Source organism: Sebastes umbrosus, chromosome 21 (assembly GCF_015220745.1).
Source record: "Sebastes umbrosus isolate fSebUmb1 chromosome 21, fSebUmb1.pri, whole genome shotgun sequence".
NCBI lineage: Eukaryota > Metazoa > Chordata > Actinopteri > Perciformes > Sebastidae > Sebastes > Sebastes umbrosus.
Genome location: NC_051289.1, coordinates 2,604,110 through 2,676,198, shown reverse-complemented (window position 1 = coordinate 2,676,198; position 72,089 = coordinate 2,604,110). Strand labels below are relative to the sequence as shown.

The 72,089-nt window shown below is 42.3% G+C and overlaps 1 protein-coding gene and 1 long non-coding RNA gene across 2 annotated transcripts in view; one reads left to right on the top strand and one right to left on the bottom strand.

Annotated features, from left to right (window-relative positions):
• Nucleotides 1-15,118: 15,118 nt before the first annotated feature.
• rnf152 (ring finger protein 152) lies at nt 15,119-62,265 on the bottom strand. Its single transcript, XM_037757114.1, has 2 exons — nt 61,906-62,265; nt 15,119-19,319 (listed from the first exon to the last, which is right to left on the bottom strand). The coding sequence occupies exon 2, from the start codon at nt 19,154-19,156 to the stop codon at nt 18,506-18,508; it is 651 nt and encodes a 216-aa protein (XP_037613042.1). The 5' UTR covers nt 19,157-19,319; nt 61,906-62,265; the 3' UTR covers nt 15,119-18,505.
• A 4,597-nt stretch (nt 62,266-66,862) lies between these two features.
• The window catches only part of LOC119480967, a 23,648-nt gene continuing 18,421 nt past the window's right edge, over nt 66,863-72,089 (top strand). The window contains exon 1 of the long non-coding RNA XR_005205040.1: nt 66,863-67,167. This is a non-coding gene — a long non-coding RNA (uncharacterized LOC119480967). The remainder of the gene's footprint in view (nt 67,168-72,089) is intronic.

Here is a 72,089-nt window from a genome sequence, read left to right as displayed (position 1 = left end):
TTAGCTTCATTCCATATGGCCATGTCTTTACTGAATAGGCCGAAAAAACACAGACACGGGCAGACTAGAGCCGACGGATGCTCACCGACGACCCCAAACTGTCTGTTGGCCTCGGGCCTTTTAGACAAATCAAAAACCTCAGTGGATAAATCCAGAACTCAGACATTGTGCTATATATCTGCATGGTTTGACACCGCTAGGATTAAGTGACTTTTTTGGTGGGGATTTGGGCAAACTGACCCTTGGGGACAAGTGACAAAAACAAGAGTGTGTGCAGTGTTAAAGTCTTTTCAGGGCCTGAGGTGGGGACAGGCAGGCGGGCTGATGACTTTGACGGTGTGGGATTTAGTGGAAAACGGCTGCTCTGGCGCTTTCTCCATAACTGATGGATTAGACAAGCCGGAGCAGGGCTGCGAAGAAAAGTGGCCGTCTCACACTGAGCAAGTGCAGGTGTTTGCCTCTCTGTGTATGTACTGTATGTGTGTGTATGTGTGTGTGTGTGTGTGTGTGCATAATTTTGCTTGTCTGCCTTTATGATTGTGAGCATAAAAAATGCACCGCTTGCAGAAATTGGCTCGCGGGCCTGTGTGATGATGGCACAATAAAAGGTTTCTACAGTCAATACTCCAGTATAGTCCAATAATTTGCACAGGGCAATGCATCGCCGGGAACTATCTGAATCAATAAGTGGGTAAATAAATTAAACCGGCGATGGGACAGTCGAGGAAATACATCGGCAAATGGCAAGAAAAACGTCAGTGAAACGGAGAGAGCGCTTTGCGGAATTAATTTCAGTTTATGCCTCTTTGAACTATCAAAACACACCAGGCCGTTAAGAGCGTGTGGCGTGGGCGAGGGAGAGAGAGCAGACTAAATCCAGAACCATATTCCTGATGTAAAAATATGCAAATGCACATTTCTACCACCTGCAGGAAACGTCGTCTCCCAACGGCATTGATCCCGTCATCAGCTCGTTTTATAAGCCCTGTCGCCGCTGACGGCAAATAATCTGTGCCACAAATCTAATTAAGAAACCATCTAATTGAGGGTGAAGTGTTTCGCCGGTAGAAATAAACATTTAAACACCCTCTTGGGACCAGTGAGGATCAATGTCTACTCTGGGTTTTGCTGAATTCGGGAGACAAATTTGATGTGGCACCTTTTTGAGGCTATAAATAGTGCAGAAAATCCAAGATGAGTGGATAAGATGCAGGAAGAAAAAAATCTATAACGGTTGTCAAGATTAATATTAGTGAAGTGACAACGCAGGCTCAAAAAAAGGGGTAGAAAGATGGCTGAAAGTCAGCGCCCAGTGGGACGGCTGGTTGAAGAGACTGAAGAGGACATGTGGACTCGTCTGAGGACCGTTCAGGTCAGAGTGGAGGAGCAGCGATTTGAGCGATTACCGGGCGCAGCGGGAAAAGAGGTTGCCGCTCTGAGTGGACTGCCAGGAAGGAATGAAAGGCTGAGCTGGGATGTGGTGTGTCAGAGGGAGGTCACCTGCCATTTGATGGACTGAGGAGGAGGAGAGGAGAGAAACAGCCAGGAAGAAATAAGTGAGCACTCCAGTTTGGGCCGTTGAGCCCCGGCAGCAGCAGCTTCATAATCAAGATCAAGATTCAGACTAAAAAACAAGTGTGTCGGAGGAGGTCGAGCCAAGAGAAAATGGTTTGTTAAGTGCTGTTATTTAAAGGCCCATGCTGGCTTTGCGGTTTTTAGCCCATTAACTACAACTCACATATTTTGCATTTACTGCTCAACACTTGTGCAGCGCTAGCTACAAGACAAAAGACAAAAGACTAAGGGCCTGTGTCCAACAAAGCATATTTTCGCCCAGCTGAAAACACCCAGCTGGGAGCGATTTGGAGAGGCAGCATTTTTCAGCTGAGAAGCTTTGGTTGCATATGGTTGCTATGATACGGAATATCATATATGTAAAAATGTTGGTAGGTAGAGCGCTTGCTCAGGCTTTTGCTCTGGACGAAGGGAAGGCTCAAGCATGAGAGGAGAGAGGATGGACTTGCCGGTCTATCTGGGTTCATGAGATTCTGTGGGCGAGGAAACATCTCGGCGAGTACCATCGTTTGGTTCAAGAGCTGACGTTGGATGGAGCTCGGTTCAAGGAGTAGGCTACTTTCATGTACATTTTTCATCTCTTGGCAACCAGAAAAAAAGACAAACGTGCAGCCCTCATTTGTAGAAAAGTACGTTGCGCTCCCATTGCAAAGAATTTAAAAAATGCTAGCAGCTCTGTTAGGTTGTACTAGGAACTGCAATGCTTCAAGCAAAATGCAAATATCAGCAGGTCAGCATGCTCACAATGACAATGCTGACATGCTGATGTTTAGCAGGTTTAATGTTTACCATGTTCTCCATCTTAGTTCTGCATGTTAGCATGCTAACATTAGTACAGCCAATGCTGATAGGAATGCCATTAGTTTGTTTATTTGACCTGATGATGGTGCTAGATGAAAAGTCAGAGGATCACCAAAGTCATTACATTTCATCCTGAGGGGAACATGAATGTGTGCACCTCATTTTATATCAATCCATCCATTTTGGAAATTTCACTCACATGTCACTCAAATGTCAACCTCATGGTGGCGCTGGAGGAAAAGTCAGAGGATCACCAAAGTCTTTAGGATTCATCCTCTGGGCACCATGAATGGTTGAACAAAATTTCATAGAAATCGATCAAGTATTTGTTGAGATATTTCAGTCTGGACCAAAGTGGTGGACCAACCAACAGTACGACATTGCCTTCCCTCGAGCCATGCTGCTAGTGTGGCTAAAAACAAAGGAAAAGTCACATACTCTCAATCCTGATATTTTTGCATAAAGACTAATAGGCTTTTAGATTGATTTGTTACCTTCTAGGGAGCCATATGTTTCCATTCGTTTCAGTATGCAATGATAATCTGCCTATTCAATATGCTTTATTGGCATGAATGTAACAAGGACAATATTGCCAAAGCAAGTAATGATGAGATTATAAAAACTCTTTTGTGGTGTGTTCAAGGACACTCTGACATCAGACATTTCAAACGCCAACCTTTTAAATGTAGTAAAAGAATAAATCCACATTATCCTTCAATGCCCTGAAGGTCTGTTTATTTGTGACAATAACAATTATTGATATAAAAAATGAGGGTAACAAAGAGTTCACTGTGATAGAATACATATCTCAAGTGTCTTAAATTTCCCTCCATCTCTGCTTTTTATCATCCGTCGAACAATCTCTGAATAAACATCACTCGATCAATCGGCCTCTTCATGAAGAAGAGTGTCAGCGGAGTGCCTGAGTCTGCTCTCTCCAAACTGCTTACTGTTTGTTTACAACCCTTGCAGTCATCTGCAGAGACGCAGTATTGAAGCGATGAATGATGAGCGCTCCGTCACAAAGACCGACGCCAATTGATGGTTTACACTCCAAAACCACAAAGGTCAGACTGAAACAAGCCACTCAGCTCTTCTGTGGTTTGCAGATCAAAAGAGCCTCATGGAGAGACTCCAAGAAGCATTTGAGAGAGAGAGAGAGAGAGAGAGAGAGAGAGAAAGTGGTTTGATCACATATTTGTATACACATGCACACTGTAATTGTTTTGTTCTGTATTTCATCTTATTGTTGTCTCTTATCTCTGTTTTTAGCCACACTAGCAGCATGACAATAAAATAGGTATGCTGACTGACAACTATGGGATGGATCTCCATGAAAGCTGGCACATACATTCATGTTCCCCAGAGGTTGAATCCTAAAGACCCTCTGACTCTATAGCGCCACCATGAGGTTGTGTTTTTTTGTGAAACATCTCCACAACCATCGGATGGATTGTTATGATATTTGGTGCACACACTTCATGTTCCGCTCCGGATTATTTCTAATAACCTTGATGATCCTCTGACTTTTCATCTAGCGCCAGCAGCTCAAACATTTACTTTGGTTAACAAAATTAATTCCCATAAGCCTCAGCTGTAATTTGTGTTTAGTGCTAATTAGCAAATATTAGCATGATAACATGCTAAACTAAGATAGTGAACGCGGGATACATATCTGCCAAACATCATCAAATTGTTATTGTTAGCATGCTCACATCAGCAGCTTCACAGAGCCGCCAGCTTCGTCTTGTTATGTTGTGAAGCGTTTTTGCTTCAGCGTTCAGCTTAGAAAGGTGTTCAGCTATGAATAAAGTTTATTTTTTAACATGAATTTTAAGACTTGGTGTTTATTAATTGATTTTATTTATATTTCGACAACTGTATTGGCTGTTGTTTAATGGTGCTGCTGTTGTTTTTGAGTTGTTTTGTTGTTATTGTCATTAGTAGTTTTATTTTTGTTGATTTTAGGGGTTCTTTTGTTTGTTTTTTTGTTCTCTTTTTGACTTTTTATTGGCATTAGCAGTTTTATTGTTGTTGATTTATTGTTGTATTTTTTATTTATTTTGGTAGTAGTTTGTTTTTCCCTTTTTTTTTGCTTTGAATTTTAATTACATATTGTTTTTACATTGTGATGTAGTGTTTATGTACGGACCCCAGGAAGAGTTCCAGCCTTGGTAGTAACTTATGGGGATTTCGGGTAAATAAGTAAATAAATAAATATTTTCAATTAAATAATTATTGATCTAAAAAATGTCCCCGTTGTCCTCAGGGCTCAAAGCGTTGTCACCTTAGACCTTGAAGATATGGAGCTGCAAATGCTCACATTGTTGAAACTGGAACCGATGAATGTTTTACATTTTTACTTGATAAAGTGCTTCAAAAGGATAAATCAGTTATTCAAATTGTTAAATAATTTTCAGCACTATTGTGCTTTTAAACGGAGAATGTCTCGTGGTAAGATGGGTGGGACGTTAAATGTTACATAAGAAGGCCCGGCAGTGGAAAAGCTAAAGTGACAGGTTAAATAGAGGCCTGAAGAAAAACACACTCAACACACTCTGAAATCCATCTTGTGCTTTCCCTCCCCTTCATCTCCATCTTCATCTTCATCACGCCAACAAACCCTGCAAAAGATTGACAGAGAACTCTCCAACAAAAGGACCGTTTCTTACACAAAGCGACGCTCTCGGCTGTCTAAACTCCTAATTAAACCTTCTCTTAACGGGCATCCCTGTGATCCTCGACACCCCTCCTCCAAGATAAGAAGACACCGATGGGCTCGGAGAGACAGACGAGGAGGGAAAACGAAAAACCATGTCTATTAAATCAGTAATTAAGTCGGAGCCGGGGAGTCAATCGGAGAGGTAAAAACCAGGAGGAGAAAAAGCAGCGAGTGTCAACTGGTGTGATTAAGTCCTTGAAGTGTAATTGCACGAGGGAATCGGGGTATTGTCGGCGTCAGAGAGGGATTTCCAGGAGTGCAGCGGGAGGGAGGGGATGGGAAATGACTGCACGTACACACTTCAGGTCCTGGAGCTCGGGGAGGAAGGAAGCTGGTTTGGGCTAGCCTTGAAGCAAACAATACTTAAGTTCAAAGAATAGCATGAGGGCTGAGCGGAGGAGCTGAGTGCTCGCCGTTGATAAAGCAGACCATCTGTTGTTTATACCTCGACATTACCTCGTGGGCATCCTCTGTGAAGAAAATGAGACAAACACACGGGAGACGGCTCAAGCCATTCAAATTACAAGCTCTATTTTTCTTCTTTTACCGTCCCCCGATGAGCTCTCGGTTACCTCTCCAACTCTCGTTCGCGCTCGTGAATTCCATTGTGCAGTTAGCAGCATCCACAAACAACATCTCAACGTCTCGTTTTTCCACACCAGATGTGGCCTGTTGAGAGTAAGCTGGATGTCTGAAAACATTTGGAAGCGGTTCAGAAACTGTTTGGCCATCTGCCCCGCTCGTGGCAAAAGGCCACAGTGAGAAAATGTCTGAGCAAAAGGTCCGCTGCCGACCGGAACGTGTCGTGCCTCCAATCAGGCCGCATGTTTCCGTGGTGGACGTGCAGCAAATTAAGAAGCCGGAGCAACGTGATGATCGTCATTTCCTGAGCTGGACTAAACCAGATGGATATCAGGGTGTATCTCAAATGCATGACAGCACTGTTATCTATTCATGTATATTCAATTTAAGTGCACAGAGAATTTAGTTTTTGACCCCGTTACTGAGTAACACAGTTTCAGTTCACTGCATCAAAACATCATAAATACTTCAGCATCACCTGCAGAGGAAAATCCTGCTCTGGCGTGGAAACACTTTTCATCTTCAGAGAAAGCGCATTGTTTAGAATACATCTTGATACTGACTAGTGTATCAGTTTACTTATCACAAGGAGAACCACTGGAAAATGTCGTATAACATCTCTGGTGGCTCCGGAGGAGATTTGTAAAGTCAAAGAAAATATCTTAAAAATTCTTAAAACAGAAAACTGTGTTACAAACTGGAGGTGTGTGGTTTGAAAGAAGTGAAATTCATTTTCAAATTCATTCATCCCATTCACACATTGCAAAGAGCGTGCAGAGGGCCTTTTGTACAGTCTTGTCTCTACTAGTATTCATCATAACATGCGATCAATTTGCAGTCTAATAATACTAATAATCAGTTATTAATCAAAGAACATAAATATACACATCAGAAGCATTAAAGGGCTGCTTAAACTTCTGTGAATCACCAGAAGTTGATTTCCCCACGTGGGTCCAGATGATGACAAGTTTACTCCTCTGGTTCGTTCATTTAGGAGATAGTGGGTTCTAATAAAAGATACTTTTGAGTTGCATTATGGGAAAAGTAGGACCCATACAAGAGACTAAAGGGCGGGATATCCCGGCTTCTGCTTCTTTGATTTTGTAGTAGCAGTAGCAAAGTAACATCGCCTCAGGAGCTCCGTCTAAACAAAATAAATAAACTGTGCAGATTCTAGTGTGTGGAAGTCATTCTTCTCTTACCTTTGGATGTGTAAGCAGATCACAGAGTTCATATCTTCATGTGATCAGGACTCTTCGGTCTCTCCCTGCAGAAACCTGGAGGAGTTGATGATCGTCAGGGAGAATTCAGCTCACCTGGTGCTGACTATGAGCTCGTGTGTCAGTCAGCTAATCTTTCTCTCTTTCCCGGCTTCCACATCTGGTTTGTCTTCCATAAAACCTTAATACCATATATACAGAGTATGTAGATCAAGCAAGAAGGTCCGTATGGAAAGCCTTCCTAGAAGAGTGGAGGCTGTTATAGCAGCAGATGTGTTGTTTGTGCAACAAGCACATAAGAATGTAATGTTTGTGTGTCCATATACTTTTGGCCATGTAGTGTAAACTGACTTCTGAGAGCTTCAAGTAGTAGAATAATGAATAACTGAAGTCATTTGTTTCAAAATGTTCTGGGCTTCATCTCCAGTTTGATTTTATTAAAGTCTGCGTGTCATGGGTCAATATATTAAAATGCATTTTCTATCATTAAAATCATTAATAAATCATGCAAGCAAATGACTCACTTTGAAACAACAATGCCAGCGGGAGTGGGTGGCATGTTTTAATTCAATTTGGAAGGAAACCCATTCATTCATTTTTACTCCGACCATTTAAATTACCATCTAACTAAACTCTGGTGGGAGTTAAAATCAACATGATAAAGTAACCTTGAGGTTTTAATTCTCCAAAGACTGCTTTAAAACTAAGGACGTTAAATTCAATGTGTTACCAAATTGTTCTTCAAACGTCGTCTCCACTTTAAAGTGTTTTAAATGGAGTCGTTCAGGCACAAAGTTCAGAAATCTAAACCCTCGATAGGTGTTGGCCTCCAGAAGAAAGATTAGCTTCTGAATTTCATGAGCGTGGGGTTGATTGGTAATGTTCTCCTGCATGCTGGACGCTGTCAAAATGCTAATGAGGGCCCTTTGTGTCCTGAAAACACACCAGCCATCAGTTACTGTGCAGAATGAGGGTCGCATGTATATGCAAGCGCAGCCCCACACACACCCTCACACATACTAATTAACCTGTCATTACCTGCACCAACGGAACAATCGCACCAGTAGCAGAATTGATTTTCCTCCTCGTCTGTATTCTGAATTTGCCGGCTAAATGAGGGTCATTTTCTTTGGCTGTCAAATTTCAATTTGTTTGATCATGTCGGGTCCGACGGCGGCTCCTGTCTTGGCGGCAGGAACGACAGCTCAGACATGGACATGCACATTGTTAAGGATCATTTTCTGGCTGAATAAGCTTCCATGTGGGGGCTGGAGGACGGACAATGAGGAGGGTTTCAATACTGAAGGCCACGATGTGATTAAACCCAGCTGAGATTAAATGCATGAGCATAGAAATAAAACCTGACACTGTCTATACACTGGCTGTCGGAGGAGTCAAGGATTTCTCTGCATAACTTTTTCTTACTTTTTCAAATTATTATTTAATGCTTCCTGCTGTGCATGTGTGCATTAATGTCACGGACTAAATGTCTATCACAACGTCAGAACTGAAAGGAATAATATTCACAGCGCAGCCACGACGAGACGTTCATTTACCCCGTCAACTGTGTTTATACGCACATGCTCGAGCACACAGCCGGGGATCGGATTGGTAACAAAACGGCTGGTTATAACTTTCACATATTTCTTTTAGGGCTGTCAATCGCTTAAAATACTTAATCACGATTAATTGCATGATTGTTCATAGTTAATCTCACATTTTATATCTGTTCAAAATGTACGTTAAAGGGAGATTTGTCAAGTATTTAATACTGTTATCAACATGGGAGTGGACAAATATGCTGCTTTATGCAAACTTATGAATATATTTATTATTGGAAATCAATTAACAACACAAAACAATGACAGATATTGTCCAGAAACCCTCACAGGTACTGCATTTAGCATAAGACAATATGCTCCAATCATAACATGGCAAACTGCACCCCAACAGGCAACAACAGCTGTCAGTGTGTCAGTGTGCTGACTTGACTATGACTTGCCCCAAAACTGCATGTGATGATCATAAAGTGGGCATGTCTGTAAAGGGGAGACTCGTGGGTACCCATAGAACCCATTCACATTCACATATCTTCAGGTCAGAGGTCAAGGGACCACTTTGAAAATGGACATTACAGTTTTTCCTCGCCAAAATTTGGCGTAAGTTTAGAGTGTTATTTAACCTCTAGTTTCATATGATGCCAGTATCTTCACTCTAGCTTTAAAACTGAGTCTACTGTAAACCTAAAAACTGCAAGTTGAGTTAATGTGTTAAATAAATTAGTGGCGTTAAAACTTGAAGGGGGTTAAATGGGGCTACGCAGATTTGTGACGTGGCTATAGCACCCTCTACAACCAACACTCCAGGACGTAAGATACACATGGCAGCTATCATACAAACACGTAGTTAAAAGCAAGTATATCTCTGGTTAAGCCCTGTTTTCCTACATTTTCGTGACGTCGAAAATGACACATCAGAAAAAAACAGAAAGGTATACTCGTCTACTGGCAATGGGAAAGAGGTCTATCGCCTACTTTTAGCGGCTATTCCTGCCTTTAAAAAACCTGCAAATACGTGATAACTTTGGTGGAAGGGTGTTACTTATTTCTAATCCATTCCATTTTGGAGGCAAATATTGTACTTTTTACTCCACTACATTTATTTTGACAGCTTTAGTTACTACCTACTCATATTATTAATATATATATAATCAAATGATAAATTATGATGCATTTTTATGGATTAATCCAACCAGCAGATCTGAATCTGCAAGGAAACTAGAAGCCTAACTAATGTTGTCATATAAATGTAGTGAAGTAGATGTATAAAGGAAATACTCAAGTAAAGTAGAAGTACCTTAAATGTGTACTTACTTTAGTAAATGTTACTTTCCACCACTGGCTCTAAAGACTGTAACACTTTAACAGTCTCTTTCTCCCCCAAATCCGAGATGAACATTTTGCGCTTCATCCTCTGCATGTCTTATAAAAACAAGTTTCCGGGTCAGAATCCTCCGTTTTTTTGTGAACTTTGTCCTCTAATCCATTTCAAATATTTAAGTTTTCAGCTGCCTGACATACTGTAGGAGTGTTCTCTGAAAAATTGATATTGCTTTTATTCACTCTGTTGCACACTGTCACCCAACACTGCCTCCTACAAATAGGAACCAGAACGGGGTTTCTTTTCCAGCATGAGGAAAAAGAAAGTCTCATCTGCTGCCAGGCTTAAACAGATGACAGTCTCCCGAGCTTACGCCAAGAATCCATGATACATCCTCGAGAGCGCTCACATAATACGGTGATACAGTTCCTGTGACAAACCTGGCATTTAATACTGTGTGAACTTCTGACTTCCTGACTAGAATACAACAGGCGGAGCATCAGCCATACAGGTGGGGATTAGAAAACTTTAGTATCTCATGAGTTAAAAACAGCTACTACTAGGAGGGTAAAGTTTTACTAGTTGCAGAAAGTTGTATAAATATACTGGAGCTGCGTTATTAAAACTCCAATCAAAGCTGCAGCTTTCACACAAACAAGCTGCTGGAGAATTTGCAGCATTCCTTACATCTATAACACTTTATGTTCTTGGCTGCATGGATTCTTATTTTAAGAAAAATTAAAACAATATGGAAATTTGAAGAGAGATTTTGAGAGTGTTTTTGCTGTGTGTTGTGTCACCGTGGGTCTCCCAGGTGAATTATATTCTGTTTCTGTGTCTTCTTTAGTAAAATGTAATTATTGATCTCCTCTGGTAATCCATCCAGAGACGACTGACAGTAACAGTGACAAACATTAGCAACAGAAACGGGACAGCTACAGGCATTTGCAAAGGAAATAAAATGTTAGAATGACAGTGGTTGGGAGAAGTACTCACATCCTTTACTTGTGTAAAAGTAGACAACATCGTCTCACAGCAGTCCCGAAATGTAATCTATTTGATTCGTGCACATAGACACAAATTTCCCTTTTTTTTCGTGACGCTCGGCACAACTTTCAACAACACGTGTCAATTTCTGCTCCAGTCTTTTCAAAATAAAATTACTTAGTTAGCTTTAGGAAAAGATCGGATTTTTGATTACAATAACTTTGGAAGTGCTGTAACTTAAGTATGGAAGTTACGCCAAATAAATCAACGTTGACTTGTTGTTTCACACGGGACACGAACACCAATCACCTACGCAAAAGTCCTACGTTTTCGGACACACTCATCCACCTTCTCCCTACACGACATTCGCCGCTCTTTATACTTCCTAGTTCACAAATTGATTTTGTGCTGACCATCACGAAAAAAATGTGAATGTAATTTCGTGACTATTTCACAAACTACTGTGCAACTGGACTGTAATACCACAGTCTAAAAATACTCCATTACAAGTAAGAGTCCTGAATTCAAAATGTTACTTAAAGGGACTGTTTGTAACTTTTTAAGTGTATAAATGTACCGGGTCGGGACACATGCGCGCTCGCATATGCGCGCTCGCGTGTGGCCGGCGTCCCCGCTCCTCTGCCTGCTTCCCTTCACTCAGACACAGCGCGCGTTCTCGCGTACTCGCTCCACCTCTAGACGTGAACGCGCGCTCACTCCACACTGCAGAAGAGTTAGTTTAGCTCTGAGAATATCTAGTGAATGTTCAGTGGACGTTTGTGCAAAAATAACTGCTGCAGCTTCACCAGACCAACAGAGGTTTCCCGTGTCTTGTGAAGTGACGGACCTCTGCAGAGAGAAGCCGGTGTCTCCCTGTTCACTCCGGCTGCGGCTGGAGAGAGACGAGTTTCTCGCAGTGGAGCCCCGCTGCTGAAGCCTGCGCTGAGGCAGGAGAAGCAAACACAGTATCAGCATTGATTCATGGAGAGACCTTCGTCTGGTCAGCTAACATTACTGCCACGCAGCTGAAATATAGAGTAATATTGTGCTTTTAGCTGACGTGTGTCGCCGCACTGTTTTGAGCGATGCTCGTTCAGGTATATTTAGAGCGAGCAAGCACGAGCTCGACGCTGACTTTCGTTGATTTCACGGCCACAGGTGTCGCTGTTAACAAGCATTTCTGAAAGTTACAAATAGTCCCTTTAAAGTATCAAAAGTAAAAGTAGTGTTTTATTATAGAATATTATGCTCTTCTGTTTGCATCCCTGATGAATATGTAAGAGCATTAACCTGCTGAGGTTACGGCAATGTTGTATATGACAGCAAAGTAATCTGGTTACTATAGATGTAGAGACTTTAAATGTCAGCTGCCTCCTCACCGTTGAAGTGTAAATGTCATTCAACTGATAATGGCAAATGGTGTCGAGAGAGCCAAATGAAAATGGTAGGTGTTGTAAATACGTAATTAATTGCAACGGTGCTGGATTACATGCATGCTGCAGAGTCTCCTGTGAATCCTTCATGCTTAGCCACTACTAATAAAAACTACTATATTATGAGATAATTACTGAAAGGCAACATATTGAATGGCTGTTGCACAAAACATACATTCTTGATCCTATCTACGATGTAAATAGGATCAAAAATGGAGTTTGAGTTCATGAAAATCTGAAGGTTTATAACTTTAATGTTGCTCAAGTGCAACGTTTTGTCTTCTTCTAGCACTTCTTCTGCAGGCTAAATCTCAGTAAGGGTCATTTAGTAGCTTTCAGTCATGTCACTAAGGACTTCTTGTCTGTTTTAAAGGTCAAGAATGACGTTTCAATCTCAGCCTTTATGCCAACAAGTCCTTGTTGAATGTCTACTATTTCAGGACAACTCAATACACTGAGGAGGATAAACTGACCTTGAAGTGACATTGTTTTATCAAGAAGTGTGGCGTTTAGGGAGATTCTCCTGAGGATAAAATACTACAAGTTTGAGCCCTACAACAGGTAATAGATTGTTAAATATTCATGTGTGTCCTTGTGTTTCCTTGTTTGGAATCAATTAATAAGCAGAATGACCATGAAAAACCTTCAGCAAATTAATGTTGGATTCATAATGTAACCTGAAAATTGAGGCCACACTTTTTTTTATTGATGCACTTGAAATAAAAACCTATTCTGTGTTTATTAAAATAAAGAAGGCTAAGAGTGACTAAAGACGGCTGGTTGTGGCAGTGCAGTCTGTGATGTGTGCACTGCCACTGCTGCCTGTGAGGGATGGAGGTGTTTTGCTGCAGCAAAGTCGGCTGCAATTGGTCCCCGGAGAGCGTTAATTACCTCTCCGACACTACATCAATACATATTTGAGGAGAAAAGAGGTTCCTGGGGGTAAACAAAGAGAGCCGAGTTCACTCAACCATGAAATATGGGACTTCGATAAATAAAGCTACGAGGAATAAGCTTTTTTTTTCCTCTTAGTATTTCTCTACAAATGGACGTTTATGTTAAAGCAGAAAGAAATCCATAAAGAGCCAAATAACAAAGAAGACTGCTGGAGTCCTTGTTCAGATTCAGAGCGTTTGCTTTAATAGTTCACCAATAACAGCTGCTGCTTGCGTCGTCGGCCGTCGTTCGACCCGACACAAACAGGAAACTACAACAGGAACTTCACGGCAATTTTTTTTTTTTTTTTTTTTTTTTTACAAACACACGGGCACAGAAATGACAAGCCTCCTTTCCTTTTCTACGCTTCTCTAGTTGTCACTCTTTAGGTACAGGCCACCTTTTAATTTGAAAAAAAAAACAATCACAGAAGACAGGAGGGAGATTCAGAGGGGTGTTATTCTCTGGAATCACAGGAGAATGTCATGTGAAAAGGTTGAATCATGAGAGGAGCAGACCTTTATGTTAAAGATCAGGCGGTTTAAGAATATTCCGTCTCATCCTTTGTGATCTTTCATCGGAGAATGAAAAAATATGAAAAGCCGTGTAGCCGAAAGCCCTCCTTGGGTTTTGTGCATGACAGCATTTTACAGTGTTTGATGAGATTTTACCGCCTTCAGATCAATAATCTCATATATCAGCAGCGTACAGACACTAGAAGGGTGAAAGAACAAGGTGCATACATCACGTGCAGCGCCTCATTCATGATGGATTGGCAGAGGGAAAGGACTAAAGACAGGTTCATTTATCATGAATGGAGTGAACCCGGCGCGAGGATAATCACTAAAGAGCACGTTGGTGCTGTACTGGTTTGCATTTCCTGCAACAAATCTCAAATTGAACTAGTTATTTAAGTTCTACAAAATACCACTTTTCTTTATTGTTTTAAAGTTAAATGAGGCTTATGAAAGACGGTTTTTGCAGAGTGTTCGTTGCATGACATATGAGCCAGTTTGAGGGTGACCGCTGTGGAAGCAGGTTGTCGGAGAGATCTCGTGAACTTGCCCAACGGCCGATATATCCAGGCTTTGTGTCAGAAATCTCCCAGTGACCACATCCTGAGCGATCACAGCAGGAGGTCAGTTGGAAAAATGACTAAAGAACCAAAAAGGAAGATGAAAAATATAGAAGATTGTTGTGGTGTGAGCATAGATCCAATTTGTGCCAAATTTCAGATTCAGCAGGATCATTTCTTAATGCAACCAACCTTAATTTTATTGTGAAAATGACCCCAATTTGACTGTTATCAGGCTATTAAATAGGCGTTATCAGTCGCTATAAGCACCATAGATGTGAGTCAATAGGGGGCCTTCTACACCTACTAAAAGTGACACTAAAAAGCAACACGTACTAATGTTGTAATATTGTAAAATTGAATGAAAAGTCACGTTTTGGCTTTTGTAAGTTACGTTAGGGACTTTTGTCACATGTTTTTTTGCTGACGTTTGTTTTTACTTACTTATTTTAAGCCCAACCACGATGGTTTCCCTTACCCTAACTAAGTGATTTTCTTTCCTGAACTTAAGTTGGTGTTTTTATTGGCTAAACCTAACTGTTGACATTTGCATGACGTACAAATGATACGCGAAAAGGCTAAAATGCGTCCTCATGACACGCGGAATGTCTGTGATATTTATACGCCTTCCTGTGAAACCGGGTTGAATAAAACAAAGTGGAGGAGGAGATCGGCCTAACAAATCTTTCACGACATAAAACTTGTTTCTATAAATGGTTCATTACTGATTCATAAAGCATTAAGTAATAATAAAGCCATCATTTACAACTTTATAAACCCAGTATTAAGTACGCCCTATAAATAAAACTGACATTTTTTTATTGTAACTGGGGTTTCCTTTATCTCAGAGTTATCTCGGGCGGCGCCAGAAAACCACTTCAACCTCGAGTGCTGAGAAATTAACATGTTTTTTTTTTGGAGCCCACGGAGCACCGAGCGCTCGGAGCTAAAAATAATTTCAACTTTGAGCTAAGCAGCGCCGAACTTCAAAAGGACTTTCAGTGTAGTCTCATAGCAACAGCAGGAGCTCCAACCAGCAAGCGTGTCCCACATGGACCAGTTCAGCTGAACTTAACGCCGTCTCTCATAACTGCATCTGCAAAACAAAAAAGTTGCCCTATTGCAGCCTGAACGCTTTCAGAACAGAATATTCCTGTACATCCTTGAGCTGCCAAATGACTTTAGTATGTTTTGGATTTAATGCATTTAAGTCTGATTTAAACGTCTAAGTGGGAAGAAATCCCAGACTTTGCTTTGGTGAAAGGCGGTGAAATCTTGCTGATATGAGATGCCAAACCAAAATAAATGAAAATCAAACTAATTAAAGTTGAGTAGAAGGATAAAGGTGGTAAAATCATGCTGATAGGGGAACTCAAAGTAGATGGAATTCTAAGGGAACCTTAGTGACTGGATCATCCATAGATGTATTAGATGTAGGATAGTAAATAAATTATTTTTACGTGAACAAGTGGCTATGCGTATTTATATTTTGGTACAATATATAGGCTAATTCTTCATTATACTGAATGCCAAAAATGCCAAACACTTTCTTTCCTTATGCTGTGTCCCATGGTGTGTGTCATGCCGACTCTGAGAGCCCTGAAGTGTACTGAATAACTTGTTTGTTTCATTTAGAGCAAACACAGACACACACACAGAGAGCTCCCTAATCTCACATCTTAATACTAACCAGGTAAAACAAGTAAACAAAAGAAAGATATCAGAAAAAGACAAGGAAATTACAATCATTCTGTACATGACGAGGCTGCAATTACAAAAAGAGTTCACCCTGTTTGTGTGTACTGTACACTCCATTTGATTTTGACGATACAGTAAACAGACAAATTGCTCGCCTCAACATATAAAAGTGAAAAAAAGAGAGAGAGAAGCATCCATCTGTTTGGATGCGAGAGATATATTCAAAAGCAGATAAATCGATGCGGCCGTCATTAACTGGAATCCTGCAGCATCCCGCCCACTCCTGACCCGTTACTGAACCATCAACGCTGTGTGGGCTGTCAAAGCTGAGAGAGTCCTTCTGTAGAGGACGAAGGTGGTCTGCAGGTCGGGGTGAAACGTAGATGGACAGGTAACTAAATCGATGAAAGATAACACACGAAGCATGGGAAGACATACTGCAGAAGAGAAACAAGAAATGAACGTCCAATTTCCCATTACATTTATTTAAAGAAATAGTTTGACATTGCGCTTATTGGCTTTCTTGACGGGAGATCGTACCACTCTGATAGAGCAATAGCCGGGAGGCGATTAGCTTAGTCTGGTTCTCTTCAAAGTTAAAAAATGTACAACATCTCTAAAGCTCACAAATTACTGTAACATGTTTTGTAGTTGTGGTTTTATGGGGAGTTATATGTGCTGTAACTGACTCACGTAGCTCGTAACTTCCCGTAAAATTATTGTATGTTTTATCTTGTTTGTTTAAACCGTATAAACATTTAAAACATTAAGTTGTGTTTTTATGGAGAGCTACGTTCTCACATATACCACGTAACTACCCGTAAACCCGCCTGGAACCAGAGGAAAAGCTCACTTCAAAGTTCAAAAACACTACAATCACAGCTAAAGCTCACCAATTACTGTAACGTGTTTTATCTTGTTTGTTTAATCCGTACAAACATTGTGTTTTTATGAGAAGTTGTGTCCTGTAACTAACGGACGTAGCGTGTAGTTTAGCGTAACTCCCCGTTAAATCGCCTGGAAGCATGTGGGAACCAGCTAGCCTTGCTCTTTACAAAGTCCAAAAACGCATCAATAAAGACCGCTAAGCTCACAAATTACTGAGACTGGTTTTATCTTGTTTGTTTGAACCGTACAAAAATGTAAAGTTGCGTTTTTTATGGGGAGTTATGTGCTGTAACTCACGTAACATGTAGTCTAGCATTTAGCACAACATTAGCCTATATTTCTGTCTCTGTACAGATTAAATGAACAAGATGCAACGTGTTAACTCGTCAACTCTAGAGGTGCTGATAAAGTAAGCCAGGGTATCTGTTCCCTTTGCTTCAAGGTTATGCTAAGCTAAACTAATGGCCTCCTGGCTCTAGAGCCGTTGGTAACTCACACATGAGAGTGGCATCGATCTTCTCATCTCTCGTACAGAATGCAAATAAGTGTATTCCCCAAAATGTCAAACTATTCCTTTAAAATGTCTTCAGTTCTTAATACAGTATTTTGAGCAATTTCTTTCTTCATCAGATAGCCTGGTACATTTTTGGCAGCTTGCATCCTGCTAGAAGGCTGCACAACATTTTCCCATCATATTCAAAACAGGACAGCGAGTGATCATTTCAATTAGGCTACCAATTAATCAATTAACTCTTCAATTAATGGTTTAGTAAAGAAATTGTCCGAAAATAGTAACCATCGCACGATCTGAGAGCCCAAGTGACGTCTTCAAATTGTTGTCCATCCAACAGTCCAAAACCCAATAATACAGAAAAAGATAAACTTGTATGCCTTAATAAAGCAACTCATTACGACCCATGGTTTCAGTTTAGGGCTGTAATATGCTGGCATGAATGAGCAATACAATCCATGTTTTGTCCTTTCATTAACTACGCGGAGCCATTATATCAACAGTTTGTTCTGAACAGGAACAGGTTGTATGAACGGAGGGGGAAAAAGCTGTGTTGATTTTGAGTTTCCCAGATGATTCAGACGAGGCCAGACGTGGATCCTGCACAGTTAATTCCTGCAGCATCAGACGACGGAGAGCAGCCAAGTCCGAACTCTTTGTACTGCAGCACCAGCTGGAGACACCGCACTTGGAACATACACTCAGCTAAACAGCACTATGATAACTGATGTACTTCTACAAACCACAGACTAAACAGGCAATCCGACGGCTGTGAGTGTGAGCGTCAGATCGGCCCCTCGCCAAAAAACATATCAGCTGGCCAAAAACAAATCCGCTCGCCAAAAAACATTTCTGGAGTAATTCCCAAAGCGTTCTTTCAGAGAAGATGGAAGGACGGGAAAAGGACGGGAGTTTCAGGGCCGCTAAGAGGAACGTGAAGGATTGTTTCTGTATTTCCATCTTAATTTATAAGTCTCCCAAATAAAGGAAATTGGACACAAATGGCAGAACGTTGGTGGATCTCCTCCCTTCCCTCTTCTTCATCTGTTTCTCCTCACGTAGCTCTGTAGTTTCCTTGGATGCCCATGATGTGAGTTTAGTCCCCTCTCCTCAGCAGAGTCCCGTCCTGAGGAGAGGCAGGGCTAGTGGGGGAATCCAGGGGGGGTCCGCGGCAGTCCGAGCAGCCTCCCCCCGCCCTCAGCCGCACGAGATGACAGTGAAGCGTTTGGAGATGCAGGACATGTTGTGCAGCACGATGCCCAGGAGGAAGAGCAGCACGCACGCCACCAGGATCACCGTGCACACGCCGGACCACGTGGACCCCTTCCCTCCTCCTCCCCCAGGGCCGTTAACTCTCCTCTCGCCCTCGCCTACCTCCATCCCCACCCCGTCCAGACCCATAGCCAGGGCCAGAGGCTGCTGCTCGGGCACGGTCACCACCGTCACGCCCTTCTGCTGGCCGCCGGGCAGGAAACGACATCCCAGCTCCCCCGGCAGGCCCAGCGCCCGCTCCTTGTGGACGGGCAGCGGCAGCATGTAGCAGCCGTTGCTGGGGAGGCGGATGAAGACGGGCGTGTGCTCGGAGGCGTGAGGGATGGCGATGACGGTGATGATGTCCGGGTCGTCCGGGAGCTGGGAGACGGACAGGCCCGGCGGGAGCTTGGTGACGCTGCGGCACCAGGGGCAACGAATCTCCTTCTGGCTGCTGCGCATCTGGGTCAAACACACCGAGCAGCACGTGTGCCGGCAATCCAGGAGCTTGGGCCGCCGGCGGGGGCTGTAGTAGTTAAAGCAGATCTGGCACTCCAGAATGGAATCCTGGGAAAGAGTCTCCATGTTTTTAAACATGGGTAGGTTGGTCTCTTTTTATGTTCACGGCAGACAACGGCAGGTATTTCAGAGGAGGAACGTCAAACAGGTCTAGTAGTGAAGTTAAGAAAACGCTCTGTCCACCAACATCCACGACTTCACAGTGACGTCACAGCTCTGTGGTGGCAACATGGTCATCCATCTGCAACAGAGGAGAAGAGAAAGCAGCGTTGAGACAATGAGACTTGTTTTGATTTATGCAAGAAAGGTTTTTTACTTTGACAGAAGGTGATGGGGTTATTTATTTTAAACATGTTGGTAGTTTACTTGTAAATGATGCCAAACATCCCAAACACTTTTACAGCCCTGATGGAGGGAGGTGCACGATCAACCAATGCATCACGACTGACGGACTCATTGCTATGTGCAGCACACATCTTACATATCAGCCGCCAGCTGACTGCAGTCGAGGCGAGTTCACGCGACCCCTCGCCTCCGTATCTGTGTTAAGTATGGCTAATTCTTTTAACTGTCTCCTTCAGGACACAGACTCCATAAACAAGTTCTTCCTCCTCCTCCTCCTCCTCCTCATCCTCTTGCATAATCACGTCTACCGTGTTAATCCATGCGGAAGCCGTGATAGTTTTCTTTTACACATGATTAAACTCTGTCAAAATATCACCAAGGAAACAATGAATACCAAACAGGAGCCCTGCCGACTTCTCCTTTTATTTTTTGCCCCCAAATTGTCAAGTGTGAAAACTGCTGAGGAGGGAAGATGACTAGATTTTTCTCTTCTTCTCTCTCCGCTGCCATCTCAACAGAGCCGGTGTCCCTCCGGGCACGACGGTGGGGAGACAGCGAGAGTGAAGAGTGAGACAGATGGAGGACGAGAGATGGAGAGAGAGAAGTGGTGATAGAAACAGGAAAAAGGTGACCACTGATTGCCCCGCGACACCGAACATCTCAGTCCTTTATCAAAAACAAGATCTGCAGGCAATTAAAGTCGTCATCGCGCCCCGCGGGGACACCGACGTGGTGATGATGACAGATAAGAGTGTGCTCACACCAGGCCTGCTCGGAGCAGTTCATTCAGTCTGGAGTCCTTTAGTTTGCTTCAGAGATGATGATCAAATTCGACCTTGGACGGTGGTGAATAACTGCAACAAGGATTTGATAGCATTTTATCTGACTGAAATCCCACATAGAATCAAAACCTGAATCCTTTTGAAAGCATTTTTATCGACTGATCCGTCAATATCTAAATCCACGACGTCACCGCAGCCGACTGAATAATGTAGCCAAGATGCCCTTGAATGCAGCCATGAACCTCCAGCCCTTCCTGGGAGATCCTCAGGCATTCCCAGACCACATGGGACACATAATCCCTGCTGCATGTTCTGGATCTGCCCTGGGGTTTCCTCCCTGACCAGAATTGGTAGACGTCCAGGAGGTCTGAGCCAACTCAACTGACTTCTTTCAGAAAAAGAAGCAGCAGTTCTCCTCCGAACTCTTTGGAAACCACTACTGATTCTACTTTTACTACTTTCTACTGTTGCTTTTCCAGTTTTTGCACCGATCTGCTTCTCTAATCCACATTAAATACAGTTTTGTCATCATAATTCAATGTATCTGCTGTCAATTAGAACATTCACTCAGTCAGGATGATCAGTTTTTGCATTTAAGACTATATAAAAATGATCCCAATGAGTTCCACGCAGACATGTATAGAGATTGAATATGTGGAAAAAGACAGCACTGGTATTAAATCAGTACTTATATCCCTGAGTTGAGGTGTAGTTGAGTGGTTCGCACGGCTGTAGAGTCTTTGTCTTGTATGGTTGCAATTACTTTTTTAACCACGCTGAACCATCCTCGGCTTCAGCCTCATGTACCATACGTCTCCTTGCTTTGCCCTCAGCAGCAGCAGCACCTCCAGCCCTCCCCGCGGGTCCAGAGGCCAGACCCTCTCGCTCCTCCCTCCTCCTCCTACCTCCTCACTCCCCTGCTGACCTAGTTTCTCCACACCGTCACCGAGTCAAAGTCAAAAAGAGGAAAAAGGTGCAGAAAAATCCTGGCGTTCTTTTTCCGGAGAAGTGAGGAGAGAGGAATACGAGCACACGGGAGAGGGAAGCAGAGAAAAGAGAGCTGCCCTTGAGGGGGGAGACAGCCCAGGGTATTACTGAATCCTTTTTCCCAAAGATAAGGATTAGCTTTGATCTGACATAAATGCTTTGTGGCTCAATATTCCCATACACCCAGTCTCTCTCTCTCTCTCTCTCTCTCTCTCTCTCTCTCTCTCTCTCTCTCTCTCTCTCTCTCTCTCTCTCTCTCTCTCTCTCTCTCTCTCTCTCTCTCTCTCTCTCTCTCTCTCTCTCTCTCTCTCTCTCTCTCTCTCTCTCTCTCTCTCTCTCTCTCTCTCTCTCTCTCTCTCTCTCTCTCTCCCTTCCTCCTTCTTCCCTTCTGACTGAAAAGCTTTTCCTCTTCTGCTTTACATCAATTCTTCATACTTTCTCCCTAAATCTTTTCCTTCCCACAGCCCAACCTTTTCACTCATTTTCTACATCTCAAGGACTAGAATAAAGCTGCTTTAATAAATACAAAACAATATAGAAAGAGTGATATTAGCCACAGCAATTATCAAATCACAAGAGGCAGCATTTCCAACGTCTTAACCAAGTTAATGTTTTGCTATGCAACATTCAAACCCCAGAAATTAAGTTGTATGTTGAGCAAATTATTAATTTCACTCAAAATGAACAACAATCCCAGGTAATTTCTCTAACCAATAATGTTTTAAAGAGATAAGAAAAGATTATTATGCACGAAAAATGGTACATAACTAATGCCATATTCAGCAACAGGGCTGCAACAGACAATTATTTTTATTATTGATTAATCTGTTGATTATTTTTTCTATAAATTGATTGTCTGGTTCAAAAAAGGGCCAGGAAATTGAGAAGAATGCACATTAAAACTTCCAAAAGCCCAGGTTTACATATACAAATTGCTTGTTTTTTAGTTTAATATCATAGAAGACTAAGAAATTAAATGATTATGAAAATAGATGCGGATCGACTCAATCAATTGACGTGTTGCAGCTCTATTCAGCAGGATATCATGAAGGATTTTATTTACAGTTTCTGGTTCATTGCTCAACGTCGACTCTCCACAGCCCTCACTCGGTCTGAGGTCTAAGGTCATCCATTGTCTACAGTATATTTCTCTGAATCTGAATAAAATCACACATCTGCTCTCGAGGAGCTCGAGGAGCTTCCACGGCTGCAACTCAACAATATGATTTATCGGTTCAACCTGAGCTGTAACCAGGGCAACCTGGCTTTTCCGGCGAATGCTCACTTTGTGACCCATTTTCTATCACACATAGAAACATAACAAAATAATACACCTCTAAAAAGGTGCGGGAGCAGCTTTAAACAGCAGTGACTCTCAACCTGGAGACACAAATCAGTAGAGAAACCGTTTAAAGGGAAGTTGAAGATGTGATTGAACCTCTCTATCTGGTCTATTTTGGTAAAAGCGTGACTCCTTAATAATTCTCAGTGTTTTCGTGGCGTCATCGGGGGGGAAGCAGGGAAGGACGTATGACTTAGTAATGATGCAGATGACCGAGCGGTGCCCCCCCGCACCCCTCCAACCAAACACACGCGACTGAACAGAAACACACACACGTTCCCTCCGGGCCTCCTCACGCAATCAGCCGAGGAGAAAGTGCACTCGTCCTCGCAGACAGAAGTTAAAAATAACCACCACAGCCAGAAGTACACACATGTATACACACACACTTATACTCACACACAGCTCCACCCTGCTCATATAATAAACTACCTGGAAGCAGCGGGTGGGGGGAGGCGGTGTTGTAGGCTGTGAGCAGCATGGACGAAAGACTTGTTAATCTGCAAACCCTGAGGTGGTTTGAACCAGTGAAATGTCAGCGAGATGATGATGCACAGTGTGATGTAACTGCTCATATAATGCACGTGCATGCTGGTTCATTATAGGACTTGTGTTCACGTCGAGCAGTTGCAGAGTAGTTACCTGAAATGTGCAGGCTTTTACAGCTCTGGTAGAAGCAACAACTCTCTTACATCGAGAGCCCGACTGAGGCTGACGTGGATATCAGAATTTCAGAACACTAAACATATATATACTTATATATTAGACAATATTTTGCTGTTGTTTTACAGTTGAAACAAAGTCATGATGCATCTATTGAGCATTTAAGTTTATACTTGACTTCGGAAACTGCCGTTTGACCAAAGAAATTATAATTAAAGATCCACTTATTAGCTTTTTTCAAGAGATTTCAATCACATTTTCAAGCCATGGTTGAAAGTAGGGCTGCAAATTTTTTTGAAATCGAAATATGACCTACTGCCATTTTCAAATTGCAGTATTTGTTAAAGGCGAAAGGTGTCAAAATACCATTTTTAATTAAATATTGTGGTGCTACATCATATTCTACTGACTTAAGAAAACATCTTTGTTTGGTACAGATCCCCGTAAAAATCACGTCATAATCATTTTAATATGTTTTTCAATGAAAATGAGAATAATTATGTACAAAATGATCATTTCCTCTAATATAGAAAATCGTCCTTTTTGCATGTCTGCAAAGAACAAACAATGACTGATATATTTGTGAAAAGCCAATATCCTCCACAAAGAATCACACAAAAGCACCACTTTAAATCTTGTTTACTAGAGACGTGCTCATAAGTTTCATGGAAATAAATCATTCAGCATGAAAAAAGCATAAAAAACAACTAATCGACAAAAGAAATCTTACTCGACTCAGAACAAAACAACCGACTGGGCAGCCCTTACATACTGCATATGTATATCGCTTTGTGTATACTGTACATTTTCCCCTCCAAGTATCCAAATCTTGTTCAGAAGATTATCCATAAATCACATCAATATGGATGACAGAGTGTCAATAATGATAAACATAATGATAATTTAGAGCATGGTGAGCTACAATAATAAATGTAGAAATGTAGAGGATGTTATTTTTTAGCATTTGTGATGTATACTTTCATTTGAGGCACACAAATTGCCAATGTGAGTTCTGTTCTGAACCACTAAGATAAATACTCAGCAGTGGTTGTATCCATGGTAACAAATTGAGGTTATCGCCCTGCAACCCAGCACGCCTTCACAGACACGACAAGCCAGAGGTTGGATATTTAGATGCAGCTCCTATCTGCTCATATTAATAAATCCTTTCAAAACACTGTTGGAGTGACACCAGTGGGTCCTCGGCCTATGGCCAAACATTCAACTAAATTACACTGAAATATGCTGGCAAGCTTTTGAGATATCCATAACAACCAAACACACAAACAAATAAAACTCTGTGGCAGCAGTAAAAAATCACATCTGGACTGATGCCCGTATTTGAACAGATATCCAGAGAGTCCATCACAATGTAAAGCCGTCGCTCAAATCTTCTCCAATATTACCATCCTTTATTCCTCACACATCATCCGACCACTAAATAAGCCAGAAACAGTGGAAGTGAACGGCTCCATTTGGAGTCCGTCCATGCGATTTGTGGCACTTTCTATTAAGCCCCGAGGGATGATAGATAAATGCACAGCGCTGTGATGCATGTGCTGACTTTATGCCAATCACTTATGCATGCTAAAGTATGAAATTAATCTTAATATCCTTGTTTTATTCATCAGTGAATAGATGCCGAGGCGGTAACAGACCGGTCGACATGTTTCAGCCGTTCAACATGAACGTTACAGCACAAATCAAACATGTTCTCGTCTGAGTCTTGACTGTGGGCTGGAGTGCTGAGCCAGCATTTGCATATAGTCGGTGTGCTGATTTCCTCACCCACACATTTTGGACAGGAGTCAACATCTACCAGCTAAAGTAGTCGTGCAGGAGCTGCGGAGGCTAAAGGGCAACAGCAGCTCCTTCGCTGAGTGGCCGGCTGCTTTTTATGCTCCACAGTGCGCCTGTGTGTCAATCCAGAACTCATCTATTACCTTTAACTGCAGCCCATTTTTCATATACTATATATACGCTTCATGTTAACTGCACAGGCGCGAAGGACAGAGAAGAGTCCTTGACTAAGGTCACAGCGTACAGTATGGATACGTGCTGATCCTCACTTCTTCAGAAGTGCTGTGGGAAGATAACGTCTTGGTTTTAAGGTTGAGTTAAGTTTAGGAAAAAGAAATGTATTGGGCATATAGATATGAGTTATGGTCGAAGGAAAGCAAGTACTGCAATTTCAGTTAATCACGGCAAAAAGAGGGGAACGTATCTCTGTCCCCAGGGTCCTATGTTCCCCACTTAATATCCTCATAATATGACACATTAACAAGACATTTCAAAGGGTTTAATGTTCTCAGCAATGCATGTTTCTATCGGTCAATATGTTGAAATCACCCAGCTGACAGCCTGCTGATGTTACGCCCTCAAATTCACCCTTTAGACATTGATAACTCCACAGTGGCTCAACGGATATTTACCATTCGAACTGCATTTGAAACGCCGCTCTCCCTTCATCCGTTTGCAAGTTGAACTGCAAAGATAGCCCTTACCAATCTCTTACAATGATAGTTTATATCATAGCGCCCTGGGAACATAGGGGTGACCCCCAAAACGAGCAAGCCAAGCAAAACATGTTGTAACAAAGAGCAACTGGCTAACACGTCACCAAGCTTCTGGAACCACATATTTTGCAAAGACACACTGTTGAGTTGTGCGGTGCCAGTTTGGTGCCATGCCATTGTTCCAACAGCCCATTATTTTGGCACCCCAACAGTCCGAAAAATGTCCCAAAAGCACATGGCTAATTATAATGCAAAATTACATAATCAGGTCGCGTATCCAGATATTCTTACCCTAATCTCAATCCTCATGCCTAACCGAACCAACCAGACCAACAAAGGCAATCAAGGCAAGGAGATGGGAAGGTCCGATGATGTCATTCTGAATAATAATTAGCACAGAGAGTGTGTATTTTTGGACCAATGGGTCGCCAGAACATTGGGCAGTCCCCGCCACTTTCTGGCGTGACTGAACCTTAAATTTGTGTTCTTAAATGTTTCTAGTTGTTGCGGTGGTGAGCTAGCTAGTAAAGTGTTGCTAACTTGATACCTTGCGAAGAAATTTCGCTCCACCACTTGTCATACGTGTGCTTTACTGAGTTGTGGACACACTATGTGGCCAAACGTTTGTGGACACCCCTATCCACATACCTCTGTACACTTTTCATCTGTTGTTCCCGAGTTCCAGTTAAAGGAAATCTTAATGCTACAGTAAAAGGAGATTTCAGACAATAATGTATTTCAACAGTTTGGAGAAGGACCTTTTCTGCTTCAACATGACAACTCCCTCGTGCAAAAAGCCAGCTCATAGATCCTGGTTTGGTGTGGAAGAAGTTGACTGTCCTGCACAGAGCCCTAACTTCGACCCCATCCAGCACCTTTGGGATGAACAGGAACGCTGACTGTGAGTCGGACCAGATCACCCAACATCAGTGTTGGACCTCACTAAAGCTTGTGGCTGAATGGGAATAAATCCCTGCAGCCTGGGAATCCAACATCTGGACTGGAGGCTTTTACAGCAGCAGATTAATGCCCGTGGTTTAGGAGTGAGATGCTCCACTATCACATTCATAAAGCTGAGAGCTATTTTTGTATATTGTTACTTGTCTATGCACCACCGCCAAGTATGACGCGTGACGCTTTGTGTGTGTGTGTTTCAGCACAGATGGAGCCCCTGATAGAGGCCTGTGCAGCCGACCACTGCAGGACACATTATGGCAATTTCCAGCTTGAGGAGCCAGCGAGCGTCAGAGCTGGCGGGGCTGCTTGGATGAGCTCGGCCCCCCGCGGATCTGCCAGAGCGTGACACCAACTCCTGCACCGCTGGGACGCCGCCCAACCCGAAGGAGGGGAGCGGAGGACATTGGTGTACGTCCGGTGTCTCTCCAGGTATTTGGTTTCATTCTCTAAAGTCAATATTTGACTACAGAAGACCTTTTCCACAGTTAACAGCAACAAATCCACCGGGGAAACTAGAAAGGAGAGGCAGCGCTGATTGAATTACCTCTCTGGTCAGAGCGTCCTCAAACACAGACATCACACAGACCTCCACCAAGAGAGAGACGAGAGGCAGAAAACTGAATACGTTTACAGTAAAGACAAAATGGATCGCTACATATCAAATACTGAAAAGTTGACACTGAATGCAGAGTCAGATTTACTTTTTCTTTGGCAACATAGTACCTGAGTGAACAGATGTTTCGCTAAATGTAGTGTGTTTAGGTTAGCTACTTGTGTTGAGGTAACATTAAACATCAATGTGAGAAGTGTTTTTCTATTTTGTTAAGTACCAAAAATGGTTTAATAGAAAAACACTTTCCTCAAACTAAGATATCAAAAAATGATAATAGCCTCCTCCAGTTTTATGTACTGTATAAACACCCACGTTTAACTAAAAGCCGCATCGTTTTATGCAATCTGTCCGTCAGCGTTCATCAAACACTGACTGAATCTGATACGAAAGCCTTCAGAAAATGTATTTTTACTACCTCAAGGGAATCTGAATATTAATAGTTCCATTGAAAAGAAGTAAATGTGCAAAATATTGAAGCACACTGGATGCAAAAGGCAATTATGTTACATGAAGCAGCATTTAAAGACTATTAAAGCTTTTCCTTCAGTCTGCTTTGCAAAGGTCAGTGGGCCTATCATGTTTAGGTATTTTCTGTGCAAAGAAAATATAAGGCTTTGAGAATTTATCTTTAATCTTATGCAACTCTGTTGCATCTATTAGTAAAAAAATAACAACCTGCAATAATGTCAGCTGGGATTTGTTTTTGGCGCTCTGTCATGAAAACTGGAGGAAAGAGAGGAACTAATAGAGGAAGAAATGCATTTTGAATTTTGATTTGCCAATTGTGAAAGTCATGAAATTCACGTTCATATGCAACGTTTGGGCTAATTCATTCACTCATTAAACTACATTGTCGATTATATTTCGAGAGAAACGTTGATTACGTTTGTGTCGACGTATCACAAATACGTTTCTAATTGATCGTAGTCCACGAAAGACTTTTCACCCAAGAGAACAATATTGTCACCGTGTGAAACCAAAAGTCTGCGTTGACTTATTTCAACTTAAATGTCACAAATGTACTTATTTTAAGCAAAACCGTGATGTTTTTACTAAACATAACCAAGTAGTTTTGTTGTGTTTTTGTTGTGTTTTGTTTCAATTTACAACGTTAATGTTTAAATCTGTGAGCGTAACGTAATTGAGAATGTTTTAAGTTTAGTTGTATGGGTATGTAATTTTGTAGGAGACAGGGTGGAAACATGACAATAGTCTTATGTATATACTGCAACATTTTACTTGAAAACATGTCTAAATATATAGTAACTATATTTTTTATTAAGGGTGTAAGATGTTTACATGCAAAGATGAACTCAGTCAATACTGTATTTCGTTTGCAAAGAGATGCATCTTCTCAGTGAATGTCCTCTCAAAGTAGTGCTGTGATGTTAGACATTTGACGAAATTAGATTTTAAAAAAATCACAATATATCACCTTGCTTACAGTATTGCAAAATATCACAATATATTGAAATCCTGTATCATAATACGTATCGTATCGCCCGATTCTTGCCAATGCACAGCCCTAATTTTTATCGTATTTTACTTCTTTAAAGTTACACAAGAGATTTACACACAAAAGTGTATTATATGTGTGTTTGTATGTGAACTCACCGACCTGTATGCATGTGAGCGACTGAACCTGATGCTCCGACACTATCCCATCAATCCTCAGCGAGGTCACACAGAGTCCAAAAACTCCTCATCAGCTAAACAAATCTTCCGTCCCTCTCCGCTCTTTGATGAAAGGCATCTCTTCTACGCAGAGAAAATTGCGCAATTTTCGAAGCAGATGAAAGAGGTGAATCAGTGCAGCCCAGAGGCCTGATCTCCATCTACAGATTCAAATAAAGATCCTGGAGACCTGAGATAAAGGCGAGCACAGCGGCTCTGCCCAAACTTCAAACGACGCTGACACTTTTAATTAAGCTACCAGGCTGCTCGTGGAAACTATGTAAATGAGGATTATTTAAAAAACGATTAATAACTGCGGGACAATGGTGCCGTCAACATGTTGACAATAAAGATCCGGAAAAGTTCAACCGGTTTCAAAAACAAAGACGGCTCTCTTGAAACATTTCCTAAGTGAAAGTGGTCTTTGGATGACTCATAACTTTTAACTGTTGGCCATAATGTGCTTTTTCCCTCTCATGCCAGAAATCATTTTGTAAAAAGCAGGACTCATTTCTTCAAATGGAGTATATCCCGCTGTGGAATGAAACACTCCGGTTCACTTATTAAATAAAAGAGTTCACCACAGAGAGGGTGATAAAATCCACCGCTAAGGACAGGCCTCGGGGCTCGGATTCTCCAGAGGCTCTAAAAAAGACATTTGGAAACCACAGACTTTTATGGAAAAGAGGTCATGCAGAGAAATGTGTTTTCTACCTGGGCGTCTGGGATTGTGCTTTTTAAGTCTGATAGGAGGCGGTAAATAAGAGTCATTCCTGGCGAAGCGGTTACCTGAGAGGACAGGCTTTAACATTGTGCATCTTTTTGCAGCTGTTTGAGTCTATCCGGCACAGAGCGACGCAGCAGGCGGCGAACGCACCCCGACCCCTGCTCCTCTGACTGAGATCATTCGCACATCAGTGAGCAGCACAGCGGTAATGCGCGTGTGTGTGTGTGCACGGATGTTTGCGTGCATGTGCCTGAATGTATGTTGAGGTGTCTAGCTACGAACAGACAAAAGACCCAGCATGAGTTTTGAAGAAGCTCAGCAGGTGAACGTTCAGGGGAAAAAAGAAATAAAAAAAACACTTTCACTGGATGCTCAAAAACATCCCGATTAGAGATTCATCACACGCACCGTCAACTGTTCAACCTGCACCTCCACGCGCACGTCTATCGCACTCACGGCGACGCTGCGAGCTAACGCTTTCAAGAGTCTCTCAGTCGATTTGAACCACAGACGGGGAGATCTAGCATGTTGCTAGGAGACAGGCGTTGTCATATCGCTGCCGTTTTGTCACAACCCTCGCTCCGAGGTGCTCCGGGAAGAAAGACCGGGGGGGTGGTAGAAGTGACGAGGTGACGGCACGTTACATTTTTATAGAGTTGCCCTCAAACTGTTTCATGTCGCCTTGTCACCCTTTAAACACCTCGATGTCTCTCTCTGGCGGCTTTGACACGTTAATTACGGGCAAACCCAAACAAATGAGGCGGGCGACATCATCCTCTCTCCACAAAGCAATCTCTCTCCCACACACACACACACACACACACACACACAAACACACACACACACATACATCTGTGTTTCCAGGAGGAAAAATAAGTTGTCAGGCGAAGAGAATCAGTAACAAGCCTGAGGAAACCGAGGATAAGCCTCCCTCAGGGAAGGTTGTTTTTTTAATAAACTGACTATTTTGATGTCTTTTAACGCTTTCTGACAACTTGACTTTGATTTAAAGTCTTAATTATTGAGCAACTGTTTACATGTGAGCATGTGTTTCTCTCCAGAACTGTGTGGAATACCGTCCAAATGTGGTGTTAAGCATTTATTACATAACTACTGGAACAGTGAAGTTAAGAAAAAAGGGGTTTGAAGTTTGAAGGCTACCTATCAGTTGTACAGTTTTAACAATCAAAATCTAAAACGGTCCAGAAAAAAAGAAGTATATAATAACAAAATGTGTTTCTACTTCATCTTTCTTGTCCAACTGAACTGGTGAGCTATTTTCATAAATTAATTTATAATAAAAATACATTTGAACTGTTTTAACGGCAGCTTAAAACCTTTTAAAAGCGACCTCCCACGGCCGCCCGATCATTGTTTGCATGATCCCGTTTAAATCGATCTAAAATAAAAAACAGAACAAGAGCGTTCATTCTTTCTGCAGCAGAAAGCTAAAGCTTTAGTCTTTCACAACATCACGTTGTACAATCATGATGACATCATTACGTTACGTTACGTATGCAACATAACAAAACTATTAAACTTTTGCACTCATAAAAATTAGCATATCTCAAAAAATTTAAAAAAATAAATGTCCACAGCTCAAATAATTTATGGAGTGTTAAGAAATATTGTGTTCATGTTTCTACATTTAGAAATATTTTGGATCAATAGATTTTGTGCGTTTATTTAGTAAAATTTTCTGGAAACACATGTCCAATTTGGTTTTTTTTATGACCATTTCAGTACTGTTTTCTATTATTGTGGTTTATTGATGTTTGATGCTTTCTATTTATTATGAATTTCCATGCTGTTTAGTTTCCATAAATTACACATTTGATAGTATAGACATTTTATTCTCAGTTGAAAAAGATTAAGAAGGTTTTTAAAGCTGCTATATGTAATTTGGGAAATTTGTTTTGAAACCATGTAAAACATTAATTCTCCTAGTTGTCAACTGGTTTTTAAGCGACTAAAAACAATGTTAACAGAGCATAACATTAACATAAACTAAACATGCACACATTTCTTAACGGTGACAGTCAGAAAGGAGCACGTATTGAACAACTGGAAGACAACGCTGAAATAGAAAAGCCTCAAAACAGAAACATCCATCCATCCACAAACTGCTTACTTAAGCTGCAATTAGTGCAGACAACACAAAGAATGCATGTTTATGATCTTAATAAGAACATGAATTGATCACAAGACAGTAGCACAAACTATGATTTATCTCCCAAACCAACTCACCCAGACTGGAACTAATTCGTCGTGAGACGCAAATTTGAAAGATATCCAACAATATGTAGACGACAGTGTCCTGCCTTTAGAACAGGAGACTGACAAGACAACAAGGTCCACCATGAACAAACACAGCCGTCCTCCTCTCTCTCTGTCTCTCTCTCTCTCTCTCTCTCTCTCTCTCTCTGTGTGTGTGTTGGAGGCCTGAGGCAGTTAAACAGTGTTGAAACCTGTTTTCTCTGGAGCAGACTGATAATTCACTCAGGTCAGAGCGTCTCCGGGTCAGACGACACACCTACACTTTGTTTTCTTGGTGCAGGTTACAAAACTCACCAGTGCTGTCAGGTCACAGTCAAACCCCAGCTCCTGTTTACAGTCCTGTCGCTGTTAACAAGCATTTCTGAAAGTTACAAATAGTCCCTTTAAACTATTTTTATCTTACATTACAGTTAAGTGAATATCTTCTTTTGGTTGGACGGTTAAAAGCCATTTAAAGAAGTCACTGTGGACGTTTGTGGCCATTTTTCACTATTTTCTGACATTTTATATCAAACAATTAATCAGGGAAATAATTGGGGGATTAAGGATCGTTAGTTGCGGCCCTGAACTAGATGTTAGTCACAGATGTAAACTAGTGCCGCCAAAAACTTTTGCAAAACTCCCAGTGAAAGTCCTCTTTAAATGAAGAATAACACATTATTATACCCTCTTAAATGTTACATTATGTGGTGACCTTTCACTAAGAGCCACATGATTCAATAGAGTTTAACCTTCACGCATTCATTTCCTCTCTTTTTAAAAGTCATATTTAAATGGAGGATTATTTTCCTTTTGGACTTCCCATTAGCTCCGTCCAAACCCCACTAAACCCGACGCATTACGGCTACTTTCCATTTAATGCAATTATGTTTTTAAAATGCCATTAAAACACATGAATATCATTGTGAACGGACTGGAGGAGGTTCAAGTGGCGCAGCAGAGTGTGTTCCTGCTGCCAGGCGATAGAAAGCAAGAAAACTACCAAACAATAGTCTCATTTAAAAACGAGATTTTAGAAATGTACAGCCGTAACAACATGCAGTATCCTCTATCAATGACAGGCTGTGTGTGTCCAGTAATCCATACTGAGTCAACACTGTCTGAAATCGGCACGGAAAATAAACAATTAGTCTGCTTACTTTTCCCTCTGAGATCAGCCGCAGTAAGACGATGTAAGCCGTCTTTATCTGAGCACACGAGACGATTAATACGGACCAACGTGAGGACGTTAAAGAAAGTCTTTCAGGGCTGTAAACACCTTATCGCTTCATTATTCAATTCGATTTAGGTTTACGGTGCTATGATTTGTTCAAAAACTGATTTTGAATGCATCTAAAATGCTTTTCTTTCATGTCCGTCATGAAAAGGAAGTGATTATGAAACTAACTGCTGGGTTGAGACGAGTCAGGATATCTTCCCACGGAGGACATGTGTGCCGCTTTGCCGCTCTCTCTGTTTGGCATCGACAACAACAACAACAGGTTTGTTTTTTTCCTCCGGCCCCTCGCGGACACATGTAATGGGATTTCCAGCTCATCTCCTTTTTCTTCTCCACTCTGCAAAATGTGTCAATTTTGGACGGATGGAAAGAAATCCAAAAAGCCAGCTCAGTCTGAGTCAGAAACAGGAAACACAACGTCTGGACTCAGCTTTAAAAAGGACCGGTGGGGAGGATTTAGGTGGATCTATTGGCAGAAATGAAATATTCTATTAATAACTAAGTTTTCATTAGTGTAATATATAATCACCTGAAACTAAGAATCGTATATTTAGATTGTTTATATCTACATAGGCAACGGGTCACCGCGCTCGTTCTCGCTCCACCTCACGTTCATGCGCGCTCACTCCACACTGCAGAAAACTCGTAGCTCTGAGAATATCTAGTGAATGTACAGTGGACGTTTGTGCAGAAATAACTGCTGCAGCTCCTCCAGACCAACAGAGGTTTCCCGTGTCTGGTGAATAAGAAACGTTATCGTCTCCGACCAAAACTCCGGCGTCTCCCCTGTTCCCTCCGGCCGCGGTCGGGAGGCTGAGGCAGGAAAAGTCAACACTAGGATCAGCATTGATTCATGGAGAGACCTTCGTCTGGTCAGCTAACATTACTGCCAAGCAGCTGAATTAATTTAATCCATTAATGCATGTACTATATACTTTCCACGTACTATATCACTTTATATTATCAATACTGCAACATCAAGTTACACGTACTGGGATATAAAACCGATACTGACATTTATGTCGATAAGTAAATGTCAAAATATTCCTTTAACTTCCCCTCATGGTGCGCAGAATGAAGCTGTGTGAAGACTTGCAGGATGTGTTCATTAAAGATCAAGCAGCAGTAGAGTTAATGATAATAATCCCATAATCTTGTTACCATGTTAGACTCCAACCTCATCCCATCAAATGAATGAATGTCCCTCTGAATCCAGATTAAGGAGTTTCGGACATTGAAGCTGATTTGTTCAAGAGAGAATCACAATTGATTATTTGTCTACCCCTGCTCATCAATGAGACATCAATGACATAGACTGCACCGTAATTATCAATCAATGGTGTTTCTTAAGTGGACCGCCGACGTTTCCGCGTCCACAGTCCTTCCTTCTTTTCTAATAATTCCAAGCTTATTGAAAGACGTCTTTATTATAATCCCAAATCATTTGAGTATAAACCAATTAAGAATATTTAATCCCTTTATTTAAAGTGCAAATTGAAATCCTAAGGAGGAAAGTAGTAGTATAGATAGCAGAAATCATGAAGGAACAGCTGTTATTATTATTATTATTAAAGTATTAAAGTCGTTTCTGTACGTGCTGCAGAAGTGAGAAGTGAGAAGTGAGAAGTGAGGCTGACGGCTGCCGGGCCACCTGCTGCTACACTTCTGAGCTTGAGAAATGGCCGTGATGTCTTCCGTCGGCTATTTTCACACCCTCCCTCCTCGTCTCCTTTAGTGAGACGGACAGCGGCGGCGGAGGCTGAGGACACGTTTGACGCTCAGCCAAGGAGGGGAATATTTCACAGAGGCCGATGTCAGCGCGGACACCTCCGGCTGGTGGAAACACAAACGGGTCGATGCTCTGATTGGCACTGTAGCTCCGGAGTCACGGGTCGGGTCCTCCTCTGACGGACTGAGAGACAAATCCATCAGGACGGACCACATCTGATACTATAGGAGCTGGCTGTCAGCATCATGCTAATTTACTTTTCTACAGCGGTGACCTCAGAGTCACTGTACCGCCACCTGCTCAGTACGGCGGCCCTGAGAGCTCAAAACGCTGCAGTTTAAAAGGCCCAGACACATCAGGGGAATAGGGTAAAAAAATTAACTGAAAGATATCACCATGAAACTTCATCAATTGATTACTTACATTAACACAATAACTTTTTATATTACAAGTTCTCTGAAACTGCATGTTTGAATATGAAAACGAGATATATATTATTATTATATATATATTTTGATCTTATCAAATGTGTGCTAATTTTCATACATTTCCAGCACATAAATCTGAACGTTGGATAAAGCCAGGTTCAAAATCCTTGTTTGATTTTGTTGATGTATTAAAGTCAAAGGTTTTTACAGAGGACAATCTCTTTTTATCACTCCATAAATCAGAAAATACTGTCAACAGCCATAAAAATATTCATTTTTGGCCATGTTTTTAGGAATAAAATGTTCTATAAATCAGGCTATGAATGATGTATGAACAAACCCCTCTGTAAAAACCTTCAGAATATAGATAGGAATGAAACTGGAAAGTCTGGTGGATGTAAGTGCTACTGAAGTGGAGATTTCTGACTCAGAGTAAGAAAAAACTGCCTTTAAATATACGGATTGTAAAATTTCATACATTTTGAAGGACACTACAGGTGAATAGGGTAAAAATATTAACTAATAGATATCACCATGAAACTTCCCCAGTTGATAACTGACATTAAAGCAATTATCTTTTGTATTACAAGTTTTCTGAAATGTTATGTTTAAATATGCAAATGAGACATTATCTAGGGGTAACTTTTGGTGAATTTAGGAGAAATCTACAGACGCAACTAGACAAAGTAGTAAAATAAACACCTAAATGTGTATTTTGGGGGGGGGGTTCTTTCCACTAGTCTGAAAGAAAACATGTTATGGAAGCAAAATAGCCCAAAATCTGCCTAAAGAAAATAAGAAAACATCTTCCACAACCAAATACAGTAGCACAGATGACAACAGAAACTTGTTTCCAGAGCTGGGGACACTAAAAAGTGATGCACACGGCCAGATGAGGCATGTTGTTGCTTGGTTTGCTGCCAATACAGTTATATATAGAGGTTATCCATCAGTGCTGTTGGAAAATTAGCTTAACTATGAGTTTTTTCGGTGAGACAACAGGTGTGTCCCAGCCGTGTCTGGGTTTGTGCATCACTTTTTAGAGTCCCCTATGTGATATTCTCACCATATGCTCTCAGTTTCTACACAAACAAACAGCCTTAAAGCCTCGGCTCTTCCTCCAGAGGAAGCTAAAGAGGAAACACCGAGGTGATTTTGAAACAAGAAGCCAGTCCTCGGTGATGTATGGGTGAACTGTAAATCATCTTTTAGCTCTTTATAAAAGAGAAATTAAACACCTCGGAGGAAGGAACCTTGGCTCTCTTATGTCCTCACTTTAAAATAAAAAGGGACCGCTTTCAATAGTTTCTCTTCCAATCATCCTCCAGAAAATGTCCCCAGATGTTGCCAAATAAATAAGCTTTGATATTCCTACATGCTTTATCCCCGGCTGGCATGCAGTCTTTTAAAAAGGGAGCGCGGCGTCGGTGCGTCTGACGGCTGAGTGGGACCTTGCGATGCCGGTAACGACATGAGGGATGACAACGGCAGCTCCAACATCAAAGCCCTGCAGCACTGACACACATATACACACACATATATATACAGGGATATGTGCAGCAGATTACCCAGGCCAGTTATTCATCAGCACTTACAAGAGCTGGGTTACAAGCCAGAACACACACACACACACACACTCTGAAACGACTCCTGCAGCTCATTTGTACATTAAGAAGAAAAAGAGTGCGCCTCTCAGCATCCTATCGACACTCACTTAAGATAATGGGTCCTGTTGGGGAGGCTATAGATTGGAGAATGAATCTTGGAGCTTGTGTGTGTGTGTGCCGGTGAATGGGCGGGCGAGGCGAGGCAGATAAAGGGCTTTAGAAAGAGACTCTGCAGAAACCGGGGTGGCAATTTGTCAGAATTAAAGCTGGATGGTGTCTGTCATTGTGTGTGTGTGTGTGTATGTGTGTGCGTGTGTGTGTGTGTGTGTGTGTGTCGCAGCGTCAGGTGTTGTTCATTATCTCGAGGTTGTCGGGAAGTCGGAGCTCTGATCTGCGAGGACGCCGAGGTCAACTGAGGCTGCGCTTTCCTTCCTGAGCTCCTGCACTATCTCATGGACTGATCTGACTGCATCGTTTTCTTTATCAATTATCAATAATGATTATATTGTTTGGTTAACCGCTTAATCGTTTAGTCTATAAAGAATGCTAGAAAATAGTGAAATGTGTCCAACCAACAGTCTGAAACACAAAGATAATATCATAGTTGTGGTCACTTAATTATCGGTCAATAAACTTGCTGAATAATCGAGTAGTCGTTTCTGAACCAGATCTGACGATTGCAATTTTTAAAAAAGTCCATTAGTCTCACATCGGGAAGTGAGGTACGTTATCATTGAGTCTCTAAGGGTCAGTCTTAAGACGATTCATTTATTAGTTGATGGCCAACAAATTAATCAACAGCCATTCTTTATAATTCATTAAAATGATTAATTGATAAGTCGAAACATTTTCTTGTTCCAGTAACTGAAATGTGAGGATTTGCTGCTTTTCTGCTGCTTCTTTAATATCATTGTAAAGTTTCAAAGAGTTTTGGACAGACAAAACAAGACATTTGAAGACGTCTCCTTTGGTTGTGGTAATTGGTGATGGACATTTATTTATAGACTAAGTGATTAACCAAAAAAAATAAATAGCTAGATTAATAGTTAAAGCTACTACGAGGAACTTTAATTTTGTGTTGATGTTGGGGGTCCAAGAGCGGTAGTGTTTCCGAGCACCAGAGTCCCTTTAGAAAACCTCTCATTTTACTGCAGCAGGGTCGCTGACAGTTTTGGTTTTATGTGGTCATGTTTTGAGATCTTTACGCTTTGTTTGTGGCGGTCAAAACATAAAAAGAAACCCAACATTTCAAAAGACTAAACAGCAACTAATCTTTGGTGCTCACTCACACAAACTTTTATCTCGACATATTTCTTTGATCAACATGACAAATGTGAAGTTAACTGCTCCGAGCAAACGCTACAGTACCACATCTCCGCTGAAAGAGATGTCCCTTTTCTACTGCTTTGTTTGTTAGGTCCCTTCTTCCAATGTCAGACTGCAAGAGAAGATAGTTTTCAGATTGAAAAGCTGTTCAATTAGATGTTCTAGTTGCAAGTTTGAGACAGTGTGAAGGACATTTTCTTAGCGTTTGTTTATTATTAAAAAGATGTTATTATGATATCTCTGTCAGTGTTTGGTGTGAGCAGGATTGTGGTGGGTGGAAAAGAGAAAGAAAGAAAATGAGGACAGACCCAGAGAGCCTCATATGATTGTCTCTATATCCACATGAGCTGAATGACGCCCTTCAACCTGCACAGACATCAAACGCACACCATCACTGACGAAACCAGTGATTACCTCCCTCTCTATCTCCATCTCCATCTCCAACATTACTCTCTCGTAGCGTCTCTCTCTTTGAACCTCCGTACTCACATGTTGCCTGATACGAGAGCCCTGCAGCAGAGAGACGGGAATAAAAACAGGCTACAAATGTCAAACATAAACCACACAGAGCACACACTGTACATACACATCGGACACGCCTGACCTTCAACAGCATCTCCTGAGGCCGAACATGTGAAGGACCTGTGTTCAAGCAAAGATCCCCGACAGCCCTCTGCACATGCTTTCAAGCTGCACCTCTAATGAAAAGCCTCACGGTGTTCCCTCTCGGAGCAGATTCTGCTCGGCTGATAGAAAGCCGGAGGTAAAAACAGAAAGCAATTGGTTTCCACGGAGCCGTCAGACCCGCGGCTGACAGCGAGAGGTGTTATTGTAGTGGTCAACAACATGTAGCCGACATTAAAGAAGCATCGAGACAAAAAGGACACGCCGTCCTCCCTCCTGCACAAGTCAGGAAACATGTTATGCAAATCGATTTAATGAAGCACTTCCTCCTACACACTGTGACACGGAGCCATTGTGTCAGATACATTCATTACAGTAGCTGTCGGAGTAATCTCATCACAGACCCGACCACGTCTCAAATGATTACTTGATTAATCAGTTAAGACAATCGGCAACAATTTTGATAATTATTTCAGAACGTTTTCGAGCAAAACATTTTCTGGTTGCAGCTCCTTTAATTAGAGGATTCGCTCCTTTTCTCTGTTTTATATCATCAGAAATTGAATATCTTTGGGTCCATTTCCGGTTTGATTTTATGCAAACCGGCCGAACCGGCATTTGTCATCATGACATGCATACTTGCCATCCGTCCCAATTTTCCCGGGAGACTCACATTTTTCATCGCCCTTCCCGGTTTCCTCCCAAGGTCACAATTCTCCCATATTTCTCCCAATTTATGCCAATTTTTCACACCTATTTTTTTCCTTTTCGTTATTACCTTCTTGAAGGCCAAGGGCCGGTGTTGGTTTGTCTGTCTGTCTGTTAGCAGGATTACTCCAAAAGTCCGCGATGGATTTGAATGACATTTTTTTTGGAGGGGTGGGGTGTGGCACAATGAACAATCCATTAGGTTTTGGTGGCGATCCGGATCATGATCAGGATTCAGGAATATTTTTAAGGATTCCGATCAGCCTGAAAATTAAGACCACAGGGTATAACACATGCACAGTGTATCTGATGACGCGTTGATGACGCGGGACTCCGCCTCCTTCTGAGAGCGGAGAGATACGTGTGTGTGGATGTGTGGCGAGACATCGAGGTGCGGCGGGAGCTGCTGTCCGTCCGCGGTGAGAAAGAAAAAAGGCGGTAGATGACGAGATGAGAGACAACGTAGTGTAACGTTATACCGACATAACAAGGCTGCTGAATGAGAGAGGTTACACGGAAACACACCGCGTTAATAACAAGCCGACCACCTCATGGTACCGCCAGCTGTGAGCTGTGATCTGTTTTTAAAGTCACGCACCTTGGCGGAAGTCTGCGCTCTCCGAGTGCCGTTCTAGTGTCAACATGTTTCTGCCACTGTACAGCGTGTCGCTTATATAAGCCATAAGCCCTACTGTTTCCAGCCGGACGACAATACAGCTACACCAAATACCTTTTCTCAGCGGAGGAGGGCTGCTCGCGACACGGCGGCGGTGGTGACTTTGCCGGTTACAGTTCCATGACGTACACATTCAGGCTGAAAGAGATCTATGTTTGGTGCCGTGTCGGTTTGATTGACAGCTGTCTCTGTCTATCACTCTCAGCCACGGTGGTTTGCCACTTCCTCTGCCTCGTTCGGTTCCACAACTGAAGCCAAATTTTGAGTTTCTGCCTGAAGCGGTGTCGAGTGTAAACTCACACTCCAGGCTTTAAAAAACAGGCGACGTCACAGATACATCGATATTCGTCTGCAGAGCCTCAAATAGACATTGACGGTTACAGCTGTTTGGTTTACTTTTAAGAGCTTTTTTTCATCTCTCACAGCTGCCCGGAGAAATAACACAGACTTGAGAGTGTTTTTGGTTTCATCACATTTACTCATCCGTCTCTGTTCTCTGACAGCAGCACAGGTGTGGATGGACTCCGGTGAGCAAGACGAGCTACAGTAACACCTGGCGGAGCATTTTGCACGGTAACCTAAATGTTAATGACTCGAACAGTTGGTGAGAAAATTGACAGGATAACAAGCTCTGATGAGGAGCGCCGAGTTAATCAATGCCGGTGACATCCGATGAGTTGGTCGTAAAAAAAAAAAAAGGAGCAGACAAACAAAGAATGGGAGGCAGTCAATGAAGAGCCATGCAAACAGCCTCCAGCATCAAGACAACAAATCCAGTTTTACAGGGTCAACGTCGAAAGAAATACAGCGACTCCCCTGTGCAAAAAGGAAGCAGATGGGAGAAGAGTTTCACAGCAGGAGCGTCAGTGTGCTACAGAGGTCATAAATCAGCCGCTTGGCATCGTGTGTCGTCAGCCAGGCAGCGGAGTCAGACTCCGGGCATGTTTCAATCAACAGGCCAACAGACAAGCTGACAGCACGAGACACACCAGCGCCCGAGGACTGTGACCAGCTCCATTAAGATATGAGACGCCGGAAAGGGACGACATATATCAAGCTTTTAAAAAAGAAAAAGGAGGAAACACTGTTCTTCACTGTATAGTAGTGGCTCCAGATAACAGATTGGGAGTCTATAATCACTTAAAACCAAGCAACACTGATGGATTAACATCGGTGATCCAGCTCACTCAATAACACCACCTCCTGTGGTGATGTCCAGAATTTAATTCCAACAAACAGGAAGACTGGAACCATCTTTCTTTCTGCAGTCCTAGTGTGGGATTCAGTTTAATCTAATTGGGCATAATTATGCATGAAGATCCTGCCTAGTCCGGTATTAAACAAATTGTTGCAAACACTCATTTTGAGGCCAAGTGTGCACATCCTGTAGATACACTCCTTTAAATTCCTGCCTGTGGTATTTCAAATATGGTAAGAAAAAGATGCTCGTTTCCTCTTCGAGATCAAGAAAAACCCGTCGATGCCACTAACAGATTCTGTGATTACCAAACCTGCAGCTCACAAAATGAAAACTGCACCTGCCCTGTTTATGACCTAATTATTTATTTTCCAAGAAACGTGGGGAAGGAATGCAAGGGGAGGAAGGTTTGTTTGATCCGACAGCCAGTTCGTGCTTTCACTCCGGCCACCCGAGGAGTGGACAGATTATCATCGGCTGTCTGGGAGGAAGCCGAGCTGCTGGGATCAGTCCCCCGACCCACCGAGGTTTGGCCTCTGGATGCAGATAAAGCTTTTCCTTTTTATCAAACGCCTCGCAGAGAAAACCAATCCCAAAAGCTGCGGTGTGGCGCCGCAGAACTGTCAAGACTTAATGCTTCAAAGTGGTTAAATTATAAGAGAGGTAATGGCAGCGATTCCAAAAGGGCACCTTAGAAAATGATCGTGAAATAACCAAACTGCGCCGGTAAGAATTGGGAAATTGCACGGTTATAATCTCAGACTTTCAGCAGGGCGCTCAAAAAGAAATCAAGTTCATTTCCCAAAACTTTACATTTTAAGGAAAAGTAAAATTTAAACACAGGGAATTTAGGCTTTAACAAACTGGCATCATCTTGTCATCGCCTTTAAACCTGAACTTCACACATCGCCAGCTCCAGGCTCTCTAGCGAGGAGAGGTAACTTTTAAGAAACATCAACACCCAGAAATCATTGCAAGGTGACATCAAGTAAAAGCGACCGCAGCGCGCTCACGTCCAAACTGGGAGGCTTTGAACCAAAAAGAAGCACCGAGGCAACACATCTGAACGGAATCTCTGGACGGAGACACTCACAAACTCCTTTAATTCAGACTTTCCTGTGAGCGAGGAAGTGTTCGTGACACGTGCCAGGATTTAATTTGGAGGGAATCCATGTTGACTCAGTTAGTGGGGATGAATGAGACGCTCGCTGTTCGGCCTCATTCTGTGATTTAAGCTGATAAACTGGCTGCATTTTCATATCTCGCCTTCTGCAGAAAAGTTTTGTTCCACCAGATATTTTCTTGTGGTTTTATCCTGTACATGGATACGTTATCTGATCATTTACACCGGGTATTAAAAGGAAAATTCAACATGGATCTATAACTCTCAAAGCTGTGGCCACTCTAACTTTATACCTGCCTTCTACGAGGTTTCCAAATACACTTCAGTTTTACATAAATCATTTGAAATGCTCATACAGAGATATGTATTCTTCAAGGGCAACTTATCAGATAGTTCCTTCATCTGGATCCAGCTTCTCCGATATGAGGATTTGCTGCATTTCTCAGTTTTACCTCATTAAAAACTGAATATCTTTGTGTTTTGGAACTTATTTTTCACTATTTGTTGACAGTTTATTGATCAAACGATTCATCGATTAGTCAAGAAAGTAATTTATATTTATCAATACTGAAAATAATCGTTAGTTGCCGTTCTAAATCAGAGCCAGTAGAGAAGCTTGCTAGCCTAAGTGTTAATTTCTAACTATAAGTATAAATATGCTTATTCACTTTCTTGCTGGGAGTTAGATGAGAAGATGCGTATCACTGTCATATCTGAGCGTTAAGTACAAAGATAGAGCCAGAAGGCAATTAGCGTAGCTTAGCATAAAGACTGGAAGTAGGGGGAAACAGTTAAAGTGGTTGAAATGTTTAAGGGTGCGCCGATCGATCAGCCAGCGACCGTTACAGGCTGATATTCGCTCTAAATAGTTTGATCGGTGGTCTCTATAAAGGCCGATCAGAAGAGCTGATCAGATGATGTAAAACATGCGAGTTGTGTCTTTAAGAGAGAGAGAGAGGAACATGTTGCCTTAATTCTAATACTTAATATACAATGTTGTTAAGAATAGATAAACAATAAATACTACTGTTGTACAGCAAACGGACCCAAAAAGTCCTGACCGGAGCCCCGTTAAAAAATGCCTCTTCCTCAGAGCGAGGTTTCTCATTTGGCACAAAACTCGGGTGAACTTCTTCTCAGCACCTGAAGGTGCAAAGCGCTGGATGTAAATGCAGATCTCTGAGGGAGCAGCTAGCTCGACACAGATACCAGGACGGACACCTGTGGGCCCTCCTGTTGCCATGACCACCGGCAACAGCAGTCAGCAGAGTCGGTGTATATCGCTATCGTCACCGGCTGCCGGCGGGGTGGGGGGGGGGAATCAGCGCTTCCTAAACAAATTAGCCCGGAGAAAACTGCTGAGGCCCGGAGCCTTTAATTACATCAACCTGAAACCAAATTATAGGCCGACTCTGCTGCACGTAATAACTAATACACATCAAACACTCCCCGCCCCCATCTCCTCCTCCTTCTCTTCCTCCTCCTCTTCCTCCTCCTCCTCTTCCTCCTCCTGTCCCACTCCATCATCAGTTGGAACATTTATATCAGGGTATTCAGTCCCAGGAGAGACGGAGAGAAATGTCAAGACAAGGGAGACATGTCTTATCCTCCCCTCCCTCCCTGGCCTTTTCGTTTCTCCTTCTATCACTCCCTCCATTCTTTTTGCTTCCCCGCTTCCCCCCTTCCTCATTCATTCTCCGCCACTTTTTATCCTGTCATCTACATTGTGAGGAGCGTCTGCGCTTTTCCTCCGAGCCTCGGCTGTATAAGCAGAGCGGTGCGAGATGAGAAGCAGAGGCGCCGTACGCAGAATAGGGAAGTGCTGGGTGTGAGTTTAAATTCAAAATGAGTTATCTAAAACTGCAACACTTCGTTTGTTGGCATTAGAGTAAAGAAAATGAAAGTTTTCTTAGTTCAAGTTATCAGAGATGGAGAATGGATGCTGGACATGAAGGTCGGACTCGAGGTGTCACAAGGTCGCGAGATGATGAACAAACTAGGAAATGAAAAAAAACATTTCGGCTCAGACTTTTCTCTAATCTTTTCATCATACTGAATGGTTTTACCTCTGAAACTTCTACTACTACTACTACAAGACATGAAAACAGAGCATCAGCCCTTTTCCGGGCCCAGGAACCGGATGAACCTGGGACTAAATTTAGCCATAATAAGTTCAGCCATAGTTCCAGGCGCCAAAAAAACAACTACCTGCTGTGTGTGTCGTACTTCCTGATGGCCCAGAAACTATTGGTGCAGAGTTTTCAGTGCTGAACGAGAGTCAGACACAAAAGCACCGAGTGGCACTATAGCATCAATATTAGAACAAGCTTTGGACATTTCTATTAACTGCTACTGATGTTAAAAGTTACGCCGTTGACTTCCCAGTTAGTTTAAAAGAGAAGAAGATAAAGAGTGTTCAGATGCTGAGACGTTTCTTTTTTACATTTTGCATTTACTCTTGTTTGCATTTGATGTAGACCGATGTATGTATTGCCATATGTATGTTTTTAATTCATTACGTCCATTCAAACATCAGAGGCGTGCAACAGTAACTGCAAAAAAACAACTTGTTTTGTATTCTGTCATCAAGAAACTCAAACAAAAACATGCAAAAGGGAGTTTTTAGTTTAGTTCCTGTGCTTCCATAGTTAGTGGAAAAAGGTGTGAGACAACTTGTAGACATCGTGTTGATTAAACAGGTTTACTCATTTGAACCATTTATCAAGACAAAATGGTAATCATTACTGGTTCCAGCTTCTCGAATGGAAGAATTTGCCTTTTTTTCTGTTGTATATTCAAGGATTCAAGGATCATTTACTGTGATTCTGCATCACAGGGTTGCACAACAAAATGCGGTTGTAGCCTCGTCCATTCGTGCTGCACATGAAAAAACAACATGACAAAACAAAACCAGTCGTGCATTCCTGTAGAGTATTTATGGAATTTGCACCGAGAGGAATGTAAACAGCAGCAAACAGAAACACTGGTGAGTTCTCTGGGCATCACTGTAGATGTGAGATGTTTGGGTTTTGGACGTTTTGGACTTTTAAAGACTGTAGGAACTTGTTATGAGCATTTTAAAGATGAATTGATTACTCAAAAAAGTATGTAGGATTTGGCAGCATCTAGCGGAGAGGTTGCAGATTGCAACCAACTGAAATTTCTCCAGTGTGCCAAGCGTGTAGGAGAACTATGGTGGCTGACACCAAAACGTGAAAACGTAGAGCCAGTGTTTGTCCGTTCTGGGCTACTATAGAAACCATTGAGTGTATATAAGAAGTGGATGTAGTCACCGTGATGTCACCCATTGGTTTGCGATTGTGGACTACGGTTTTGAAGCATTGAGTTCGGCATTTTGTCCGTCGGCATCTTGTTTTTTTGCAACCAGAAGTGACACGAGAGGATGGAGCTTTTTACACTTAGCTGAGGTGGAATAGTAGGTGCATCAGTTAAAAGCAAAATGCAACAAAGTGCATGCAGTACAAGTACAACCGAACGCTGAATAAGACATTTTTAGGCGACCAAAATGTTACAATTAACTTCCATGAAGTGAAAACACACTGTGAAAGGGTTAAAGTTATAAGACGAAAACACGGACAACTCCCAGACCGGACAACGCCGTGGTAGCGACCTGTCAATCACAAGGTAGCCTAAAGCATCCCCTGCTTTATGGTCTATCTGACTCTAAATGGGACCATAATTTACTAAATGAACATCATGCTGTATTGAAGAAGACTTGAAACTAGTGATTGAGACCATAAACTCATGTTTATAATGTTTACTGAGGTAATAAATCAAGAGAGAAGTATTGTAATTATGACTATACACTAAAGAAAATCCATTTCTGCCAGTAGATCCCCCTAAATGCTACACACTGTTCCTTTAACTGATGAAAATAATAATCCGTTGCAGGCCCGCTATTCTTCCTCACAAGTTCAACTTCAATTTATTCCAAAATGAATATATATGAAACGGGAACATGTGCCTCTGCATAACCATGAAGCTCTTATCAATTCATTATAAAAACATTACTGTTTGAACTGCACGTCCTCCTGCTTACCTTTTCAGATGGAAAGACAAGTACAGCAGTCATATTGTTTATCTTCAAACCATTACAGAGCCATCCAGGCACTAAGGCAATTAATTACTGAATTATACCATGCTGGTGCACAATGAATGCAATAGGCCCTGGGGGCTTTTTTCTCATTACCAGGTACACACTGTCCTACACAGGCGAAGCAGGGGAGGCTTTTAATAACATTTAGTATTCAGATTAAACTGTTGTATGCAGCCAAAACTGCGGCTTCCAGCTCCAAAGTAGGATCAATTTACAATCCAATTAATTCAAATTGTGAGGAAACATGCTCAGAAGTAGGAAAACAATCGGCTGTCCCAGTAACGGGGGTCTGGAGCAGAACGGGGGGGGGCACCTGATGTGTTTGACATGCCTCCTTTGATGCTTCACTACACAACCAATACAACAATACAGAGGGGAATTACAATCCTCCGCCACTTAAATGTGTTGAAGTGAGTATTTGTTGTGCTTAAAACGCCGCTGAGGGCCGCTGCTAATGTGCAGCGTTTCCATTATCGAAAAGTTGGATTTATTACAGCTCAGCAAACGCTGTTACAGCACAGTTTCATTCTCATTTCAAATGAACCAAAGTGGTTCACAGAAAGCATAAAACACAGACGCACACAGTCAAAAACTATACGTCTCTCTGAAAATAAAGAATTTGCCAATGACCTCAAGGTGCTCCACTTAACTGGAAATGTCTCATCCTACAATACATACATAAATGATTGTATTTGATCTTGTACAACTTCAAAAAATGAAACTTTAACCACCTTAAAGGCCTTTACACGACACCTGCGAATATTATATATCTAGGGCTTTTATTGTGAAAGGTAAGAAACGGAAGGTGTGGATCTGCTCTGCGCTCTTCGTCAAGGTTGAAAGGAGTAATACAATTTAGTTGTTATGTTGTTTCATAAATATAAATGCAATTCAGCCTCTTCTGCACAATTTACTTATTAGCGGTGAGAAAGCTACTTCAAAAAATCTACCTTGTTGCTTTTTCGGTGCGTAATATTCACGTTGTGAGTGTAAGTACTCAAAAACAACAGTTTGCATGTGCAAATTCATCGCATGAAAAATAAAGACATGCTGCCGGTGTGTAAAGGTCTTTAACGGCTAAATGTTAAAGTTGATATTGAGAGTGAAAGTCCATTCTAGTAGTTTAACAAATAAGTACATAATTCTCAAGATCGAGGTCTTTGTCAGCAGGTGCAGGTCGCTTGGTTGTCATGGAGATGGCTCAGTAGTCATCACATGTCTTTATACACAGACACACAACCACCTGTTATCCCATACTTAGTGCATGTGAGGATAACTGAGCCAGCTGTATTCACTGTGAGACGTGGTTGAAAAACACCAGAAAGAAGCTAGTGGATCGTGACAAATAAGACATCACCATGACAACTCAGCACCTGAGAGAGGAAGACCATGAGATGCGATTGAAAGCTTTTTTCGGGGGGGTCAAATTAAAGTTGATCTTCTTTTAATCGACCATTTCAGTACAAGTCAACTGAATTTACTTATCTGCCAGCTTGTAAAATAAAAATAGAAATAAAAAGATGAAAGCTTCACTACCTCCTACAGTGGTTGAATACATATACATATACATATACATATACACCGATCAGCCATAACATTAAGACCACTGACAGGTGAGGTGAATAACATTGATTATCTCGTTACCATGGCTCCTGGCAGTGGGGGGGATATATCAGACAGCAAGTGAACATTTTGAACTTTGTGTTCGAAGCAGAAAAAATGTGCCAGCGTAAGGATGTGAGCGACTTTGACAAGGGCCAAATAGTGCTGGCTAGACGACTGAGTCAGAGCATCTCCAGAACTGCAGCTCTTGTGGGATGTTCCCGGTCTGCAGTGGTCCAAGGAAGGAGAACCGGTGACCCGGCGACAGGGTCAGACCCGAGGCTCATTGATGCACGTGGGGAACGAAGGCTGGCTCGTGTTGTCCGATCCAATAGAAGAGCTACTGGAGCTCAAACTGCTGAAAAAGTTAATTCTGGTTCTGATAGAAAGGTGTCAGAACACACAGTGAGGAGCAGTTTGTTGCGTATGGGGCTTCGTAGCTGCAGACCGGTCAGGGTGCACCATGCTGACCCGTGTCCACCGCTGAAAGCGCCTACAATGGGCACGTGAGCATCAGAACTGGACCACGGAGCAATGGAAGAAGGTGGCCCGGTCTTATGAATCACGTTTTCTTTTACATCATGTAGATGGCAACGAGTTGGAGGTGTTGACTCGGCCTCCAAATTCTCCAGATCTCAATCCGATCGAGCATCTTTGGGATGTGCTGGACAAACAAGTCTGATCCACGGAGGCTCAAACACGCAACTAACAGGACTTGAAGGATCTGCTACTGACGGCTTGGTGCCAGATACCACAGCAGACCTTCAGAGGTCTAGTGGAGTCCCTGTCTCCACGGGTCAGAGGCAAAAGGGGGACCTACTCAATATTAGGCAGGTGGTCATAATGTTATGGCTGATCGGTGTAACATTTTAATTTCAGACAAGTCAAATATGCTATGCAGCTGAGGAAAAACTCATTTTTAACAAACTGTTTTCTATGCTTATTTACCTATTTATACATTTATAAAAAAGTTAAAATATGAATATATAATATATATATATATATATATATATATATTAAATATACATATAGAGAGAGGGAGAGAGAGCCTATATCTTTACAGATAAATAAAAATAAAATGATTATCTGCTATTTTAAAAAAGAAGAAAAATATGAAATATTTACTGCCATCGCCGCATTCCTCAGCTCTCTGCGTGTGTGTGTGTGTTTGTGTGTTAATGTGTGTGTGTGTCAAAAGGGGTCAGATGATCCCGCTGCACCACATGTGACCGTCGACCTCCCCGCTGGCAAGGTGCTGGGCGAAGCCTCGCCGGCTGCCATGGAGACGCACAGACACCGAGACGCCTAATGTAGCAGAAGGGAAAGGCTGGCTGGCCCAGTTTGTCATCCTGTTTGTGTGCCGCCGCCGCTGATTCAGACTTTAAAAACAGGTAAAAGCTAAAAGAATAAAGAGGGGTAGCGGTGACGGAGGCAGTGAAGCGCTTCCCCGTGGCAGTAGAGACACATTAGAGCCCCAGCGGAGGATTTGTGATGGATGAAGTAAATGGGATGCTGCTGCAGACTCCCTGGTGGCGAGGATGATATTACTTTAGTTATCTTCTGAGGAGCATGTGTGAAAGTCGCAGATATATATTCCCTTTTTTACTGTATAATACAGAAAAGTAGTTTTAGTGTGTGGATTGCATACGAAAAGGGCACGAACCTGTGTTATATGTGACAGACTAGTCTATCACAATCAATAGAAAATCACACTCATGGAATCTAATCACGACATCCCGTCTCAGAACGGCATCCATTCTGGATGAAGATGGAAATTATTAATTTCAACACCCTCCCTCTCTCTTCATCCATCCATCCATCCATCCATCCATCCATCCCCTCCGTCCTCACCATCCATGGCTCGTTTTACGTCCAACAATGATCTGAGGAGCGGCTGCCAAGCATATAAATTTGGCTACGAGGACAGGCTCATTGGCAGCGCTGAGCAGAGCGAGCAGTGGTAAATCCAAACGGCAGTACGTCTTTATTACGGTGTGTGAATGGATGGAGCGACACACTGAGATCTGAATCGAAATGTGAAGGAGTGGACGAGGAGAGGAGGAGTGGAAGAGAGAGGAAATGTGCACCATGTAACATGCCGACGTATCTTCATCTTCATCTTGATATCGTTCCTACGAATGTCCAGCAACACGTGGCAATTTCCGATCGTCACATGCATACAGTCTTTTCAAAATAAACTTCTGTCTTCGCAGGACACAGCTTGGTTAGGTTTAGGTAACAAAACTCGTGGTTAGGTTAAAGAATAGATCCTGGTTTGGGTTAAAATAACGGAAGTTGCGTTACTTAAGAGCAGAAGTTACTTGAGGTTCAGAGAACAGATACGTATCTGAAAGATACTTAAAACTGTAGCACGTTTGCTCCGCTCTACTTTCCTCTGATTAGCTGGATCAGTTTAGCCAATTAAGAGCTGGAAGGCAGCAACTCTTGATCGACTACAAACCCTACTTTTGGTGTATTTATCAGGTGTGGATAAAGCAAGCAGACATGGAAGTTCAGTCGTGGCTGAAGACGAGCAGTTCCTGTCATGACCTGTAGTGGAACCTGTTCGTAGCGCTAAATAAACCTTCAGGAGCTCACTAAAGTCATTAGGATGCATCCTCTGGGAACCACGAACTCTCAATCCAGCCATAGTTGTTGAGATATTTAACTCTACCAAAGCACCAAAGTGTTGGACAGCCAGACGCACCGCTGTGCCTCCAGCGTGGTTAGAAATCAGATAATCTCCCCTGCTGCTCATCTGCCTCTGAGCCCCATGCTGTCTCGCTTTTATCTCTCCTCCTTCCCTTGATCACTCATCCTTCTTCTCTCCCTCCTGATTTGCAGCTCATTGCCAAAGTCCCATCAAACTGCATTTCCTTTAGGGGGTTGTGTCCTTGTGTATCAGAGGGAAAAAAAAGGGAGGCGGGGAAAATAAAATCTCAATCACGGCAGGCGTGTGTTGTGACTCCTCTACCCTACAGACATAACACAGCATGCAGCCGCTTCCACAGAAGGTCCCAAAACAAGCTCCGCTGGGTTCAAAAGGGGAGGTCACCCTGAAAGAAATACATTTTAACAAAGACCTTCTCCTCCCGGGATAACAACCATATTAACAACTCTCCTCCCGCGGGCGCCCGGCCTGCCAGGTCCTGGAATTTAAAAAATACACCGCTCAACCAAGCCACCACTGCAAGCCAAGGTTTCAAATTCAATCCCCAAGTCTAATCTGAGAGTAAAATTAGACACCGATGGCTGTGGGCAGATGCAGGAAGATATCTGCTTACCTGGCCGGCAAAAAAAAAAGGACAGAAACAAATAACAACAGTGGATTTATCTTTCATAGCCTCCGTACAATCATTAGGTCGCCATATGCTGCAGCTTTTTTCTCATGATGCTTTCATGAAGAGCGGTTGTCACAGACTGTGTCATGTCCCCGTGATAAATAATGAAGGCATGTGCGAGCCGGCGGAGGCAGACAGCCCCAGATGTTGGAATAAAAAGGAAAGTGGGTCAGGTGTCTGGCTGATGCCGACCGCGCGGCTGCATGACGAGCGAGCGAGCAGACGGCGCTGAATACTCGGGACGAAGCGGGAAATCAGAGGATGGACGGTTATAATCTGTCATGCTTTAATCTGGGTGGTCACGTGACAGGCGAGCGGTGGGTAGATTCAGAGTCTGTTGGATGTAGTTTGTTAAAAGGTGAAGAGGTCAGGTGCGGAGTTGTGTCACCTGTAAACGACTCCCAGGGGTGTTGTATGGCTCTGTCAATACATCATTCACTGCGCTGTGCTGGGAGGGTTACGTACTGTGGACCTTCACAACTCAATGATGTTACACAAGCTCATCCATCTATAATACCACACATCCATCACCCCCCAGGTCCAGCATCCCTCTGGCATCTGATCAAAAGCTTCACATAAACAACCAACACTGGATCATCATGCAAACATTTACGACGTTGCGCCGTAAATCGACCATAAACAAATCCAGCTCGTCAATCATATCTGGGTCATTTGGCGAATCACGCGCCACGCCCTTGTCAAATTAAAAGCTCCTTATTTGCGGGTTAATAACAACAATTATCAAAGTTAAAGAGGCTCCTCTGGTCTTTGCTCTCTCGTAAAAAAAAACAACAACCCAATTACACACGAGGTCCGTGAACGAAAAACAACATTTATTAGCGCCTCTAAAAAGGCGAAGACGTCACGTCTGTGGCTTCATGATTAGTATTCTAACCATAATGACCCTGACGTGTTTAGTGGCTGTGATTTGTCTTTCTTACATTACACCATATGTTTTATAAACTACAGTGAATTATGTGTGGATGTAGTATTTCCCTGCACGGGCAAATTCATTTGCACCTCAGCCATGTTCTGACAAAAAATACATGTTCAATTCTGGAGGGTTTTCTTGCATGTGATGAAGATGAAGTCCAGTTTCAATAATACGTCTTATTGAAATGCTTTTTTCATACCAAATGACTTATTTCTAAGAAACTTATGAGCACATCTCTGGTAAACACAAGAGTTAAAGTGGTGCTTTTGTGTGAGAAACTGTCAGATTGGTCTTCACAACAGAGCAGCGGCGAAGTGCGGCAGGTGGTCTTGCAATGTCTATGAAAAGCTGCGGCGGTCACTCCTGAGCTCAGCGAGCTGCGGCCGTCTGATTCTGCAGCGAAGTGCGGCCAAACTAAAAGTTGGGAAACATTTCGCAGCCAAGTGCGTCCAGAGAGGACCCGTAGCCAATCAGTAAACAGATCCTCTGACTCCTGTGACATGTTAACCTCTGCTACGGAGAATTTATTCCAGCCTGAAACACATGAACACGACTCCCAGCCGCATAAAATTAAACTATTGCAGCGAGCCTCGGTGTGAATTTGGCGTTGGAAAATGAAGGTTTTGTGTTATTAATGACTGTAAATTACTTTTCCACACGGATCCATCTGCAGTTTGAAATCAGGAAGCTGTGATTTGAATTGAAAGTAAAGCTCCTCTCCAGGTGTGATCCCTCTGAATCCCTGGAGGAGACATCATTGTCACTGAGGTCGAAGGGTTTTCAGGTGTGTCAGAGTAACATAAAAACACTATTAGGAACCAGAGTACTGAGGTGTGATGGCACCTTGCAGGTCCGTCCGTCCTCGGGGGGACGTACGACCCAATGACGCATGTCTGACACCAGGCTGCAGGTGACTCAGAGGAGCAGAGACCTTCATCCTGAAGGCTGGAACATGCTTCATGCACACTCCTCTGCACACGTGCACAAAAACATCCAGTGAGGTATTTATTCACTGCAGATGGAGAGAGCTGCTGTTATCTCTATTACATCTCTATTATCTGGGTATACATGAGGAACACTGGAGCATCATGTTAAAGGAAAACGTGCCCATCTGTGTGTCTCTTTCTTCTTGCAGCTGTGTTTTGAAGGAATAGCGACTGCATAACACACAATGATGTAATCACCGATAACGTGCCACACACAGCTGCACGTCCACAGACTCTACTGATTTCAAGAGGCCTTCAGCAAGGTCTTTTACGTAATTGTGCACTCGTGCAATGACACTGGAGCCTTTACTCAACATCTAATTCTATTGTGTTTTGTGAGTGTTGTAATGCACTGAAGAAACTCATACGACAAGAAGAAGCAGACGTTTTGACATGTCAAAGCAGGAAAACCACAGGTGGAACTATACTGGCATTAGCGGCTGCATATCTCTCCGACAGACTCATTTGAACAGATTTGGCACTTTGAAACATGAGTTAATGTCCCTAAAGTCACATGTATTATGTGTAGACTGCAGATGTATTCTGTCAGTGTCATGTTCGGAGTGAAACCACCTCTGCGGGTGCAACTTTTCTTCTTCTCATTGACTTAATGGATTGTGAACGCAAAGGTAAATGATTTCCCTCCGACAACAGAGGATGCATTAGCCTTCACCATTCGTCACCGTTTACAATCCATCCTGCGAGCGGAAATAACGGCATCTATCATCGGAGGAGACACGCACACAAAACAACGGGAACACCGAGGAGACGGTGATTGATTCAAATTGGATCCTTCTCAGGAATCCCGGGCAGGAGGAGAAGCAAGCGGAGCCAGATGCCACAGGTTCACGGCTTTAAATACCGTCGGTAAGGATAGATGGACGAGTCAGCGGGTGTATCAATATGCCTGTTTGTATGCACGCAAGCCTCATTTTAGATAGAGCGGCTAAACAAATGGAGTGTCAGAGAAACACAGCGGTATCGGCTCCCAGGCCTGCTGCAGACAATCCAAAATATCAGGAAACTAAGAACACAATAAGTGCTTTAAATAACAATGCAATTCTCTGAGAGCGTCTCAGTTTGTGGGATAACCTTGGAGGTCTAAACGCCGTCGGTTACTTCTATCATCTTCCCTCAATTGCCACTTTAAAACACATCCGCTTCTCATCTCTTCCTCTTCTCTCTTTTTTTTATGGCAAATTAAATTTAGCCGAGAAACGCCGGCCTGTATTTCAGTCGGCCTCTCCTTCTGCTGAGGAGGAACCCCCCGCTGGCAGATATGGAGACCGTACCTCATTACAGAAGGTCAACGCCGCCGGCGCCCCGTCGATTGTCAGGAAGCTCTCAAAAAAAGAAATTGAAATTGATTCATCACCGACAACTCTCTCTCTCTCAGAGGGGATCATGTGACAAAACATTATGAATAAAAATGCACAGAGAGATGAAGAGGAGGAGAGGTGAAGGTCACAGTGAGAGCTCGGAGGAAGTGCGCTTGTCTCGATGAGCAAGAGATCAAATATACATCAATATATATATCATGATAACGAGACTAATGGAAACCTGGGACTGCAACCATCTTAATTCTTTTGGATATAAAATTTAGTTTACTGTACAGTCATCTGTTTCAGCACTTAAAAGTGATTTTCAAAAGTATATATAATTTTTTATATGTATTGTTGACACAAACGTATGTTTCGCTGCTAATCAGGCAAATGAAATACCCGACATATAAAAAGGTACTTAAAGCAGCAGAGGTAGTAAAATGGAGAGCTCTTTAAATATGAATGCAGCAAAATCTAAATGCATCCCTAAATGCATGTTTGGTGATCATATCTACATGACTACTGATCATTTATCAAATTATTTTGTGTGTCAATATCTCCTCATAATCAATGTATTATTTAATAATCGCCAAATATTTTGATAGTCGATTAATCGTTACAGTAATTTCTCATGTAAAAATGGCAGTAAATGCCGTTTCCAGCCTCTCAAATATGGAGATTTCCTGCTTTTCTCTGTTTTATATCATATGAAACTGAATGTCTTTATTTGGGTTTTTTGGACCGACAAGACAAGACATTTAACCTTGGACTTTGAGAAACTGGGGCGGACATTTTTCAGTATGATTAATGTATTAATCTATCAGGGGGGGAAATGAATTCCTTGTTATCTTATTTCAATAAAATAAAAACATTTAACTCATTCTGTTGCTAATATGCTAATATCCCTCCAAAAGGAGGAAAGAGATCTTGAGGTATTTGGTTCAATAAAGTGCTTATATTTGATGTTCAAAGAGTTCACACTCATAAAGTAAAAACATGCAAACACCAGATACCATCAACGAGCTTCATAAATGGCCTTCCTCAGAGACCAAACACAGAGTTCTCTGTTGGTGCTGAATGTTAAATAGGTGCGGTAACGTGCAGTGTGGACGAGAGCCAACAGTCTCTGCTGAGTGAAATGGTTTGTTTTCTTCAGGTAGCACAGACGTCAACAAACAAACATGTCCTTTTCATGTCTGTCTGAGACAAGCGTCTCTGTGTTTCCTGTCACTTCCTGTTTTTGGTTTGCTATAGGCACTCTCTAGACCTGGCCACTTCCTCCTCTGAACCGTTATCTGTACGCAGAAGGCAACTCAGATAAGCGATTGTGAAATTAAAACCTCGGATTAGCACGGCAGGAAGTGCACGCTGTGTGATCAAAGAAGAGCAAAGTGAGGAGATGTAGCGGAGACGCTGACGCTCAGAATACAAGATTTCTACATTTCTGTCCCTATTCTTGCATCACAACAACTGAGAGAGCAACAGGATGAAAACTAAATCATGCATTTTGTGTGAAACATATTGCAACAGTGCAACAAACTTCTAAATTGAAAGACACAGAGGATGTCAAAGTTACATCCCAGAGTTCATCTGCTGCACCAATATGAAGAAAGCAAAAAGATAACAGTGTGTGAACTCAGAGCGGGGAGGGAAACAAACTAAATCAATATGGTAAAACTCCTGACACAAATTACCCAAGATCCCGTAAAGGCCTCTTTCTCCCAACAGATGGGAACCAATTAGCCACCTGACTCCCAGAAAACACTTGGGCAGCCGTGTGGAGCCAAGATGCAAATGAAGCAGAGGGAAAGGTGGAAGCGGACCTGCCAACTGTCTTGGGAGAGGAGAAATTAATGGAGGAGACAGCGGAGGTGCAGTTTTGGAAAATGGAAAGTAGAATAAAGTGTGAAATGATGTATGGGAGGGGGGGGACGCAGAGCTGGACCGGAGGTCCCCGGAGACGGTACGGAAACAACGAGAGGAGGGCAGGAATACGTGTTGATGGAGAACGTCGCCTCATCCTGCGGGCGGTGAATCCTCCATCAGCCGACATCAGCATCAGCTCGACACATTCAATCTGAGGCTAACATGAAATCATTGATCTAGTTAATGAACATCTTGTCATATTTATTTAGGTGATGCACGGAGGAGGCCAGAGGCTGCGAGCACTGCAGAACACCACGACTTTCAATCACTGTTTTTGAGGGTAAAGCCGGTTAAACCAGCTGTGCTCCGGTCTACCTCATTCTACATAACATACTGTAGGCTATAGAGCTGTTGGCAAAACATCGACTACGTTTACATGCACGCTAATATTCCACTATTATTCGACAACATTGTGAATTCGATATGGGTCATACTCTGTTTGGATATTCTGAATTAGGCCTAAATGGAGCATTTTCTGATTAAGACATGTTGGATACGCCGATATTATTCGGGTTTTAAGGGCATTCTTTGGACAGCGCGTTCGGTATATATGCCTCTAAATTGTTTTTTTTACGGCAGTACCAAGCCCTGCTTACATGGCACCATTCAACTTATCTGAAAGCATAACAACCACCAAGGTTTTCACAAATGCAAAGACTGATCCCAAACCTGCAAGGGACTAAAAAAAAAAATAAGGTGCCTGTTTCAATTTGACGCAGAATAAAGCTGCAACCTTTTCAGATGCCAAACTCCCAGCATCACATTTCAAATATCTCACGCCCGTCCAAAGTAAAAAAGAGAGGCTGGAATAAGATGCCAGGACAAGTTAAGCTCCTAAGGACAAATTCAAAGCTGTGAACGTGTCTGAAGCTCCGTGTCTCAGCAAACTCAAAAGCAATGTTTACCTTCATTCCCTGCGGCTTCTCGCTGCACAAGGTATCAGGCAGCTGTTAGATAAAGCCAAGTAAATATTGGTAAGTGTCGGTGATATGAGGCGACATATTCCTCCGGAGATTTAGTCGCACTGGCTGCAACAGCTGAATCCGAGAAATCTGCATAATCTGGGTCTTCATTTATAGTACAAAGATATTAGATATGTTGCAGGGCTTTCTGTCTGTATTACTTTCTACAGGTATTCATGATATGTTGACCACACCTATATATTCATACACACATACCAATGAAAGTGCTTTTTCATTTTACGTATGTTCCAGTTCCTTATCTTGTTCCAACAACTTGAGCAATTAAACCAACTGATGCATTTGAATAACTGAGATAACTGTTATCTTTGCAGCTCCAGACCTTTGCTCCGTCTCACGTTGTTCTACATATTTCTTTAAAACAAAGAGCACAATGTTTTAGTGAAATGCCTCAGCAGCTTTTAAATTAGTGCAAGCCCAAAATCTGTGAGAGGAGCGATAACAGACATGAACAGGTTTTATGGGTGAAATCCAGCTTCTTCTCTCGGTGAGTTCTTAATCTCAAACTGTACAAACACACTAATGTGCCCGGTCAAATCCATCACGTTTCACTTAGAAGTGCAGAGTGCAATCGGATTTGTCTGACTGCCCGTCTCCCGCTGCCAAACTCTCTAAACTGGCAGGTTGACAGGTTACCACAACTCTGTCCAATAAACAAGCAACTTATGAATTCATGTGACGGGTTGTTTAGAAGATATACTCAGCCGGAGTGAATGTGAACTTTAACAAGAATGCAGGAATGTAAACGTCCATGCAATAGTTTGATGTGTGGATTAGTTCTCTAATAGAAGAAGTCTGAATGACTACACTGACTGAACTATTTGTCTTCTTGCATCCTTCTTCTTGTTGTTTATTGTTCCTGCAACATGTGTTTGTAATTTTTACTACATCGTCTCCTCGTGAGTCACCAACTCTGATCCCTGTTCACTTCACAAACACAGTAAACACCATGCACATACTGACAATAATGATGTTTCAAACTGGATTAAAGATACAGGAATGAAGAGCATAAACTCCACTGAAAACCTACAAACACTTCTATATTCATTAACGATTCTTATTCAATTTGAATTATCTAATCATTGTCAATGGAAAATGTCCATCACAAGCAAAGTAAGAAACCTATACCAACCAGCCAACGTGAGGAACACCCTGAGGCTAGGCTAACAGAAGCCATGTCCGCTTAGGCTAACGTTAGCTCTCATAGTAACTTCAGGGTTCATCGGCAAGAATGAAATTACTTTACTGTCATTTTAAAATATCCCGACAACAGACGGGACCAGAGTAAGGACATAGATTCCTTTGTTTACGGCGTTGTGTTGCGCTACATTGTCAATAAAGACAGAATAAAATTTACATTTACGGCTGTACTCGTGGTGAAAAGAGCTGATTTGCATCAGATTTGCATATTCATCGGGGGGGCAGTACTGGCAGATCTCCGCCGGGTGTGTCTCCCTCTCACCTCCAGAAACAAAAGAAGAGTTGAATCTCACTCTATTGTCCCTCCCGGCTCCTTTACAATCAAGATGGTGTCAAAGATAACAAAGCCAGGGATTTATTCATCTGGTATCGTGTCTAACTTTAGTGGATAATGACTTATCGGGTATGGAATTAATCTGCAGTTCAAAATGAGGCGAAACTTTTGTACAGATGTCAGTTTTTGAGCCACGGCAAAGACCAAAATGTGGCCTGTTACCGACTAGTGTGATGGAAATTGTGGTATTAAAGACTTACATGCAATCTGTCCTTAAAGTTTTGCAATCTTTAAGAAACAGATGTTGTAAGCATTTAAGACACGTCAGAGCATGAGAAAGGATTCAGTGGTATCAGTTCAACTATGTGTTAGTTCCCGTTGTGTTTAGATCCCCTGCTGTGGAGGATGTTGACACCTGGCATAGAGAGTGTTTGATGATTGTCTGTACTACTTTATAAGGCTGTATGTAACTCATTTTAGGGCGCTCATTCACTAAGAATGATGTGATGCGTGCAAACATTAAAGGCCTTTAGGTTTGATAGACAAATGTTGTGCATTCTGTTGCCTCTTTCTCTCTTAGTAGAAAACAACACATTTTAAGTTGCCACGACACTAGATAGGGCTTGTTTTTTAGCCTAGCCAATTGCAGGAAATGCCTTTTGCTACTGAAGCAGTTGTTGATGACTTGCGGCCCCTACCCGCCGGTTAAGAGGAGCGATGAGTCAACAGTCGGTGACGGTATAAAACAGTCAATTAAATTATTTTTTGAAAAGGTGTGAATCACCGCAACCACAAGAGCCCCTTGATCAAACAGTCGTAAATTAGCACAAAAAATATCAGGTTGATGGGTCCAGTAGTATGTGAGATTAGCTGCGGACAGACAGACAGATGCACACACGACCTAACGCATGATCTCCACCAGGCAAAATTGATGCATCATGTGCTGTGAAATCCTGAATTTTAGTCACAAGTAGATCCTACAATTCCCATAATGCAGCTGACCAGCATCTTTCGTTACACCCTCCCCGTGTGTGGTAAATGTCTCTTTGAACTCATCGCCCTCAGGCCTTCATTAAAAAAAAGTTTCCAAGCCGAAGCCAACAGAATAAACAAACACAGACAGAGTAGTGCTCCACATGACGAGCATGTTAATCTTGATGTGTAAAATGGGCGGAGTGCCCCTTTAAAGTGGGTCAAGCTTTCTTATCTGATCTTGAGATTCAAACTTAAAAAAGGTGTCAAAACATAGTCTTAAGATTTCTTCATTCAGATTCTTTCTTTCTTTTTAAATCTGCTAATCAAGAAGTGTTCCAGCCTAAAAAGACCAAACTGTGGGGGATATATAAGGAACCAGTAGGTAGTTTGTGCCCCAAGGTCTCCCAAGCAGGTTAATCCGACCATGATCACTATCTTCAAAGTCCTTGTTTTGTCCAAAAACACGCCAAACCCCAAAGGTATTCAATCAGAACAACAATATAAGTTGCCATCTATACCCTACAGCTGTACACAACACCCATAAATAACCCACCTGTCATCTACTGCATGTCACCATCATCGATGTAACACACACACACACAAATACATGCAGGAAATGGTTTTACAGACAAGAAGGAACCCGCTCACAAAGCAAGCAGCGAAGGTTTTTACAGCATCGCAGAACAAGAAATCAAACTGACATTAAAGTCTCATTCTAACACAGTAATCCTGCAGGCAATTAAGTTAGCCCAGAATTAAGTGAGAGTTGACACATCCGAAATGTTGGATGAATTCCAGCAGCAGCAAATCAGGCACACAAAAAAAAAAAGCAAGGGGGATTACAAGGTTTTTTTTAAATTCATGGAGGAAGAAGACTCATAAATGTAATAAGAAGAATCACTGGAAATCCCCATCATCTGACCCTTTTACTTAGCATTTCAAAAACAACAGGCTCATTCTGCATGTGAAAAGACACTGAAGAGAGGGAGGGAGGGAGGGAGGGAGGGAGGGGAAAAGCCACTTCTACATTTCATTATCACCTCACACACACACACACACACACACACACATCACTCCAGGAGGTGTCTCCCAGGAAAGATGCTTTTGATGAATGCAACTTTACACTAAAAAAAACACATGATAATAGAAGAAGGAGGTCAAAGTGTCTCTAAAACCACTAAGGATGCAGAAGTAAATCTAAAAGTTTACTTTATTGGTTTTTAACCAATCACTGTAACAATGGTTGTCAATAACATTATAGACTGTGAAGGTACACAGGAGCTCAGATAGCAACACAAAGCATGTCTGATAGTGAAACAAAGGGAACATATTGATTCAGATATGAATGTCTGTAGAGAAATGTGAAGCCACAGTAGGAAATGAGTGGGAATAAAAACATGAAGCATTCATTCTTATTCCATTAAATCAATGCTACACTCATAAATCAACGCTTTCAATCATGCATTTGGTGTTGCACGACTCACTGAACACATTGCACATGCAGAAGAAGTGTGCAGACAAAGAGAAATAAGAGAGGGATGCAGCTGATGGAACAAACAAAGACACATCCTCACATCGGAAAGAACTTTCCTCAGACCAGGGACCATGCAATAAATCAGCATGTTTTTAAAGACGGATGTGGAGCTCACCTTTTGTTAGTTCCTCTGTGGGATAACAGCAGCAGTCTGTCCTCTGTGTGTCTCTCTGTCTCTCTGTGTCTCTGTGTCTGGTGGGTGTCTGCTCTCCTCCAGCAGCAGAAATGTAGATGCGCGCTTCCTCCTCGTTCAGTGGCTCGATGTTTTCTTCCTCCTCTGATTCAAACCAGAGAAACACAGAAAAGCCCTCCCACTCTCTCTCTCTCTCTCTCTCTCTCTCTCTCTCTCTCTCTCTCTCTCTCTGTGAGAGTGGATACGCCCTCTCTCACTGTAGGAGGAGGAGAAGACATGTACTCACACACATTAACAGGCTCCAGGTGACACACTGAGAATAAAAACCTGATGATGATGATGATGATGATGATGATGTGATGTGGGGAGTCTGGTCTGGAGGAGTCCTGCTTCGCTCCGCTGGCTTCTTTGGTGGCTCTGACACTGCAAAAAATGTCCATCCTGACATGTCTTTGGAGTCTTTGTGCCCTGATCCCCCGCTAGTTCACCCAATTTCCCCTCTGATTACCCCTTTTTTTCAGACCGAGTACAAGTACAAGTACTTATATTTGGGTACTCGCCGATACCGATTACCGATACGAGTACTTCTCTGTGCCAAAAGACCCTCGTTAACACCCAGTTGCCCCTCTGGTTGGTCATGGGGTCCTCTGTTCAACCTAAGCTCCCCTATGTTCACCCATGTGTGTTTTTGATCAAACCAAATGCCCCTCTGGTTGGTCTAATCATCCCTTTGGATCAGTCCAAATTCCCCTCTGGTCCTCCTAAATGGTCCTTTGGTTATCCAGGTGCCTTTCTGGTCAGCCTAAATGCCCCTTTGGTTACGCAAAAGCCCCTTTGTTGTCACCCAAGCACTGGTCATCCCTTTTGATCAGCCCAAATGCCCCCTTGGTCACTTCTTTCTCGTCGCTAAAATGCCCTTCTGGTTGGTTTAATGCACCTCTAGTGCCTTTCCTGTCACCCAGTTGCCCCTCTGATTGGTCAAGGGGCCCCTATGGTCACCCAGTGTGTGTTTTTGCCGCTAAATGCCTCTCTGGTTGGTCCAATCGTCCCGTTTGCTCAGCCCAAAGGCCCTCCTGGTCTTCCTAAATGCTACTTTGGTTACCCAGGTGCCTTTCCTGTCACCTAGTCGCCCTTCTGCTCGGCTTTATGCTCCCATTTTTACTCACCAGTCACCAAAGTACTCCTCTAGTGACCCACTTTCTCCTCCCGTTGCTCATATTTCTCTCAGGTCAAACCAAACGCCCCCCTCTGACCTTAGCACAGAGTCTTTACTGTCTGATATAAAACCCTCTTGGCTTTCCTCTAGGCTGCCCCCTGCCCTTATAGCGGGGCAAAGGGCAAAATCTATTATTAGCACCCCACAAATAGGATCCTCACTCTGACCAGCACCCGTTTTAATAAGGCTACAACACAAGCCAATATAAAAGAGCACAGAGAGCTGTAAATGTGTTTTAGTAGCTTAGTAGTTTTAGGGGAATTACGGTAAATTTCAAACATATTTGATGCATGTTTTTAATAGAAAACATGTCAAACGTATATATATTTTTATGCATATCGAGCCCAAGATTCAGAGAGAGTGTACTGCTTTTACTTCCTCCATGTTTTTATAGCATTCGTCTATAAAAGGAGGCTTGTTTCATTGTTATATATTAAAGACACTTAAATGATTAATTCATTAAAGGAGTTAGAAAGCATTTGTATGTTAACATATTGTAGCCTGATAGTTAAGGACAAACCCAGTGCTGCAAATACAACTCCAGCTGCAACTGACTTATCAAGAATAATGTAAAAAAAATATGATATTATGCATAAAGTATTTTTGATTTTAGCAATATTTTTGAACAAATCATGTCATCGTTGTGGTTATGCCTTTGATTTGTTGAACATATGACATTATGTGCGGATTTAGAGCCTTTTCTCTTTAAAAAAGTGAAATATTCTGCCTTTAAATGAAGTAAATTAAACATTATTCCATTTGACTTTTGCATGTTTGAGTCCAGTGACAAGAAACAAGTTGATTTAGTGACTTTCCTACTAAGCATCCTCCTCCAATATACAAGAAGTCATGTATTTTGGAATAAAACTACATTAATAATATTGCGAAAATTCAAACTCAAAGCAGAAAGTCAAACTTCCTGAAAAGAAAATCGGAGGAAGTGACACCTTGGTGAATCTAAAAGTGTAATTTTAGCTTTAAATACCTTATTGGGTTGATATTTCTTGCAGTGTGTGGCTGCTCTGTCAGCTCTCTAAAGAAAGGAAAGTGTTTCCGCTGTGAAAAGTCAAGTTAGGACAGATTTCCCTTATTTGGACTGATTATCACTCAACCATAGACTTCATACTCTTGAGGTGCTCAGAAACATACAGCACTCTGAATCTAATCTAAAATAAGAAAAAAGATGCTGTTTAATATAATAGAGTAGAATATTGCTATGTTCCTCAAAGGAGAAGAAAAATATGAAAACTTATGATAAATTCATATCAACTCTCGCTCTCTGTGCTCCTGTGAGAGCGTTACCCCCGTCAGACTGAACACTATAATTAAATGTGGTGACCAGAGTATAATTAAAAGTAGTGGCAATTACATTTTGCAGGAAAACGACTGTGACGTACGCGGAGACGGCTCACAGTTTTCACGTTAAATTATTAAAGGGAACCCTGAGGATGCATTTAACAAGATGCTATATATATATATATACTGTATATATATATGTGTGTGTGTTTCAATATGTTAGAAGCCACCTGGGCTGCAGGCCTGAGCCTCGGTCCCCTCTGGAGTTCGCTGACAGTATCGCAGCAGTCTTTGATATTTTTGCTTTAATTATCGAGGATAATGAATTTAAATGTGTGATTTCATCAGGGCCTCTGAAATGGCAAACCACTCCTGGAGCCCGCTGCAGGCTCCTGCACGGGGAGGTTTTTGGGATACAAGATTGAGTTAATGGAAATGGATAGATGAGCGTCTGAAATGCTAATGGTGACTTTCTCTCTGCAGCCCTGTGGGACACGCCCACCAGAGGGGTTCAAATACAGACACTTTCCCAGGGAGATTAAAGCTGAAGGCCCAGACACACCAAGCTGACATCAAGGAGTATAGCGGCGATGAAGGTGGACTGTTGCGTGGCCTCACGTCGCCTTTGACTGAAGCTGAACACACCGCAAAGACTACAGCTGACGGCCAGTTAGCACGTACGTTCTGCGGCAATACCTCTCCACACCAGCAGGAGGCGTTAGTCTGTATTCATCATTCAAAAAGGGAAACCAGAAGACCGAGGACGGCGGATATTTAGCTTGTAACTTTACATTTTTCGTGTCAACGGCCTTCTAAATGGCCTTCTAATCGTTCCCCACATGAGGGCGAATCCGATCTTAAAGTCCACTCTCTTTTTCACATTCTTTGTTGTACTTTTTGCACACTTAGTACCTGACATTGTGAGCTAAACTCCCTCAACCCCATGAATATTTGTCTCACAACAACAACACTCGGCGGCGGTGGCGGTGGCTCACAGATCGGGGTTGCGTACGGATCCTGCAACAGGACAAACTGAACCGATATAGAGGAGAGAGACAGGAGTACAAGCCCCAAAATAACGCATCCCGTGACTACCAATATTTGTAAACGTCTTCTCAGGAAAACAACCCAAAGTCGCTTATAGGTGGACTTCACAACTCGGCTTTCCTCACTTCTCTCCTCTTTAAGTTGAACATCCAATCAGAGGGATTTCTCTCACCGTCGCCGATTCAACATACTGAATCGTCCGAAAAACGTCCGACACCGGGCAGACTAGAGTCGACAGAGCAGGACACACAGAACATGTAAACGCTGAACATTTTGTTCCTCACTCTCAGACAAATTGCTCTGCAGAAACCAACAAATTGTGCTTTGTGAGATCAATCGCTCGGAACAAATAAAAAACAAAACGTTCACTTCATTCTGTTGGAGCGCAGCGAAGCCTCTCACCCTTTGTTTCTCAAAGCTCTCCGTCGTCGGCATCCATATTCGCTCCGTCCGCCCACGTGTAGCCGAGCCCGCTGGCAATTAATTAAAGGAGCCACATCATGCTCCGCTCGGCCAGCTTGTCAGGCCTGCCAGTCATCAGCGCGGCGTGACAATGATCTGACCATCACCGGCTTAATTGGCATTCGGAGGACACTTTCTCTCCTCCTCACTGTAGGCTAAATAAACACACAGGCGGGCAGGATGCAACCTTCAGTCTTCGTTTCTCTTGATCAATAACCCTGCAACAGCACATCTGACAGCTACAGGAGCATGTTTAAAACCTCTGAGCAGGTTTGACTCACACAGTTACGGAGTCACAACAGAGCAGAGCAACTAGAAACGTCTTCTGAGGGACAGTTTAAAAGCTTTTTGTCTTGTGTGCAGGAGATTTAACCCTGCTGTAACCTCAGCGAGCAGTTTGAAGCTATGTTGACTGAATTATTTGTGAGATCAGGTTGGAGTTTGATCAATAACAGCTTCAGGTAGTCTCGGTGGTAGCTGTTAGGGTGCTTTCTATTCCGGCCTTGCTCCTCCATCCTACCAGCCCGTGACCCAGCAGATATTGATCATCATGGAGGACGTTCTAGTCCCTTAAATACGTCTCGGAGGAGACGAGGAGCTTGGCGCAAGAAAACTTCTGGTATGCAGGAGTTTCAACAGACCTATTTTGGATCTACTGCTGTGGAAATTGTAATATAAATATTGGCAAACTCATGAAAACAGAAGTAAGCTCTAACCATACCTGCCAACCTTGAGACTCGTAAAAATAGGGAGGATTTCAAAACCAAAGCGGGAGAAATTTGAGTTTCAGAGACATTGTTTTGTGCATTCTGGTGACTTTTAAAGAATGAAAATAATAAAATAACAAGCACACCGTAACAACATTTGTGGTTTAATAGGCCTAGTTTTAATTCTACTTTTAATTCTCAGGAAAGAAAACTGAATAATTCTCCCCTCTGGCGTGAACTTGTGTGAATCTCACACAAATAAATTAAATTTTAAAAGGTTTACAAAGAGACTTTGTGTTATCAAATTTATGCACATATTCTTTGAACCTTTAGCGAGCCACTCAGAAACTAGCTACCGTGTTTATTCATAAAATAAAAATGGTTTTATGTGTAATCTGAATCAGAAAATTCTGAAACTCAACCAAAAAGCTTCTTTACTTTTCTGTTCATTTCAGACTACTGTACCTTTGGCCTTCTCCCACAATGATGCCGCAATACATCTATAATCAGCATAATGTTGTGAGATGTTGTGAGTAATTGCTGTCACAAAATGACATTGCTCTTCAGTGTCATGCCATGTTTTTCATGCATGCATATGTGTGATTTTGTGCATCACTACATGTCTCAGCCAGGCATGCCACATATTGTTATTTTTTTAGAACAGGTCAGGTTATTCATCTGGCATACAGTATGTGCGGCTCTGGACATGTTGTAGGACACCACATGTCTTTGTGTTCCTGCCTGTTTTCCACCCACCTCTGATGTTGTATCTGATATGAATGAATAGAGGAGAATGTCATTCGTTCCTTTAGTGCTGACAGAAAAATGTACCTTTAGTGTAGGAAGACAGAACGAGACGCCGTGTTCCTGTTATTATTATTATCATTATTCTCATGTGTTCATTGTGCCTCAGCCTGCAGAGCTGCTCTGTGTCTGTGCTGTGAAATATTTTTATCTTTTCTGTGTATTATCAGCGTGTCTGTCTCATGGTAGCTTCATTATCTTCACATTCTCCTCTCCAATGTTGTTCATCTCACGCAGTTCGCAAGTTTTCTGCTGCAGAGAGGTGGATTGTCCAGTAACACGTGTCAATTTCAGCTCGTAACATGCATTCACGTATTTCTTAAAGATGAGCAGATTAATTTTGCTGTGCAACTTTGGGAAACATACATTTATTTTATTAAGCAACTGTGAATTCAAAACAAAAATCTGGTCCTCTCTCTATAGGTTCCATGGTGGAGAGGAGGTCGTGTTGCTCTGACCCTATCTATTGGGCGTGGAGAGGAGGTTGTTTTGCTCTGACCCTATCTATTGGGTGTGGAGAGGAGGTCGTGTTGCTCTGGCTCTATCTATTAGGTGTGGAGAGGAGGTTGTGTTGCTCTGGCTCTACCTATTGGGCGTGGAGAGGAGGTTGTGTTGCTCTGACCCTATCTATTGGGCGTGGAGAGGAGGTCGTGTTGCTCTGGCTCTATCTATTGGGCGTGGAGAGGAGGTCGTGTTGCTCTGGCTCTACCTATTGGGCGTGGAGAGGAGGTCGTGTTGCTCTGGCTCTACCTATTGGGCGTGGAGAGGAGGTTGTGTTGCTCTGGCTCTACCTATTGGGCGTGGAGAGGAGGTTGTGTTGCTCTGGCTCTACCTATTGGGCATGGAGAGGAGGTTGTGTTGCTCTGGCTCTACCTATTGGGCGTGGAGAGGAGGTTGTGTTGCTCTGGCTCTACTTATTGGGCGTGGAGAGGATGTGTTGCTCTGACCCTATTTATTGGGCGTGGAGAGGAGGTTGTGTTGCTCTGGCTCTTTTTGCTTTTCATGCAAATTCTTGGCAGGAAAGTGAATAAACTTATTTTATTATTAATTTAATTTAATTTAATTTTCCAAGTTGTAATAAACCAGAGTTTTCCTGATATATTCAAGTGTGTACCTGCACCTGTATGAATAAATAAACTTGAAGTTTTCCTTCACACATGTACTGTATATGTGACCAGACAAAGACAGACAGTGTGTCAGTGTTCATCCCGTCAATCACGGGGCGAAGGCCTTCTCCAGCCGTCAACCTGGAACCGCTGACGGATGCACAAGGACGACAGCTGCGGTTGCCTTTTCTCCCACGATGCACTTCCCTCGTTGCCTCGTATGAATGAGTGATAATAATAAAAAACACAGAGAGAGCACTCACATTCCTGAAGAATGAGGTCAGCCGTCGAACGGAGCAAATGGGACGGAGGCGCTGAGATGAAAGCTGGCACACTTCTGTGGAAATTTTCACCGCTCCTGTCGACTTTTACATCACAAAACATCAACCACCTGGTACCACTTCGGGCTGGAGAGAGAGTAATTGGGGGAGGAGGGGAGTGTTTTCTTCTTCTTCTTCTTCTTCTTCTGCACAATTTGAAGCATCAGTGTGTGACTGTTGTGTAATTGCGTTCATAAGCGCAGACGGCACAAAGAGAAATTCCTCAAGTGTGCAGCGAGTAAATAAAGGTGATTGTGATTTTTCTCCTGCTGGGATCAGAACCTTCAAAGGATGCAACATCCCCGTCTCACCCCTCTCCCCCCGTTTTCCCCCCATTATATAGTGTTTCCTGTGCTTCCATGGGAGCTCCTAATTGCCTATTGTAGTTGCTGCTCGGATGTCTGGGTGATGCGCAGTGACAAGCAGCATCCTCAAAAGAAGTGATGTGTACTCCCGAGGTTCTCCGGGAAAGAGCTTTATCCGTCTCTCTCTCACATGATGTCTCTCCCACGCAACCCTCCTCGTGTCTCTTGTAATGTAAAGTATGTACGTCAAGTGGAAGTGTAATGTATGTCGAGTGGAAAGTGAGCACACAGGCCTTGTTCCCAGGGCAACCAGCATGATAAAAAAAAAAAAAAAAAGTTGAGCAATTTGTCAGTTGTTCGCTGAAGTTTGTTCAAAAGTTTTGTTCAGAAGATGTTTTCTGTTTCCACTCGGGTGAGCCGCTGGGAAGTCTGGGAAGGAAAGACAAAAGAGTCTCTGTATTGTCTCTGCAGAAGGCTGTCGGGGAGATTCTCAGGTTGGAAAACTGAAAAGTAGGTTACATCATGTTACTAACGACAAGGTCAAATCCACATCAGTTGTTCATCATGTGTCACCTGCAACAGCACAAAACAGAAGCACAGTCACATTTTGCATATTATATTTTGACTCAAACCAGTGTTGTAGTCAAGACAACTTAACCGACCAAGAGTGTATCAAACCGAGACAAGACCAAGACTTAAAGGGGTTGAGACCAAGTCAAGTCCCACACTGCATGACACACTTACAATAAAACAAGGAACATGCAAACCACTGAGGGACTCCTCAAATTGATCTGAAAGATTCCCATAAAAACAACCACAGAAAACAAATGAAGATTCGTCTTCATACTTTCCAGCAAAACGTTATAAAACAGCTTGAGGTCAGCAGTGTGAAGAGTTGAAGAGATGAAAAAGGACACAGAGGTAACGTCAGGCAGCTGCACACAAAAAAAAGAGTAACTGTACAAAGTCCAGGATCGGTCGTGGTTCCTGAATCCAGCAGACTGAAATTAAAGTCATCCGTTAAACGAGTGTAATCAGTGAACCTCTCTCAGTGGCTCATCAGAGGGGATCTGCTCCGTCCCCCATCTGCTCCCTGCCAATTCCACCCCGGCGCTGCCTCGGCCCGCAGACTGATAGGACCCCGCAGGCCTGGCACCGGGTTCAGCCACCATGATGAGGACATTTACATTTTAAGCATTTGGCCGACGCTCATATGGAGAGTGATTTACAGTCGGCGGGGCTCGAGGGCAGAGGCTGACCTTGTGAGAATCACTGGTGCTCTTTGTTTTATGATCTGAGCTGTAAGGCAGCACACTCATGTTGTTATCAGACATCAGAGAGGAGAGACGGGGTTTTCCCACAACAACAAACCTTTTAAACATGTTGTACCTCTGGAACTACGACGGAGTATTATAGGGTCACATTGAGGGGGAAAAATCAGAGATTTCGAGAATAAAGTCATAACTTTACGAGAAAAAAGTCGTAAGTTTACAAGAATAAAATCATAACTTTACAAGGATAAAGTCATAACCTTTCGAGAAAAAAAGTCGTAGGTTAATGAGAAGTAACTCATAAGTTTAGGAGAAAAAAAGTTGTAATATTATGAGGAAAAAAAGCATAATATCACAAGACTTAAATCTAGGACAGAGTATTAGGGCCCCATAGAGGAAAAGAAAAATCTGAGATTTCGAGAATAAAGTCATAACTTTACGAGAAAAAAAGTCATAAGTTTACGAGAAAAAAAGTCGTAAGTTTACGAGAATAAAGTCATAATTTTACGAGAATAAAGTCATAATTTTACAAGAAAAATTGTCATAACTTTACGAGAAAAAAAGTAATTAGTTTACGAGAATAAAGTCATAATTTTACGAGACAAAAAATAATAATTTAATGAGAATTAAAGTCATACTAATTTATTTCAACAAAAAAAAGTCGCAAAATTACGAGAATAAAGTCGTAACTTTCAAGAAAAAAAATCGTAAGTTTACCAGAATAAAGTCATAACGTAACGAGAAAAAAGTCGTAACTTTTTAAGAAAAAAAGTCGTAATATAATGACAAAAAAAGCATAATATTAGAGACTTAAAATCTAAAATTTTGATGGAAAAACACATTTTTTAGGAAAACATACCAGCAACCAACGAAAAAAGTTATGACTCATAATATTACGACTTTCATGTAAACTTCTGACTTTATTTTCATAATATTGCACCTTTTTTTTCTCGTAAAGTTGTGACTTTATTCTTATAATATTACAACTTTTTTCTCGTAAACCCTATGACTTTTTTTTCCTCAATGTGGCCACTCCGTCGTACTGGAACAAACCAGAACTCAAAGACGTGTGCTGCTGACTAATGAACGTGTATAGAAGCTACGTGTACAAAGTGGTACTGTGGACGTTTATTGTTTTGCAAACAGAAGTTTCCAAGTTGTACTCTCATATCAGTGACTACAGCACATTTTACATTACGACTTGATTAAATGAACAAGGTATCATCCGAAAGGACTCCTTTATAATTCAAAATAAAAGCTCATTGTGAAGATTTCTGCTCTTCTAACTAAAAGCAAGGCCACATAACTTCTACTGAATAGCAGGCACTGTGGCCGCCAGAGGTGATTATTGGAAAAATACACATTGAACGTGCAAAAGATTTTCCTATAAGACAATCACAGACCTTTTCTCTCCTGACTAACCTGCTGCCAGGTCTCAGCCCTGCAAGGAGAAAAGTACTTTCCATCACCTTCAGCCCAGGATAAGAGGATAAAGAGTAATGTCTTACTAAATCATCACTCCTCAGAGATGACCCTTTATAAGAAGACACTAGCTCTAGATAATAGCCTGTTGTTGATGGGGTCACTGGTTGCTATAGTTAGTGTATTATTAAGTGGAAAACACACACATGC

Coding starts and splice junctions, on each gene's coding strand:
- rnf152 (XM_037757114.1), bottom strand. CDS start 19,156: ATGTTTAAAAACATGGAGACTCTTTCCCAGGATTCCATTCTGGAGTGC.